Genomic DNA, 69,332 nt, shown 5'->3' with positions numbered 1-69,332 from the left:
CATCACTTCCACCCTGTCAACATAAATCCCTCAGTACTCACAGACTGCTCTGAGTGTTGGGGGTCTTCACGCAGGCTCTGCCGGCAGCGTCCCAACCACAGAAGGGGTCTCGGGCCAGAACACACTGAGCACAGGTCCAGTAAAAGGAACAGTTCGCTATGGGGACCCTGACCACGCCCTCCGATGTGCCGACATAGATCACACCCTGCAGCGGAACAGATGGAGGGAGGCACCGGTGTAAAACAAGACAAGTCAGTGGGTGGATGAGTGTCTTGATCCAGCACAGCTCCGCCCTCAACAGGAAACGGATGGACGGACCTACAAAGCTGCATCTGACACTACATGTCGTCTCAGCGTTTACCTTGGGTACGGACAGCTTCAGGCTCTTGACGGGCTGCGGCTGCTCAAACACCTGGACCTCCTCGACGATGTGGGCCCCGGTCTGCAGCAGCACCGCTTTGTGTAGGTAACCAGACTCTGAAACAAAGTCCGTACGGTTCATGTTAACACAGCTGACAGGAGCAGCAGGCGGGTTCCTCAGTCAGAGTCTCACACACAATATATCTAATGTTTTACCTCTTCAACCTCACTGATCTAAATATATCAGTGGTCGGCAACCGGCGGCCCGCGGGCCGAACCCGGCCCATCAACAGTAATATCTTTTATTTGATATGATTTTTTTAATATATAAAAGTAGATCTCCGACTGAGCAGCAACAGTTTTAGCAATTTTGCCTATAAAATAAAAGCACGAGAAAATCTGTTTATTTATTGCAGCAACGTTTTATTTAAAGCTATTGTGAGCTTTTATTCTGAAAAGTTCTGAAAGGAAGTTCCAAAGACTCTATTGCTTGACAAATCTCTGATACACTATGTGTGATAATCAGTCAGTCAGTCAGTCAGTCAGTCAGTCAGTCAGTCGGTCACCTGTCAGCAGGAACAGGACGGTGTAGTCTCTGTTGTTGGCAGCCTGGACTCTCTGGACCGTCAGGTGACTGTAGCGCTCAGCTGACACCATGGTCAGACTCCTCCCCTCCGGCCGCACGCTGTCGTCTGCCAGGAAGTTCTCTTTGACGAAGCGCAGGGCGTTGTCTGAGGCGTTGTGCAGACCGCACTACGTCAGATCAAACAGTGGTAACGTGACAAACAGCACATACGTGACAAACAGCACATACATGTTCTCAGACGGCGTCAGTCTCCTCATCTATCATCATGAAGAGAGTGAAGGAGAACTAACATCCTGCTCATGCTGCAGCCCCCTCACACAACCGTGGAGAAGAGGCAGTTTCTATGGTTACTCCATTCAACACTGAAACTCTGGAGCTTGTCAGAGTTAAAGGCAGCATCACATGACTTACCTCTCCTGGATTTGCGACCTTCTCCTGAACCCGTGTGCTCCACTGTAACGTGTCCCGGTTCAGGACTTTGTAGTTTCCAGAGAAAACTGATTTGATGTCACTCAGGCGGAACGAGCACACGGCCGAGCGTCCGGAGTTCACCGACCTGGTTTAATGACAGACAGACAGACAGACAGACAGACAGACAGACAGACAGACAGACAGACAGACAGACAGACAGACGTTAACGAGTCCACATGATGCTTCTGATCCTGCAGATCTATAAGGATGGCAGATAAAAACAGGTGTTCTGTGTCCAGGTGTCTCTTACATGTCTGACACTGTCCTGCTGATTCACAACAAGTGCTTTTCACACAGTGACAAACCTGAGCACTGTTTTGTTCTGACAGTCATTTCTCACTGTGTCTGGTTCTGTTGCTATGACAACGAGTAACGAGCTCTGTATTGAGAAACGGCTGCAGTCTCACCACTGAGAGGTGAAGATGCCGTAGAACAGAGTGTCGTCTGCAGGAGCTCCCTCTGCTGGTGGGAGGGTGTCTACGTCCTGGATCACGTTGTAGGGCAGCTCGCTGTCGGCCTGGCACAACAGCTGAGCTTTGGCAAACGTGGTCCAGCGTCGCTGCAGAGTCCGCTGGCCCCCGACGTCACTCTGACACAGGAGGATAAGACACTGAGTAACCTGCAGGTGAACTCACTGTTCTTATGATCCGCAGACAGATTTAAGGTGGACTTGAAAAACTTCCTTTAGACAATCCTTTAATCCATCCCTCCAGAAAGTCGTGATTGCAAAAAATTAGCGCAAATTCAATCAAGCCATGGGAATTTTGTGCAACTTTTCCGCGAAATTTTCACAAAATTTCCACAAATGTGACCAATCATCATAGTTTCCCGCTAGTTTAACCAAATATTGCAACTTTCATTGCAATTTTCAAGAAAAGCTGCAACAAACCTGAAAAATCCTTTAATGCACGTTAATCATGGCACAATAAATTTGATCAGCACACACACACCTTCCCTTTACTTTATCCCCATATAAATGATGCTTTACTTATGACACAGTAACTGTATGACTGCACAGGTGTACCTAATAAAGTGGATAGTGAGTGTTTATCCTCTCTAATCTTAAACGTCTGACTCAAACATATTAATATGAGAGTAACTATGTGCCTACAGGAGTAGCAATGAATGAATATTAAGAGATATGTTGATGCGAATGGATGTGGTGCAGTGTGTCGTGTACGTTCCTCCCCGTGTGCCTGTGTAGAAATAACAGAAGAAGAGTTTGACTCTTACCATGCAGATCTGAGAAACACGAGAGACGACGAACTTGTCGATGAAGTCGTACTCTCGGCCGACCTCGCTGAAGAAGAAGTAGATCTTCTCCTCATCGGGGACGAAACTGGAGCTGATGAAGGTCGGATCTGCAGCGGGAGTGTTGAGAGGACGTGTTCGAGCTCATCAGTGTTTCCTGTCATCTGAGCTCAGCGGAGGATTTCAAAGTTCATCACATTAAAGACGTGTCGCTCTTTAAAGTTAAAATCTGGAGCTTTTCACATTAAAACGTCTGAAAACAACCAGATCTACGTTCTACAGGTTGTTGAATTCCTACATCATCACAAATGTTTCCATCAACTCTCAAACCAGTCAGTCAAACAGTCAGTCAGCCAGTCAAACACTGAAACACTGTCTTTAAATGTGAAACTGCTTCATTCAGTGTTTTTAACGGTTAGAATCAGCGGGTCTGTTTGATTTCCTGACCCACTCACACTGAAGGAATCCAAACCGGGAGGAGCTTACAGTAACAGTGCTGAACACAACAACTCCCATGATCCCCCGCTATTGCATGACGTCACCCAACGGCGACTTTTGTTATTGTTTTCCGTGACGTCCATGTCGCACTCACCCTCCAGCCATCCCAGCGTGTCATCCAGCTTCAGGTCCACACGCCGTCCCTCACTGAGGTGGCGAGAGATGACGGGCCGGTTCCCCCTGTAGTCTGCCACCGTCCCGGTGTAAAGCTCTCCGTCTGAGGAACACAGGAACAGACCGGATCCCTCCTACATGAACAATCACTGGGGTCTTACATGAAAACTACAAGGTTACAGGAGCGGGACTCTGGACCGTGACGGGACAGAGGACGTCTACAGAGATGGGCTGGGCCTATGGTCATGTGACTTCAGGCCAATCGTTGTCTCAGGCTGGTGGAAAGGTTGAGGGAGTGTCCAACAGAGGACGGGGCGACAGCGTATCTGCTGTTTTATCGATATCTTAAATTAGCCTTTGATTATGTTCTGACCCGGTGGACTGACTGGCTCAAATTCTCATCCCATTCTCATAGACACGATATCTCAGTAAATCTGGCACAAACATTCACCAGGACTCAAGGATGAACTGATTAGATTTTGGGGGCCAAAGGTCAAAGGTCACGGGCGTGGTGACCTCACAAAACACAGTTTTGGCCTTGTCAATGCAATATCTCCGTAGGGCACAAACGTTCATCTAGACTCAAGGATGAACTGATTAGAATTTAGTGGCTAAAGGTCAAAGGTCAGTGTGACCTCAAAACACTTTTTTGCCATTACTCAAGACTTCACAGCAACTATAATAAAACTTCACACGCATGCTTCATATTCTCTCTGACTCTGGATAAACAGGGATGTGACGTGGAACTAGTCTGAGTGGCGGAGGGGTACGACCACGAGGAGCTGGTTCTAGTTCGCTGTATGTTTGGATTCAGCTATAAATCCTCATCAGCCCAGTTCTTCTTCACGGCCTCAGACAACATCTACTCCAGCGGCTGCAGTGTGATTGGCTTACCCACGATGATGGCGGTGTTGCGCTGGTAAGGGTCGTAGGGGCAGCGACCTCTGCCCTCATCAGGCTTCATGCTCATCGTTAATGTCTCCGAGTTCTGGACAGAAAAGAGGAAAGAGGTCTGAATAAAGATGAACGGAGAAATCAAATCTAACCGTGAGCGTCACCGTGAACAAACCAGTCGGTTCAGATGTTTGTGCAACAGACTCACGACGTAGGTGCAGCGAGGACTGAAGGCGAAGGTTCCACAGGCGTAGATGTGGGAGGAGTTCAGGAACTGCAGCACACGGATGAAGTTGGGACAGTCGGCCTACAACAACCACACAGAGACACCGCCCACTGACACAGCGTCCAGAGGAAACAGGAAGTGGTTCACTTCACTGTGTCTGCACAGGTGCATCAGATACTTTACCATTTTCTTTCCTTTCATGGAGCATTGTTCGACATCTCTGTCTGAAGGGCTCCAGTCCAGCTGAGGGAGAGAGTCACAGTCATCACATGACATCACACCTTCATCAGAGAGCCGATGGTTAAAGCCAAAACTACATCACATCACCACTTCATGACATCACCACTTCACGACATCACAGTGTTCCCACCTTCTCAGGTAAACAGGTACAAGACTTTCATACGATAGTTTATCTTGTTCTATTTCGCCTTGAACCTGCAGAGATGTCGAGAGTGACCTCAGCTCTGCAGGAGGAGTCACAGTCGCTTGCTCACCTTGTTCCTCAGGATGATGGCGTCCTCGCGGCTAACGTCCAGGGCTAACACAGCATCCCGGGCGCCGACGTACAGCATGTCTCCACCCTCGCTGAGAAGCAGAGTGGTGGTGTTGCTGACGTCGTGGCTACTGAAGCGGGTGAGATGTCTCCCGGGACTCCCTGCGGTTTCACAGCAGTTAACACTGGCATCAGGTGTCACTCAGTCACCACACACAGTTAAAGAGATGCGAGCTGCTTAATCAGGCCGTTCCTATCCCCGCACTTTAACCTACATGTACGAAAATCAGTCAGCACATAATACACGCCAAGACTTACAAAAAAGCCTCTTGCACCCATATCCTAAACCCAACTGGAAGCCATTTTGAATTTAATCTGGAATTTTGGCGCCGTTTTTGCAATTTAAGGACGTCGCACTTTAGTGACCTCCTGGAGAATATCAGGTCTAACACAGAGTGCACGGTCACGTCACTGACAAACATCGGTGCGTCTCCTCAAGGGAAAGTTTATCAGAGTCGCTAAATTAGTTTCCAGATGTTTCTATAAGAGAAACCAAACATTCACCAAACTGATCTTAACCATCTTATTTCAGGCTCCACCCACCTGGAGCTCCGCCCAGATACCCCTCTTAGTCCTTAACGAGTCAACATGCATCAGACCCCATCCCCAGGGTCGTGGTCTTCTTCTCCTCATCTTTCACTGCCTCAGTCTGTACTCACCCGAAGGGAAGGAGACTCTGGGAGTCAGTCTCGTCAGACACGGGCACAGGAGACCCACAAAGGCCACGGTGAAGGACAGCAGGCCGCGGTTCTCCATGGCAACAGGAACGATGGAGTCTGGTGATCATCAGAGTGTCAGAGACGTGGTGGGACGGTCGGTGATTGTAGCTGCAGCCACATATTCTGGTTCCTACAGCAGACCATCACTGGATCTGAGACACACACACACACACACACACACACACACACACACAGTGTCATTAAGTGTTACCTTTGGTTGCTGCCATGGTTTTTATGCCTCCACGCCATGTTGTTTTCATGTTGTCCGTCCGTCCGTCTCGTGGACACGATATCTCAGTAACGCCTTGACGGAACTTCTTCAAATTTGTCACAAACATTCACTTGGACTCAAGGATGAACTGATTAGATTTTGGGGGTCAAAGGTCAAGGGGCGTGGTGACCTCACAAAAACAGTTTTGGCCTTGTGAATGTAATATCTCAGTAACGACTTGAAGGAACCTCTCCAAATTTGGTGCAAACGTTCACTTGAACTCAAGAACAACCTGATTAGATTTTGGTGGCTAAAGGTCAAAGGTCAAAGTCACAGTGACTTCAGGAAACATGATTTTTGGCCTTGTGAACACAATATCTCCAGAACTCTTCGAGGGAATCCCTTCAAATTTTGCACAAATGTCCATTTGGACTCAAGGATGAACTGATTAGACTTTGGTGGTCAAAGGTCAAAGGTCATGGTGACCTCAGAAAGCCATAACTCAAGACTTTTACACAGCAATTATGACAAAATTTTCTCTGGCTCTGGATAGACAGGGATGTGACCTGGAACTAGTCTGAGTGGAGGAGGGATACGACCACGAGGAGGTGACTCTAGTTTAGTTCTAGTTTCATTCTTTATTGTTATTGTGCAGCACTTTTTAATAAATGTTCTCAGTTTAACGGAGGGACCTGCAGCCACTGTTACACAGACATGTTTGAATCATCTGTGTGTGTGTGTGTGTGTGTGTGTGTGTGTGTGTGTGTGTGTGTGTGTGTGTGTGTGTGTGTGTGTGTGTGGAGGTAACATCAGGTTGCAGGTCAGGGGCAGGTAACAGTCCGCCTGATGAGACACGTGGTGGCTGTGAAGTCCGGCTCCTCGGACCCTCGGACCTCCTCGGTGGTCCCGGGTCCGGGTCCGGGTCTGGGTCTGGGGTCGTGGGTTCTGCTCGCCCTCCTTTGTGCAACAGGACGCCGTCAAACTGAACCGAGCCGTCCACCAACACTCCTCCAGCTCGCACAGAAAAAGTCAGACGGTTAAAAGCTTACGGTCTTACGTGTTGCTGCTTTCCCGCCGCGCGTCCTCTCGGCTGCTTCTCCTCTTGTTTTCCCGGGCTGAGCTCTGAGGTCCGGACCGTGCTCCGGTGAAACCTGGACAGAAGAAACGTGAGCCGGTGAGGAGAAAACGCTGACCGAGGGTGAGCCTCTGCTGTAACAACAAAGCCCGGGAGCCTCCTCCCCTCTGAGGCTCCAGGGCTCCAGGCTCCACCTACAGGCGGGACCCGCGCATTACAGCCCGGCCCGAGGTGGACTGACCCCGAACCACAGACCAGTCTCACCTTGATACTTTGTAACACGTTTCGTGCTATGTGCTAATAATATCCCACAATGCAATGCTTCCCGTTTTACAGGCTACATACCATTTTTCAGCAGTTCACCTGTCAGGGATGATGACGTATATCTGATGCACAGCTTTAACCTGTCAGAAGTTTGTCATCATGAGACGTGGTCGAGACATCTGGAAGGTGTTAGTAAGTGGACCTTGAGTGAAGATGAATTCGTGAAGCTACCTGAGCTGAGGTCATGGCAGCAGACAGACCTGTGATGAAAACCTAAAGAATACTCTCTCGCTGTATGAATGTCACGTTTATACTTTCTACAGGATTCACTAAAGACACTGATTAAGAGGGAGCTCTTACTGTGAAGGCAGAAATATCAACAGGATGTGAGGGTTAAATGTATTTGGCCCAGGTGTATGTAACTTATCTGTATAATATCTGTCATATATCTGAATTAAATCTGTGTTATACATCATCTTCATGTGACTATAATCCTGAATTACATGTTGTGTACATCACTAATAAAACAAGAATGAACCTGCAGTTCTGTTTAATCTCCTCAGCCTCTCTGAGCCAACCGTGGCTCTGATTACACGTTCACTGTAAACCACAGAAGGTTTAAAAACCTGCTCACACTTCAGCTCAACACCAGCACAACATTTCCTCTCGGTTCTTTGACTCTGTTGTGAAAATATGAAGTCTCAGGTCTGAGCATGTGTGATACTGTCATACATGAGGAGGGAGGCGACGTCTGCTCTTTAGTCCTCAGTGTGTGATCTGTGTGTTTACCTGTTGGTGTCCTGATGTTGTCCTTGATCTCTGCGCTGATATGAAGAATCTTCTGAGGTGATCTCGTCCGTTCTTGCCGCTCCACGTCTGAACCAGCTGTTGCTGCAGAGTCAAGTCCAACCACACTCATTAACTTTGGGCACACAGAGGATTTTACTGGCTGACTCAGTCCATTCTTGGCTCTTCTTAAAATCACCTCTATTTATTCTCCATCCAGCTTCATCCCACAGGTCTTCTGTGAATCAAAGCGTCTGCCTGCCTGTCACGTCCAAACACTTTAGACTTCTGCAGTAATTTCACCAGCCACCGAAGCTCAGGTCCGACCTGTGGCATGTAAAATTAGACGAGTACAGAATTAGTCGTAGGCAGCTTCATGGTGAGCGCAGCAGGGAAAGGAGTGGGTAAGATGGCTAATGAGGAGAAAAGAAGATTGGAGAGGATTAGCAGTGACCTGGAAACAGCCGTGTGCTAACGGGCCACACGCCGCCCAGCGTCAAACATGAAGGTTGGTGTTGAGCACTGATTGTATCCCGAGAGAAGAATGACGCCGTCTGTCGCTTGCTTCATGGTGGCTGCACAAGACCATCATCACCTGGAGACACATGACATCAGCAGCAGGCGTCAGGTGACATTATGAGTCTTTGTCAGACCACAGGCTCCAGTAGAAACCGGCTCAGACCGGCCCACTGCTGGGTCTGGGTCGGTACCCCACAGAGTGAAGCCTGGCTCTGCTACAGCTTCACCACGGTCCCAGTCCACTGACAAAAGAGAAGTGTTGGACCAACTTTAAAAAATTGCTTCAATTGGTAAAATACAAATTAATTAAGTTTCCTCAAATAAATTTAACAAGTTAGATTAACACAATCGGATCGCTTTCAAATCCCTAATTTACATTAATGTAACTTAAATTTAAGGGAAGTCAACTTCAATTTCCCACTATTTCCACCTTTACCCAAAAGGGAAATATTGCTCAATAACAACCCAAGAGTTTAATTCCAGGAAGCTGTTGTTGTTGGAACCTTAGTGTGTTGTTTTAGTTTGTTAAATATAATTGAAATACTGTCCAAATAATTAAAACTTTAAGTTGGTTGAAAAAAAAAAATATTGATAAAAATATTGAGGTATTTGCAGCAGTGGAGGACATTTTACAGCAGTAAAATTCTACTGTTTCCATGGAGACTGTTGATTTGCTGCTACTAGGAACACTCATGTTACAGTGAAGACAGTCGCAGGTGCCTTTAGTTTCTTCCTTAGTTTGGTCACTAAGGTCTTTAGTGCATCAGTGCAAGTGACTCAAAGTGATTCCTTAAGTGTAAGAATAAGATCAGGAGAAAACCTTAAATACTTAAGTGACTTTTTCAGGAAAGCTTGAGGAAAAGTCTTAAGGTTGTTTTGAGCAACTGTTTTTATTTCAAGGAAAATCTTAACTTAAGGCGTTTTTGTGGAACTGGCCTCAGACATTTAGATTCAGTTTAAACAAGAACATTTAATGATTCTTTTTTAAATCGTTATTATTTATTTACTTGAGGAGAAAGTTGAACCACAGTCAAGAACATGAAGCGTATCCTCACCTGCATTAGACTGCACAGGTGTAGTAACAGAGGTGGAGCAGTGTGACAGGCCCTCAGAGAGCAGGTTAATCTACACGTTTAACCACAGACATCATGTTCACAGCCGGTTGCTTCATAACGACCAACGCGTCATTTTCATTCTTATCTAAACAAATGTGTGTTGAGATGTGAAGCGGCTCGGCTGAACTCACAGACACCTTCACGTCCTCGCAGCAGCTCGCAGCCATGTTGACAGTCTGTGGATTTTATGTGTTCGTTCAGGTGTGTGTGGCGGCAGGAGTCGACACAGGTGAGACCTCCACACTTTTTAAAGAGCTCCGACACTGTTTTAATGTGTTTGATGAAGAATAAGACTTTAGCTCCGTCACTGTGCTGGGTCGTCTCCATCAGACATGAAACAGTGGAACCCATTGGGCTCAAACAGCGACATCACATTCTGATCGTTTTGTATTATGATGTTTTTCAATGTCAATCTGCAGATTTCTTCTTCATGTCTTTTTTAAGTTTTTACGCTGTTACTATTTTGACAGAAAGTTTTCACTTTCAACTTTCTGTCACTGTTTTGGGGTAAAGGGGGGGGGGGGGACTTGAGGGGAAGAGCAAGGAGCACTTGATTTATTTACACTCAGAACCCTGACAAGACATAACAATAATAATAATAATAATAATAATAATACAAATAAACTTTATTTGTATAGCACCTTTCATACTTGGTAAATTTAGCACCAAGTGCTTCACATGAAAAGAAAAGACATTAAATGAACATAAAACATGTTAAAATCATTGATCTAAAGTGAAAAATATAAAAAACATTGATGTAAAATGAGATAAAATAATGATTTAAATAATAAATCATTAATTAAGAAGACATTCAAAACAAAGCTACACTAATTCACCTGTTCAAACCTAGTTAGTGTCGTTTATGACGGTGGCTGCTGTGACCTCATCACAGGAGCACATGATCAGAGCTAATGATTATCAGCATGTTGTGTGTTTTATTACAGACTGGAGTGTCGGGCCGACTCCACTCAGCTCTGATGTAGGAAACAGGTGAGACGCCTCATCATGTCTGATGAGCTCTGACTATCAATATAACTATAAAGAACAACAACTGTAAAGTCAGACACGGACCATCTGCTCTGTGAATGTGTGTCACCGGTTCCAGACTGAGACGACGTTCAAGACCGAGTCTCATCGAGATAAACACATGGACAGGGAACGTCGTCCCACTGGTCGACACCGACACGTCTCACCAACCACTGGATGGTTGTAATGAAACAGTCCTGACACACTGTGATCATCTGTTAGCATGCTGACATTAGCATTTAGCTCTTAATATTGCAAATTTTCTGACTTATTTCTAGTAAAATTACTATTATTTTGAAAATAAGTGGGAAAGGAGAAGCCATGTTGTACATTGTCCTGCACACACAGTTCATTCTACTTTAATGAACCGTGACTCGTGACTCTCCCGCCTCTTTTCTGTTTCCAGGATCCGTCTCCAGATGACTCCACCGAGGTCTGACCCCTCCCTCCTTGATGCTGGAGATGCAGTCAGTGACACTGTAGATCTGTCGTTTACACGACCTCTGATTTCCACGTTGAAGACGCCGTGTCAGAGAATCTCTGACCGCTGGAGTTCTGTGTTTGATTCCCCGGGTCCTGAGAATCAGACGGGTTGTGTCAGAGGTACTGGTCTCATTGAGGACGTCTTTCCAGTTTATTTGACTCTTTCAGATGGTTTTAGAGTCAGCCATGATGACACAGCTGAGACAGAGACGATGTCCAACCAACAGCACATGACCCTTAGAGAACGTGACGCTGCATCCAGCCACGAGACTATAGTTATAATGGAAGAGGACCCTGCTGTGACTGAGTCAGCCACGCACCTGTATGAGAGGCATCCCAGCGTATCCACTCTGCTGAGGTACCAGAAGGGGGCGCTGCATCTTCTCAGAGGAAGGCGTTTCTTCTCTACTAGAGGTCATGATGTCGTGCTGGTTGGTCACGGCGGCACAGGCACTGATGGAACAGTCCAGCTGGCGGGACTCGGCCCGGAGGAACTTGTCAGACTGGTGTCAACCTTAGAAACCGAACTCTCCTCCGGTCCTCTCGGCTCCATCAGCCTCATCAGTTGCAACCTTGGGAATGACCCTCACTTTATGCTGCAGCTGCTACGAGGTCTCCGGTCCGTCGGCGTGGAGACAAAGCTGCACCTGTACACCTCCTTCCTGTCCGTCAGCTCTGATGGAGCGATGATGACCGGAGCTGATGGAGTCTGGACGGCCCATGACCACAGAAGAAGAATCACTGCTGAACTGGACCAAACAGGGGACCTGCGCACCAAAGAGGGACTTGGCTGCGCAGGGCCAGAGCTCCCTGGTTATAAAGGAAAAGCTCTGTATCTTCAGACACTGGATTGGCCAAGTCACCCACAAATGTTTGTTCCGATGGAGCTGCGTAAGAAGTACCCGTCTATAGACTGCCTGGAGGGGCTGACGTGGAGCCTGTTCTTTGAGGAGAACGAAAGAAGACGTGCTCCTGATTACGACAGCGACCAAAGACACGTGAAAGCAGTTTGGCTCACAGAACCAGGACCAGGAGGAGACAACATTGTCTTCAAGCATATTGTGAACATTCAGGATCTACTTGTGGAGATACGATACAACGCCAGAGAGGAAGTCGTATCAGACCTTTACTACGTTCTCAATGAATGCATCTACAAAGTGCACCGGGCAAATCTTAGTGTAAGTCTGATGGGGAAGTTCATGAGCACTGAAAACCAAGCTGAGGTCGAACATTTCCGTCAGAGCTTCGTGGAGCAGTGGGGCGAGTCCTCCCTGCAGGACCTGAGCCAGGGTCTCAAACCGTCCAAATTCAATGACTTTTGTCGACAGACCTTCCAGTTCCAGGAGTGTAATTACAACTGTGAGAGGTGGGGTCAATACTTCATGGCCGCCGTGTTTTCAGCATCTGTGCGCAACTTCAGAACCTTCTCGCTTTTTCTCATGAGCGTCATCGGCTGTGAGGTAGGCCGCTCACGGGGGACCGACAGTTCACTGTGCACGGCGTTCGTCGGAGATGACCACCCCATGGTTACCAACCAACCCTGGCCCGAACGTCTTCGGCGAGGATTCTACGGCTGCACCGTCGACAACTACGAGATGGCTCCGCAGGAGAGACAGATCTGGTTAGATCAGGTTATTGCGAAGGAAAACGCCCTGTACATCAAATCGAAGCAGATGATGAACGGAGTCGACCACGACGAGCAAACGGAGCTGGACATCTTTGGGAGGGTCAAAATCATGAATAAGTACGTGTTCTCGTCCTATCTGGAGTTCTTTCGAGGTACGCCTGAGGGAAAGAAACTCAAGAGAGGATGTACGCCATCTCTCCACGAGGATTTGAATCCATAATGTCGGTGTAATGAGATGTCGTCACACAGATGATGTGTTCTACCTTACGCTGATATAAAGCTGCAATAAAATGCTGCATAGTTCATTCTACTGCTTCATGATCTCGATAAAGTCCTAAATGAAAGCAATAAAACAGCAGATAATTCACACTTTTTTCCTATTAACCTAATAAATGATTAAACCATAACACATGCAGTGTTGGTGATTTTTTTTTTTATGTTTATTACATCATTTTTCTTATGGTGTCACAAAGGTCAGAATACAGAGAATTACAAAATATAAATACATAGAAAATGCAGAATCACTGAGGATGAAGCATCACTAGTACAAACATATAAAGGGGCTATAAAGCACACGGATGTTTCTGTCTCCAGAAGAAACTGATTAAACATTTAGAAAAATCCAAACTATAATTGTGTGTTTTGTTACTGATGCACGTGAAGTCAAAAGGAGATGATTAGTATCATATAGGTGAATATTCAGACGAGGTTTTTTTAGTGGAAGTTACTGTGTAAACTGTCGTACAGAGAATTTATCCTGCGGTCAGTTCTGCACCGATGAGAGAAGAAATCGTTCATGTTCGAGCTGCAGTTGTTTTGTTGAAGGCACATCACTTTGTATCATCAGAGCACATACACGCTATTACTGTATATAAACGATAGGCTTTGCATTGAAGTGGTTAACTAGTGAGATGACCTCTGTGAGGAAGACATGGACGCCCTGGCAGCCTGCTCTTTCTAAACCAGTGACTGATGTTGTATCGCATCACGTCCTGTGAAGCTTCGAGCGACAGCGGGTCGTTTATCCCGCTGACGCAAACTAAACTAAATGAGATGAACAAATATGAGACCACATCAGAGCAAATAATGGAGAGTGACTGTGTGAATGACTCTGACTGTGAAAAACGTCCAGCGACCTTCAGCACCAGTTAAATTCAGGCCTCAGACAAACAGACTGACGCCGTGAGACCTGGAGCCTTCAGAGTGTGAAGTCGTGTCAGTTTGATGCTGAAGCTGTGTCTTTGTTTGGCTGCGTCACAGAGACTTGCTGCCCCCCCCCCTCCTGATTTTGTTGATAGCACCTCCCCTCCTCGTACCTCCTCCCAGCTCACAGCTGAGGGTTGAAACCTCACTGTACGTCGGGGAGGACGTTTGAGGAGCTGAGGGTGACAGACCAAAATCAGGGTGTTTCTAACTAACAGCAGAACGGACAGCTAACCTTAGCTTAGCGTGGGTAATAACATGCCGGCCACAGACCGTCCGGTCCAGGGACAGGAACTTATAAAATAACTTCATTCATGATCAGTAGATGCTACCAACAGATGTTTGAATATTTTTATTGTGAGCTGGTTCTAAATGGAGTTTTCAAACTGTGTGTCGACCTGGACAATGTGAGAGATGCAAACTGGCCTGAAGTTTAACTGGTGCAGAGGATGCTGGACAGGACACAGGCAGATGAGACGGCAGCGTTTACACCTGTAATGTTTCAGTCTTAAATGTGGGGAACAGCTTGCTGTGTGCACCTTTGTATTCTGTCTGACACCTGGATAGGAGAGTGATGTACATACTTTCACCCTGTTTGGGTGGAAACTCAGAGCTCGCTGATGTGTTGGGCCGAGAGCCTCCTCTTCACAGGAGGATGCAGTTGCATGAGGAGCCCTTGTTGCTGCTGAGGAGGCTGTGCTGCGAGGTGGCTACTGACTGGATCAGGTTCCAGAAATGCTTGAAAGAGATGCCCTCCCCGTCGCCAACACCCATCTTCCTCATGATCTCACCCAGCCCCTGGTCTGTTCCGATCCCCTGCGGGAACACAACAGCACAACACGTGGAAGATGAAAATGAAGTTCTTGTTTTTCAGGAAGTTATGACACAGTACTCTGCAAAGAGGGGGACACAGTGACGCTGACCAAACGAAGACAAAGAGAGAGACAGCATTCAGACGACAGACACAGAAGAAGACAGTTTTCACACCAGCAGCGTGACCTTTGACCTTTCTATATAATCCACAATCCACATGTACAGGAATGTGATCTGGTGCAGAAATACCAAATCCATTTCTGTAGATTTAGTTGGGTGTCCCTAATAAACTGACAAGTGTATATTTTATGTATATATATATATACAGTGAGTTATTCCTGTGAATGGGAAAGTGGTATCAGTATATATAATATCAGTCCCTCCAGAAAGTTGTGATGTTGCGATCGCAATAATTAACGAAAATTCAACCAATCCCTGTGAATTCTCCGCGTCTTTGCATTTTTATCCAATCACTGCAACTTTTGCAAATTTTCCACAAATTTTTCCATAAATTTGATAAAAAATCATCATAGTTTCCCTCGAGTTGAACCAATCACACCAGTCCCTGCACAGAACCTTGATGTACGTCACCAAACTCACTTCCTTGTTTCAGGTTTTGAAGCTTGAGACATGTGACATGAACGTCTCACATTTACCAACAAACATCACTGTTAAAGACAAAGACATTCAACAATGTTTTGCACGAAAGTGGATTAAATTGTTTTGTACCCCTACAACACTGAACCACAGGTGTAGAGCTGGTATTTAATTACAAAAAAACCCATCTAAAAACATTGCAACTTGCATCACAAATCTTTAGGAAATGCTGCCGCAAAATCAGGTATTTTAGTTGCAACAATCCCCAAAAAAGCCAGTGAAATCCTGGAGGGACTGATATATACACACACACACACACACATATATATATATATATATATATATATAGAGAGAGAGAGAGAGAGAGAGCATGTTTCTGACTGTCTGTATGAGGTGAGGTGTGCTGTCACACCAAGCTGCTGCAGTCAGCAGGGGTGAAGCACATGGAGGCAGTTTTACCTTGACCAGGTTAGGCATCTGGGAGGACAGAAGGCCTTTGAATTCATCAGTCTTCAGCGTTGGACCATTGTCAGCTGAAGCAGAGTGGAACTGGGTGACCAGTGTGTTAATGGCCGTCTCCAGGTCTGAATACTGGGGAAAGGACGAGGAAGGTGAAGATGGAGCAAGAAAGGAAAAAAGACAGGAGGAAACACATGATCAGACCAATATCTAATACCACTTTCATCTCTATCAGCCTTTGCTATTGGCTCTTCAGCCCAAAGCTCCACCTCTGCCTCTGCAGAGACAACAAATGCAGCTTTTGGCCAATGAGCAGGGAAAAATACAAAAATATTTTATAATTATAATGTAAAGAGGCAGATATTTCCCTCAGGAGCTGGTGGAGACCAAACACAGAGCTGAAAGAGAGGAAACACTGGAGTTTGCCATGTGAGCAGAAAAGGTTTTTATGTTAATTGGCAAAAAAACAAACAAAAAAAAACACCCTCAGACTGGCGAGTGGAGATTTTTAGTATTCGACGCGGGTCATCAGGGACTCGCTGGAGGAAGCCACGTTCACGTCCTGAGATGTTTCTGTTACAGTTTGTGAACTGTGACAGAAACATCTGTTGTAGCAACGCTCCACACACAACAGTCACAGAGGCTAACGTTAGCTTGTTTAGGCTAACATTATTTTGTTTAGGTTAACATTAGCTTGTTTAGGCTAACATTATTTTGTTTAAGTTAACGCTAGGTTGTTTAGGCTAACATTAGCTTGTTTAGTTAAGATTAGGTTGTTTAGGCTAACGTTATTTTGGTTAGGTTAACGTTAGCTTGTTTTGGCTAACGTTATTTTGTTTAGGTTAATGTTAGCTTGTTTAGGCTAACGTTATTTTGTTTAGGTTAACGCTAGGTTGTTTAGGCTAACATTAGCTTGTTTAGTTAAGATTAGGTTGTTTAGGCTAACGTTATTGTGTTTAGGTTAACGTTAGCTTGTTTAGGCTAACATTATTTAGTTTAAGTTAACATTAGCTTGTTTAGGCTAGCTTTATTTTGTTTAAGTTAACATTAGCTTGTTTAGGCTAACATTAGCTTGAGGTGGAATCAGTTATTACAGCTTTAAGGTCAGAGAGCTGACCCTCAGTGTTTTCAGGGCTTCCTGTGAGGTGACTCATCACCTGCATCGTCACAGGTGTGAGAGAGGAGGGAAGAGGTGGACTGTTGATGTTTATGTAACTTCAGAGCCCTGAAACCACAGAGAGGATGAAGTTAGACTGAAGTTATCCCTCACATTTAGTGAAGTCTCACAGCTGCAGGCTGTTAGATCAATGGCAGGTAAGTTCTGTTTGAATAAGGTGTGAATGTTTTTTTGTTTGTGAACATCCCCTTTAGCTTCAGCTCCGCAGCAGCTGATGTCTGGAGACCCAGCCGTGATCTGCCCTTCACCATTTGGCCCTGGGCTTTTTAAAGCCTGTAAAAACTGTTGTTTACAAGTTTTAGAGCTGAGATGACAATCTACCACAAGGGCCATTTAGTAACCGATGTGGAGCTTTCAATCACGGATCACAAAATGGATCCAGTCAGATCTTGTGGTAGATGTTTCTGATCTATTAGCCTAAAGGGATAAGTCGTAAAGAAAGTGCTTCTAAAAATTGAACAGTTCAACCTCCAGCTGCTGAGGAAGACCATGTGATACGATCAAAAGCTCTGATGAGATTAGTTTTAGTCAAGATTAAGAATGACCTTTAAATCTCATGTTGAATGCCTAATTCTTTAACTGCTGTTTAGTCGTGCTCAGGATTCAGTGTTACAGCTGTAGGAGCAACACGACAACCTGTGACCATGGCATCACATTATGAAGTTTATTATGAACCTGTCAGCAAACAGTTGGATATTCAAACTCCCAGCAGCTACAGAGCAACACGATGATTCATGTCTTTGAGCTCCGTGTTTGGTCTCCACCAGCTACTGAGGGAAATATCCGGCTCTTTAGCTGCTAAATGCTCCAGTGTGTTCGGTGTGAGACTGATGAGCAGGTGGAGGACAGACGCTTCGCTGCAGCTGGGAACGATGACGAGGAGACGGAAACAACAGCTGAGGACTAAAGGTCAGTGCAGAGCGAGTTCATCACACAGTGATTTATTCAGTTTGGATGTTAAAGAGATGAAATAGTGAGATTAAAAACAAAAAACTTATGTAAAGCATCAATGTATTTTTTAGTTAAAACACAATATAAACAACATTATAAAAAAGAAAAACCGCGTGTTAATGCGCCTTTATGTTGTATTGATAACCTAGCCGCCATCTTTGATCAGCTCCTGTCAACACTGATTTGATTTATTGAAACAAATATAAGAAATACAAATACACAGTCTGTTCATTCAAAACACAAACAGCTTCAACATGAACTTTCCACTGAGGTTACAAAAGGATTTCTCTCTTCTCTGTCCATGCTGTTATTGACCGACGCCCCCTAGGGGCCAACACTTTGACAACAACCACGGAAACAGCAGAGGACTGTTCCTGTGGCGTCATCATGTGGCTCGTTCACAGACGGTCAAACACTTTTTAGTTCTTCAGCAAAACTTGTTGAATGTCAGGTTTGATTGCAGAACTGTGTCTGACAGAAGCCGTCCACCTGTGATGTGGATCAGAGCGGCTTCACACAGGAACTCACTCCGGTCTTGCTACAGTTATTCAATACATGTGGACCAACGGCTTTGTCAAAACCACACCCTCTCTGACTGATGCACCACAAGCTGCTGCAGGCCCTCGTCACCTCGACTACAACCCTCCCACAGCGAGCAGACCGAGTCCTGGAGTTACACCTCGTTATGTTAACGAATGTGTTACACAGATAATATTGTGCTTGAAAAACTGACGTCCCATTAAAACACTGAGGCTTCACTTTATTACTTGTTCTGTGTATGTCTGTATATGAGCTTCTTTACCTTTATTACAGAAGCAGTGCTCTAGTTTCAGTGTAAACAGTTAAAGCCAGAGGCCAGCACCACACCCAGATCCAGCTCTGTCAGTCTGAACCTCTACAGTTCGGTCCGGGACGGTCCCACAGAGGGACAGAGAGGACGGCCGGCTGCACAGGAGCCCAGTTGTCTCTGCAGGACCGTGGCGTACTGGTGTGGACTCGTCCTGTGAGGACAGAGACCAGATAACGTGGGGACCAGAGGTGGCACAGGCCCCTGCTGGCAGCCCACAGTGAGCCCCCCTCCCTCCAGATTCTAAACAGGATAGGAGCTTGAACGCAGCACGATGAGAAAGGCCCTGAAATAAAGAGTCACTCAGGTGGACCTCTGTCCCCGCTCCAGCTGGGCCCCTCACACAGGACTGGACCTGCCCCGGGTCACTGACTCTGTTCATATATTACAGCCACATTAAAGCTGTAATAATGTGATCCTGTGACAGGTAAGTGGTGGGCTCAGGTAGCACCAGGAGACCTGTAAAGGTGTGTCAGGACTGACTACCACAGTTACTGGTTCTCAGGGAGGGGCCGCTGGCAGCACGACAGACCTGAGCGCCGAGGCTGGGCCGCGAACGGCTCCCGCGTCTGCTGAGAGGAACTCCCGCGGTTCATGTGGACCTCTCCGGGTCTCAGGTCCCGCTCAGAAAACTTTCTCTGGTCGTTGGGAAACCGCCGCCCGACTTGTCCCGCTCTAAAGAATAATTGAGGAAGTTGTTCGGTCTGGAGCCGAATCACTCCGCAGAAGAAAAAACACTTTTTTTTCCCCCAGAAAACTCGATGGGACTTTAAAAGCTCGTCGTTGCTGAACTCAGATCCGCTTTCGGTCCGGTTCTGTAAAGACCAGCGTGCGGACTCTTACCTGAGGCATGTCGAAGACAGTTGGAGTGTGTTACTTTTCTTCCTGCGTGTCTCGCGGCTGCTGCTGCTGCTGTTGTGTGTCAGTGGAGCCTCTGTCACCAGCTGGCACTGATCCTGGATCCTCCCACAGCCCGGAGCCCGGAGCCCACAGCCAGGAACCAGGAACCAGGAGCCGAGAGCCGAGGGAGCAGCACGACCCAGCCCCAGTCCACACACACACACACACACACACACACACACACACACACACACATTCATAGTGGTTTTACAGGACCCCCCCCCCCCCCAACCAAAAAACCCACAGGACAGAAATGATTCAGACTCATCAGATATGAAGTGGTCACATGTTGACTCTCTGTATCACTGCAGAGTCTCTGGACCGGTCCAGCTCCAGGACCCGGATCAGTGGTTGTGTATAAGACTGTGTGCAGAGTTTGGATCCTCGTCTCAGCAGAGACTCATTCCACATCTGGAAGCCTTTAGTAAAAGTTGGACACTGTTGTTTTACGCAATAACTGCCTTCAAGTTCAGGCTGGTGTTCCAGACTGTCACTGTGTTAACCTCTTCACCGCCAGCAGCCTGGTGCTGCAGCTCCACAGGAACCCGACCAGGTTTATAAACCGGACCAGGTCAATGAACCGAACCGGATCTATAAACCGGACCAGGTCAATGAACCGGACCAGGTCTATAAACTGGACCAGGTACACATGAACTAGCCCAGATCTATGAACCGGACCGGGTCTGGTGTGAGACTGTCAGACTGTGGGAAAAGCCCTGAAGTTCTGTTTGTGGAGTTTTTAAATAAAAAGGAGGGAAACAGGCACGACCACATTCCTTCTTCAGAGGGGGGGGGGGTCGAAAGAAAGAGAGAGAGAGCTTCTTCCAGGCAGGATTAGATACTGTAGAGCCCCCCCCCCCCCTCCTTCAGGAACTTGAATATGTGAGTGGGAGGGGCTAATGCCACACCCAATCAAAGAAGCCACAGTGAATTGTTTCAGTATGAGACCATCATCCTCTCCCACTGTTTCATCCTCAGTGTTACTGCGCTGAGCTGCCCCCAGATGCTTTGCATTAACACACACACACACACACACACACACACACACACACACACACACACACACACACACACACTAAACTCAGCAAACATTCCTCTGATATTACACACTGCTTCATACAAGTCTCTGCAGATGATCGAACAGCGACTCACTTCCAACAGTCTGGGAACCTCTGGAAACTAGTTAGGTGTGTTTCTGTTGTGAACACACACATCTCCAGTTTGTAACTCTACCTTTCCATTTTTTTTCATTGGAAGTCTGCAAGCCCAGGCTGGGATACCTCTGATGACATCACTATGACATCATCAGGGTTATTCTCGCAGCTCCTCCAGAGACAGAGAGTGGGATGAACCAGGAGCAGAAACCAGACTGATATCAGTGGAGTGACATGTTATTGATGTCATTAATGTCCAGTGGAGTTTATATTATAATTATATATATATATATATATTATAATATTTACCATCTGAGCTAAGCACAAATCCACTGAACCTCCTCAAAGGAGGTTTTTCTTACAGATCCCTCTGATGAAAATCAAGATTTTAACCTCGTTAATGTCCATATGATGTTTTTATATAATACAGATATATGATGATAAAATAATCATCAACACCATGACTCAGTGTTTCCACCTTGAACTGCAGTGAACCAATGACAGTCTCATAAACACAGATTCAGACAGCCAGAGTTTCATACCTCACAAACCTAATGAACCAATCCTGATCACTTGTGGGGACGGGGGGCGGGGCTAAATACACCTGAAACCTTGTCAGTACAGAGAGATGGTTAGCATTAGCACAACACTGCTAACACTGTGTCGGCCACTGCCAGTTACAAGCTAACAAACAGCATAAACAAATAAAAGATGTTAACTATGCTAACCGCTCTGAAAAGATGCTAACTATGCTAACTGCTGAAAAGATGCTAACCTTGCTGACCACTCTGAAAACATACTAATAACTCTGCTAATCATTCTGAAAGATGCTACCTACGCTAATCGTTCTGAAAGATGCTAACTACGCTTATCATTCTGAAATGATGCTAACTAAACTAATCATTCTGAAAGATGCTAACTACGCTAATCGTTCTGAAAAATGCTAACTACGCTAAGCGTTCTGAAAGATGCTAACTACGCTAATCGTTCTCAAATGATGCTAACTACGCTAATCGTTCTGAAAGATGCTAACTACGCTAATCGTTCTGAAAGATGTTAACTACGCTTATCATTCTAAAGATGCTAACTACGCTAATCGTTCTGAAAGATGCTAACTACGCTTATCATTCTAAAGATGCTAACTATGCTAATCGTTCTGAAAGATGCTAACTACGCTAATCGTTCTGAAAAATGCTAACTACGCTAAGCGTTCTGAAAGATGCTAACTACGCTAATCGTTCTCAAATGATGCTAACTACGCTAATCGTTCTGAAAGATGCTACCTACGCTAATCGTTCTGAAAGATGCTAACTACGCTAATCATTCTGACAGATGCTAACTACGCTAATCGTTCTGAAATGATGCTAACTACAGTAATCAGGATGTCAGAGTAAATGTGATTTTTTATGTGTGAAAATCATGTTAAACAAAATATGAGTGACAGCAGAGGATTTTTACAGAGTTTAAAACACAGAGAGGAACTTTATCATCTTTCTGTTAGTCGTTACTCCACAGGTTAAAACATTTATACACTTTATGACCAAATTGAGTTAAGAGACTATTAAAATATGAAAGTAAGGAAATGCTTTATTATTTTTCTGACGTCCCTGGTCTTCCGTACATTCTGGTGTTATTCTACATTTTTCTTATTGTTAACAAACCAACAAACTCACTGTTTCCTGCTGAAGACACAAACCTTTAAAAACTCCTCACAAGTGATTAATTTCCTCAAACAGCTGCAGTTTTTATCAAACAGGAGGAAACGGTGCATTTGTTGGGGACTATTTTCAGCGGCGGATTGATCCACATGTGGTGAGTATCTGGGGCAGCAGGACGGTGTGTGTGGAACTGGGTCAAGATAAACTACAGTGTGTGTGTGTGTGTGACTCAGACATCACACACCTCTGAGGATGAGACATTCACTGCCGGTTTGTCTCCACACGCACAAACACCCAGAAAAACACGTGACTAAGCACCGAGTCTGTCTCCGTGGCTCCACAACAACATGGCGTCTGAGGCGGAGGCGTGTCCCAGCGGCCCGGGTCCCTCAGCAACAACAGTCAGCGTGTTGGATGGCGTGGAATGCTCAGATGGCGTGGTGTCAGTTTATGAACTCTGTGCTCAGCTGAAGGTGGAATCCCTCCAGGTGTTCCTTCAGTTTCTCCCTCACATCTTCTCTGTTGATGACAGTCAGCGGCTCGTGGTCGTCATCACAGGCCAGACCTCCACTCGGGTCTCCTTTGAGATCCAGTTGTGACACCAGTATGGTTTGTGCTTCGTCAACGACCCCCTCCATCCTGAGAAAGCCTGGTGATCCGTCCTCAGCGGGGACAGGCACCAGGATGACCTGACCCTCGGCGCCGTCCTGGATCCAGAACAGCTGCTGCTGCAGGTCCAGGTGATGCTCCTGAGCCGCGGCGTCAGACTCCCCCTCACACGTGTCGGAGAGCTGTAGACTATCAGGCGGAGGCGCTGCGGCAGGGATCACATGGTGGAGACGGGGGGTCTGGAGCAGGACCTGGGACTGTGCAACATCTGAGTCGTTGATTTCTACTTTTTTTCCCGGCGGTGGTTCCAGCCGGACTCTCTGTGTGTCTTTGGTATGTTCCTCTCTCTGAGTCCTGTCCGAGTCCTCATGCTCTGTGGGCTGGACATTTTTCTCAGTCTTTGAAAGTGTGTGTGCGACCTGACCCGCCTGGACCTGCCCCCTCCCGCAGTAAAAGCAGAATCCCTTCTCCTCCTCAGACCAGCCCAGCTCCATGTGATCCACACATCTGTCCTCAAACAGCCCCGTGTCCTCACATTTAGCATCAGTCTCACTCTCCTCCTGGTGAGAGCCTCCTCTACCTCGTCTCCGCTCCCCCCCTGGCGTCCAGCTCCCCCTGCTCTTACAACCGTCTTGTGACACGAGCACAGTGTGTTTCAGCCGTTTATCACGCAGCCTCAGCACGGTGCTGCGCAGCCGGTTCTCCCTCCGCCGGGCGGCATGCAGCTGTCTTAAGGCCTTCTCCAGGCAGTCGATAGCCTGGTCGTAGCGTCTCCTCCACAGCAGGGGGCAGAGCTGAGCGTAGCTGTGCTCCTTCGACAGGTAGAAGCCCGGAGGAGGGGGCAGGCGCCTCATGTACTGTGACGGGGAGAGGGGACGAGCCTGCGGCGGCGGTGAGGCGGCGTGTTCTCGCTCTGTGAGCTCTGAGGGTTCGTGAGCAGATGCAGGTTTGTTTTCATGAGTCTGCTCAGACGCCGCTGACCTCTGACCTGTGGGATCCTCTGAGGTCTGACCCCGCCGCTCTGCTTCCTGCTGACTGGGCTCCTGGTCGCCTGAGCAGAGTCTCTTCCTGCAGGAAACATGACAAACACTCAGTTCCATTAGTTTTTCCTTCCACACACAGATGGTCAAACAACAGAGTCATTAGCACTGCGGCTAATGCTGCACAGTACTGTGTACTTCTGCACCAATGCTAGCATTAGCTTCGTGCTTTAGCTCGTATGTTGCAGCTGAGCAATCACTGTAGTACTGTGGTAACGTTGTCAATCAGTTTCCCTTTGGTGGTATAACAATAAGAAGAAGAAGAAATAAAATAAAAATTAATGATAAAAAGTTTAGAAATTACAACATTAGGGGAGAGAAAAAGAGATAAAACACTCACACTGTAGTGAGTGAGTGAGTGAGGGAGTGTTTACCTGACAGGAGGGACTTCCTGTCTCTGTGGTGTTCCTGCTCGTTTGCATTTGGTCGTTGAGGTCGAGTCAAACACTGTAGGAAAAGCGTCTTCCTTCAGCCGCCTGATGCCACTGTGAAAAGGCCAAAGACACTGTAACGCTGTCGGCCGGACTCAGATGTTTGGAGCCAGTGTCAGTAACAGAGACAGAGCTAAAGCGCTGACATGTGACACACCTGCAGCCGGTCAGCTCGAAGCTCTCTGGGGTGAAGTGTTTGGAACAGAAGTAGACGAAGTCCGTCTGAGGGTCCCAGGAGTCCGCACGGTGGGAGTTGGTGATCCACAGGTTCCTCCGAGTGGCTCCCTTTGGTAATCTGACCACGACAATAACTGATCACTATTGATCCATGCAACAACATTTGATCATCACATCAATACTTGAGTTACACGCAGCGCTTCATTTACACAGCACCTTTCATTCCAGGTGGAAGAACAAAGTGCTGCAGAAAGGAAGTTACAACCACAACAACTGTTTTTTAATAATTAAAACATAACTGACACGTCTGAATTAAAACCATTAATTAAATAATTAAGACCAACAACCAATCAGTAAAGATGAATAAGATATGTAAATCAAAACTATTGAAAAATAAGAATAAAATATGATTCAGTCAAATAATAATAATTAGACAAATAAATGTTTTCAGCTCAGATTGAAGAGACGACAGTGAAGCGGCTCCTCTGATATGATCAGGCAGCAGGTTCCAGCTGATCTGAGGCGTTGGACTGCTTCACACCTCACAGGTCTGTCAGAGAGACGCTCAGGTGTCCGACCACGAACAGCCTTCAAAACATTAACCGTTTAAAATCAATTAAGTCGGTGTGACGACCTCAGCACGGTGATCTACGGCCGTACGTCTGATCAAATCAGAAGCTGCTGTTCATCAATATTATTTCACTTCTGAACATTGTTTTAAATGTTGGGGCTGAAATAACAAATTATTATTAAGAGTGTATTTTTCTTTTGTGGTTATTTATGTTGGACATTATTTGTTGTTTTTTTTTCTAATGAAAATGTAGACTGAGTCCTACGTCATACAATTCTTATTTATTCAATAAAACGTACTTAAATGAATAAAATAACAATAATATAAATATAATATATATAATATAAAAGTAATGTATCTAATTACATTATTACATTAGTATTATCTTCCTGAGTAACTCGCCCAACTCTCTCTCTCTCACAGACACTCTCAGCTTCACTAGTGTGGATCACAGGGAGCTTCTCTCACTTTAACCATCACTAGGTTTAATTCACCAGGTTAGTGGTTAGTTTGGTTGTGTAACATGTAACATGTAAAGTGAGTCGACTCTATTTGGTTGATTTAGTTTTCCTTCTTGTCGGCTTTGATTTCTGACCACAGTTTTCTCTGAAGTCTACTTCCTGGTAGAGGATGGTGCCCACTGCGCCACCTGCTGTTCACAGGGTGGACTGTACCAAGTGTGGCTGTGGAGGGGAGGGAGCAGCGTGGTTTATGTGTAGGTTACTGAACCCTGTGCAGCCGACAGGAAAGGTTCGTGTCACCAGCTCTCACTGCGAGACACAACTGACCCCGGTCGCTCTCCGTGAGGTGAAGACGGGACAGGAAGCTGTTTGTCAGAACACTCTGTCTTTTCACATTAAGGTGCAGAAAAAGTTCTGTGGATTCCAGAGGAGACTGGGTCAGACTGGGAGGATGATCTGGTTGTACTGGATCCAACAGAGCAGAGCGGTGTCTGAGACGGCTGAAATCTTCTGCTGCCGTTGATCTGATCCTTCCTCCACCGTTCCTCTCAAAGCCCGAGGATATCGACCACGGTCTGCTCTTCTTACGAAGGTTCAAACTGAGTGAAATGAGCTGAAGTATCAGAGCCGGTCCACTCCTCCAGCTGCTGAGGAAAGGAGCTTCAGTGCTTCCTACCTCACCTCCTTCTGAAAGGAAAGGAGAAAATGCCGTCCCACAATCCCTTGCTACAGCAACATTTAAAGCCACGCACTGTTGTAGTTGAACCACGTAAATGTAGGAACAACAGAGCTCACGTGGAAACGACTTTAATGTCTATTCTACAAGGTGTATGATTGTTCATGAGACGGTGGTGCTGTGGACACGTTCTATTCTTTTATTTATTATTATCATTATATTATTTTTGGTCTGTTTGTGTGGAGTTGATATATTTGTTGCTCATGTTTCGTCTCTGTTTAACGCTGGTTGAAGACTGTTGTGTTTTTGTGATGTGGAATTATGAAAAGTAATAAAAAATTTAATCAAAAATTTTTTTAAAATAAATAAAATTAACAACAGAACAGCTGTTTTATGTTTGTGACACGATCTAAAAATGATGGAAATCTGTGTCTGATCAACGATAAAAACAGATTTCTTCTCTTTAAATCGTCATCAGGAGCAACAACAGCTCGTCGTTCTGTAACTGTTTTATACATTTTAAATATTGACTAATCACAGTGAGAGTCTGGAGCCTCGTTCAGACTCTCTAGTCCCAATAAACCAAGATCAGAGGTTTGACTCAGTGAAATTGTTCTTCCGGGAGCGTCTTCATCCATTTATGGATAATTGCGGGAGTGGAAATGAGTGAGATCTATAAAGTTGAACCAATGCGAACACACGGCTTTATAATTGTGATGTAAAGAATGTGTACGTATATTTCTGGTTTTGTGCGTTCACTCAGTCTCAGTCGTGAATCTACAGAGTTTTCTGCCTCTGGCCTGAAGCTCGACCACGTGTGTGAAACGCTCACTTGTGAAAGGTGATACCAGCGTTACGAGTCTCGCGGTTGTCCCGAGATTTGCAGCCTCCAGCCGAGCAGTGTCTCGGCATCTGGAAGAGACACAGAGAAAGAACCGTCGTCACCTCTGAGGTTCATTCAGCTGTGAGGAGGATTCAGTCACAACAGATTCAAGTTACACGTCGTGTCATCAATGCTGCAATGGTCACTCTATCAACCCTCTGAGGTCGGAGGGTAACTTCTATTTATTTCTTAAGGTACTTGCATATGAGATTATACCCAAGTGTTTTATATCATAATATTCAGAACAATCTCAGCTCTTTCTATAATGACGCCCTGTTGACCCTGTTAAACTGTGCAAAGACATCGTTTGTCCCAAATGCTGAAAAACTGAAGCCCAGTTTTTTTTTTTCTCTTGTGAAAACAAACTTTTACTGATGTGGATGAATTGTTTTGGTGCTTGAAATTAGTTTATCAAAGTCTTAGGTTCATAGAAATAGTGTAGTATGTGAGTAAAATAGTAGATAAATGTATAATAAATGCCTAAAATGAAAGTGTTGTCTGTCCCTCTACTTTCACCACACTTTAGAGGCCTGCTCAGAGGCCTTGTAGCTCCAGCTCCGAGTCACGTACGATCCCACACGAATATTAAAGGGAAAGTGGAGAGTCGACAGATTCTAACAACATTTAAACCATATTTCTGCGCTGTATTATCGCAAAGATATTAATAGAAACACCCGTCGACCTCAGAGTGTTGAGTAGAGCAATGCAATCCAGAGCAGCAGCACTGACACGTGTTATTCCTTTATAAAGTTTAATGGTCACTTCCCTCTGAGGCATCGATTCAGCTGCACACTTTATTCACAAAGTCTTCAGGCCCCGTCACTTCCTGCACTTCAACATTCAGAGCTGTCCAAACAGGAAGCGTCATGAAGCAACTACAGACCCAATTCAAACATCTTTGAGAAAAGATGTTAGCGACCCACATCCGATTCCGTGACAATATGGACGCCAAAAATATGTTCTCTCAACACTTTCCATTTTAATGGTAATGATGGAACATTTTTCTTTGTTGTTTGATGGGGGAGAGATCACTTGTTGATTCATCCTCTGTCTCTTAATTCTTCCTGTTGCTAAGCAGCTATCCATTTTGGTCCTGCAGTTTTCACCGTGGATGAAATCCAAACAAGTATGTGATGTGGTCCGGTGACAACATAAAAGTTCCTATCATTGTCTTATCACAGTGATCAGTTTTTAAACATATTTACTGTTTTTAAAGATTATTTAATTCTAATGCATTAGAAACATTATATATATATATATATATAGAATTACATCCTTTCACCAAAATTACAGTCACTGTTTGGCAAATGATTTGACTCACCAGCCCACAGTTTGGGAACCACTGATCTCCTGTCTTTATCATTAATTGTATTTTACATTATGTGTCCACTATCTCATCCTGATTAAATAAGATGTTAATCCATATTTATCTCATATTGATCACCCCCCCACCACCACCCCCTTCTTCTGTGTCACCACACGGTGTCGCTGTTACTGCTGGTCTCTGTGCAGCTGCTCTTTGACTCCTGTAGTGCAGTTAAGGTGGACATTTTACTGCGTCCTTAAATCTCCCCTGCACACCGTGGTGCGTTCAGGCGCGGGAGAGCGGCTCGGAAACACACCGGACGTAAATAAAGGTTGCTGCAGCGGACTTCCCGCCGGCCGTGATTCACGCCAGGCTCGTCGGCAGGACTTTAGAGAGGGACCGTTAACCGCTGAGGTGAAGGCGCCTCAGACAAAATGAACTCTGCGTCTGTCACGACGTTTTCCCGCTAATGCTAACGTTACCACGTCAGTCAAGTCACGTCACAAGCTAACCCGGTGCCAACGATACAGAGAACACGATGGTTTATTAATACTGAAAATATTACCGCTACACTGCAGCTTCGACCTCACGAAGATGGCTCATTTTTCTTCACCCACCTTCTTCCTCCTTTCCTCTTCCTCCTCCTCCTCTTCTTCTTCTTCACCGCTTTCTTCTTCTTCTTTGAGGTTTATTGGCGGTTGACAAACAATGAATTGGCGCATTACCGCCACCAACTGGTCAGGAGTGTGGATCGCTCCAATATTTACAATCTTAGCTCACCTCAATGAGAGAAAGGAATTAATCATTTTAATTACATATAATAATACATTTAAATTTAATAATCTAATTCATAGAAAATATTTATTAAAAGATTTTTTAAAATATTGAATTTATTACATTAATTCAATTAATAATTATATTGCATTTTATTATATTAATATTTTTGTTGACATTTTTATTTCTTTGACAATTTAATGTTGAATACAGTGATTGTAATTGTGCTTTGGCAACACATTGAAAATGTCATGTCAATAAAGCCTGTTGAATTGAATTGAAAATTTAATCTGATTGGATAAGACTCGTGTCTTGAGTTCTTTTGAAGAACATAATTAAATCAAAGTTAGAAACATCAGAGACTCAGCCACATGTTTGAGCCTCAGTCAGAACCAGACTAAGTAAAGGAGTCTGTTGAGATCAGAACCAAAGACTAGCAGACGGATCAGAACAGTTAGCGCAGTTAGCACCTTTTAGAACGGTTAGCGTAGTTAGCATCTTTTCAGAACTGTTAGCATAGTTAGCATCTTTTATTTGTTTATGTTGTTTGTTAGCTTGTAACTGGCAGTGGCTGACACAGTGTTAGCAGTTGTGCTAATGTAAACTCTCTCTCTTTGTACTGACAAGGTTTCAGGTGTATTTAGCCCCGCCCCCCATCCCCACAAGTTGACAGGATTGGTTCCTGAGGTCTGTGACATATGAGTCTCTGACTGTCTGAATCTGTGTTTATGAGACTGTGATTGGTTCACTGCAGTTTAAGGTGGAAACACTCAGTCATGGTGTTGATGATTATTTCATCATCATGTATCTGTATTATAAAAAACATTATATGGATGTTAACGAGGTGAAACACTTGATTTTCACAGAGGTCTTTAAGCAGCTTGACACCAACTCGTGTTGACTGGATCCACACTAGACTTGAGTAGAGTAGAGTAGAGTTGGTACCATGTGGTGGAGAAACACCGTTGTTGACTCAGTATTTATATTAAAGTTCTCATCAGTGAGGTTTCTTCAGGATTCTGACAGTTGGAAGAAATTTAACCTGTTTAACCATAAAATTTAAACCTGTTTTATGTTTCAACTAGCTCTGACATTTAGCACACGTTTATACACTGCTCAGCACTTCTTTTACATGTCTGCCTATTTAATGATTTATTATTTTATTCATTATTTTATCTCATTTTACATCATGTTTTTCATGTTTTTCCTTTTAGATCAATGCTTTTAACATATTTTCATGTTCATTTCATGTCTTTCTTCTTCATGTGAGTCATATGAGTCAATGTCTTAGTCATTTCTTTGTTGTAAAGCACTTTGTGCTACATTTCTTGTATGAAAGGTGTTATACAAATAAAGTTTATTATTATTATTATTATTATTATTATAAACTGATATCAGCTCATGTGACGTGTCATTAATCCATCTGCACATTTTCCAGTGTCTATGTGTTGAAAAGGAAAATAAAGATATTGTTTTAAAACAAAAAAACTCCACTGCTGGAAATAAATTAGTTTAAATTAAAATAAATGAATGATTTAATTTTCACCACCCAGACTAAACCTGGACCCCCACCCTGAGGGTCTCTGTCCCCGGACTATAGTTGTAACCAGCTGCCTTGTGTCTGGGACACAGTCTGCCAGCGGCCACGGTCAATGGAGGAGAGCCTCTTCTGAGACTGTCTGTCTGGGTCTGGACCGCTGCCCCCAGTGTGAGCCTTGCCTCCGGCCCCCCCCCCTCACCGTCTGACCGCCGTCCTCCATTGTCACCAGCTCCCCCCTCCCCCGCGGAACACAGAGAGGAGGCGGGCTCCAAATCCAACAACACACACACACACACACACCCAGCAATCTGCCGCTCAGCTGACGGAGCCGTGGGGCAGAGACGGGGACACCACACTCAGAGGACGGTCCATGAACCACACGGAGCTCCAGGGTCGTGATGTAGGCTGTGTGCTCGGGCTGGGCGCTGACAGGCTGCGGGACCGGTCGCTCCTCTCCGCCCCTCGGCAGCCGGCTGGCGGCTCCGCTCCCCGGCGTCTCGGTGCTCCCCGCCGTTCGGAAAACACAGCAGTCCCGGGAAGATCCAGCGACACAAGGGCCAATGGTTTTTACTCCTGCAGCTGCGCCAGACCCCAGAACCAGGGCATGGATATATGTAAGTGAGACAACTGAACGCATTTCCGGCCGAGGTGAGACGGCTGAGTGATGGAGGAGGTTGGATGCTGCTCATGGCTCCAACTTCTGACTCAGTGGTTTTTATTTCAGCGGGAGTGAGAGAGAGAGAGAGAGAGGGGCCGGGGGACACTGTGCTGCGGCAGGGTCTTGGTGCTGGTTGGCGTGTGTGTGCGTGTGTGTGTGTGTGTGGACAGGCCGCTTGATGAGGCGGCCACCCTCCCCCATATCACCCCCCCCCCCGGCAGTCTGCTGTCAGACAGCCGAGTCCCTGCAGCACAAAGACGGTCTGGAAACGAGTCAGACACACGGTGACATTTAAAGCTGCAGGAGGTTAAAACGTGATTCACTGACTGAAACATGTTAAGACAGTGAGAACAGCAGTGAGTCAAGTTTATCAGGAAGACCAGGACTCAGTCTACCTGGTCTACCAGAGAGCTGCATGTGAAGAGGGGACAGAAACCCCAGTGACATGGAGTGATGGGTCCAATCCCAGTGCCCCCCCCCAAACCTTAATACCTGAACCCCCACAGACCTAACTGACTTCACCTGGTGAGAGAGAGAGAGAGAGCGAGAGAGAGAGGCTGCAGGGCTCAGAAGGTGTAAAGAGGAATGAGACAGCACTTATCAAATGCTAAAACATTTGCACACAATTGTTTTATTCCCTCCTTTCACTTCCTGTTTGTAAACAAAAAACAAACAAACATTGGATCAGATCTGATCCAGTTTGGATATTTGGATTTCATCATCACATCATCACAGGACAGATGACTCCACAGTTCAGTCTGAGTCACAGTGACTGTGTTTATACTGTCTGTTTCCTTCTAATGCTAACGTTAGCGTTAGCTCCTTTCCCTGCATGTTTGTTAACTGTTCTTCTTCTATCTTATTATTTCTTGCGTTTTATGGCCGTTGTATTCTGTTTTTTACACATCAGGGCGTCTCCTGATAACCACGCTAACCCCTTGTTTAATGTCACAACGCTATGAACTTTGGGTAATTCCCTCATGTGTCGGTCACATTCTCACCTTGAGTCCAAAATGGTAAGAGAGTGCACCTGTCTACTGTAACCAGACCGTGTCTCTCATGAACGCATCATCACTCGTGGACAAACCAGACAGAGTGCAGCACCAGAACCTGCAGTTCTGAACTCACAGGAACCAGTATCAGTGGAAGTCTTGGTCCCAGCACCGTCTCTGACAGCCTCTTATTGTTTCAGTCTGTAGAGTGGATGTGTGAAGGAACCTGGTGTTCCCAGACCTCCATACAAACAGGACAGGCCCAGTTCTGTTGGGCAGGTCCAGTTCTGCATCTGCAGTTCTGCTCTGCAGGTCTGTATCTGCAGGTCTGGAGTTCAGTTCTCCTGAAGCTGCTGAGAGTAACCAGAGCCACAGTTTTTTCTGCCTCATGTTTTCAGTTCAGTGAGTGTGGTTCTGGGTGTTCTGGGTCCACCTGCTCTCAGTCCTGGGTGTGTTCTGTATGTTAACAGTGTGGTTTGGGGCCTTACCTGCCGTACCTGCAGCACACAGAGGATCAGAGACGAGTCGGGCTGTTTGTTGCTGACTCACCTTCACGTACTGCTTTGTCTTCATGACCACAGGAGGAACTCAGTGGGGGCGTCAGTGAAGGGCTGATGAGACCACTAAATGAAACACACACACACACACACACACACACACACACACACACACACACACACACACACACACACACACACACACACCGGGTTTATTAGCAATGCACCAGACTCTTCATTACAGCCGGCTGCCGTCCCGGCTCGCTCCTCCCCGGGGTCAAAGGTGAAAGGTGAAGGCCTGTCAGTCGCTGTGTCTGAGCCTTTGTCTCCTCTCTTTGTTCACGCAGCGGCTGTCAGACATGTTTTAGTGCTGCTGCTGGAGTTGAAATAAAAGCAGACGTGTAGCTGTCATGTAGAGAAGCGGGGGTGGACTCAGTCAGAATGTGAGCGGCCATATTTACTAATGTTTACTTCTGTTTACATGAAGAAACTGCAGACATGTTTGTGATTGTTGGTCCCAGCAACAAGGAAACAAAAGATGTTTTTTATGTTTGTGTAACACTGCGACGAGTCTATTAATGAATGAAGGAAAAGATTCTTATTTTCAGGTGTGTGTTAATACAACACATGTCATATGTATGTTGAACAGTTAGTGTTTGTCCTTTCTGCTCTGTGTAAAATATCCTCCTATCAGCTCTGTACGGTGGCCGACGAGGACAAACTTGCTGCAGCGGCTCAAAACACTTAAACGAGCTGCAAGTTCAGAAACGAAACAGATTCAAAAACACAAATTAATACAAATTAAATACAAGAACGGAAACAAGCTGCAGGAAGTAAAAACAAAAACATGAACAACAAACACGCTGCACATCCAGAAAACACAGCAGAGCAGCTCCAGGCCTCTAGGGGGAGCTCTAAGTGGAACACCCATAGACTGTATATAAGCTAATGCTAACGCTAGCTATGTTATTTGTTGCTCTCTTGTAATATTGTAAAAACTACAGCCAAAATCTTTCTATCCTCATACTCTCTCGTTTGGTCCAGGTCAAAGGTCGTGTGTCTGATCTCTCAGGTCAGAGGGTTCAAGTTGTTCCAGTGAGAGCTCCCCCTACAGGCCTGGAGCTCTTCTGTGTTGTTGTCTGAATATGAAGCGTTTTGTTTTTTTCTGTTGCATTTGTTTTGGAGGTTCATGTGTTTTTGTTGTTGCATCGTTTCTGTATTTGCAGCGTTTGTTCATGTTTTTGTTTCGACTTCCTGCAGCTCGTTTCCATTGTTGCATTTGCTTCAGGTTTGTTTTGCAGCTTTGACTTCAGAAGACATTTCTCTTCCAGGAGCAGTGACTGTGGTTAAATCAATCAGACCTGAAATATGTTCACCCATCCTTCTAAAGTCGCATCAGTTTTATTATATTATCTAATTATGGCCTGAAATCACAAGTCAGTTTCAGTCTGATCCGCATACAACAGCTTCCAGTTCAGACGAGGACAGAAGTCATTCATGTCTACAGCAGTGGATCCACTAACAGGACCGTCGTCCTGTGAGACACGAGCCCACAGGTCGTCTGTGCAGCAGGTGATTATGACCCATACTTACGTTTTGTTTCTCTCTGTGTTCCTGCAGCTGAACTGGAGTTTGTTCAGATAATAATAATCCTCCTGGTGATGACCCTCATGGTAGTCCTGATCGTCTGCCTGCTCAGCCACTACTGGCTGCCGGCCCTGACCTTCCTCAGCAGGCTCGGCCACGCCCAGAGACACCAGGCCACACAACTGGTAGGTGACGCACGAGAGAGGCTGGGATTACTGGGAGGCTGTTCCATTAACAGAAAGACAGACACGAACCAAAGATCATAATCCTGTTAATGGGTCCATATTAATTACACATTAATTTGATAACACAGTGTATGAATATTTATAGTATGTTGTTATGTAGCAGCGTCTATTCAGTGAATCTGCTCTCTGAATGTTATTTTTCCATGTTGGTGGTAAATACAAAACCTTACGATGCAGCTGGATTTCTCTCAAGTGAGAATCCATCTCTCCAGGCTCCAAGATGTTGGCTGATTGGTCATAACCCCAGCGGTTCAGACCAATCAGAGTGCTATGATGAAGGATCTGCCTGATTTTCATAAGAGTGACTAATGCACATATTTTCCCAACACAGATAAAAAGACTCTACCGACACGTTAACTAGCAAAAAATAAAGTTTCCTTTTCGGCGTTCTCTCTCTTCCCAACCTTAGTCTCAGAGTAGTAAACCAAGCCCAACCCTAAACCAATCATAGTCCGAGAGAGTAGTAACCAAGCACACAGTTAATGTAAGCTGGAGCACTTACTCTGCCACACAGCTGATTACCTGTTTACCCTGATTACATGTGTGGGCAGCTTCTAAACGACCGTCAAAAGGCCGAGATGACCAAACCCGACCTGATCCGAACATCATCTTACAGTTTTTTGGATCCCGGCGGGTCCTATGGGGCTCGGGCTGGGTATCTACCCTCAAGTACAAAGAAAATAATCTCCATTTGTAGACATTTATCTGAAGCCACCACTGATATACAGCATTACATAACAGCAACATCATATTCAGGTGACAAATCATGTCCTCTGTAACCCCCTTCCCCTTTCTCCCTCTCTCTCTTTAGGATGGCGCTGTGTGGAGAGACAGTGTGCTGACTCAGCAGAGAAATGCTGAGGTGAGTTACAGCTGATGTGTTTCAGAGAAGCTTCACCTTCTGATCCAGAACAGATCTGGTCCTTGTCAAAGTGGTTCAGGTCTTTACACCTGCTCACACACAGAGCTGTTTGTGTTGATGTGACTCAGTCCAGCTGTGGTGGTTGTATCTGTGCTGTGCTTTGGGCCTGAACCTGACTGAGAGTCTGACTCCCCCTGCTGGATCAGGAGAGAACATACAGCTGTAGTCCTGACCCCTGGTAGACCAGGGTAGTTCCTCAGTTCTTGGAACTACTTGTTAAAAAAAACGTCTGCTCTGCTCCATCAGATTAAATAGTTCCAGGAACTAACGACCGCGTGTTATCACCTTCTCTAACGTCCTGTGTGTGACTTTAATGGGTCTTTTTCTCTGTGTGTGTTCAGGTGACGCGTGGTCATCTGACCAACAGCCTGCCACCCTTCATGCAGCAGCAGCAGCTGTGTCGCCTGCAGCCCACCTACCCTTACCTGCAGCAGGAGCTCATCAACCTCCCCCCTCTCATCTGCCTGTCAGACGGGGAGGAGCTGCTGCCCTACAAGGGTCCCTGCAGGTTGCAGCTCCGCCCCCCGGAGCAGCAGCTGGAGCTGAGCCGAGCCGCGGTGCGCGCTCCGCCCAACCGGACCGTCTTTGATAGAGACCGCATAGATATTTATACACACAGCAAGAGCCCACGGGCCCCCAGCAGTAACACTGGACTCGATGCTGCCAGGGCCAGGATGGAGGGCTCCCCACCCTCCTACAGCAAGGTGATGGGGGACTACGCTGGGTCCACAGCCCGCTACAGCCAGTACAGCAATAACGCACCACCCACAGACGGCAGGTCAGGACGTGACCGCTCACAGACGGTGTTCCACGCCGGCAGCAGGCGACCGGAGAGCACAGCTGAAGCCTCCAGTGACTTAAACAGCTGACAGAGGACAGACGTCCGTCCACCTGTCCCCCTCACTACACCTGGACTGTGCAGGAGATCAGCTGGTTTTCTCTCATATTAAAGCTGAAAGAGTTTTATTAAAGTCTCTGCTTGGTCTATTTTTGTATGTTTGACACTTCTGATGCAGACGCTGGACGCTGAGCGCAGGCGAAGTCATGAGCTTCAGTTGTGCTGGACCAGGTCTGTGGACAAACCCCCGTCAGATCCAGAAATCAGTGCTGTGATTGGTCGTCTGAAGTCTGATGTCAACAAATGTGAAGTTGCACTAAGTTGAAAAGTTGTTTGTCAGTGAAGGAGCCTGGTCCAGGTTCAGGATTCACATGATCCAGCTTGGAGTGTCTGGTTCTCTCCTGCGTTCATCAGCTTCACTGGACGTCACCTCGGCACTGTGATGGTGGAATTATGGGAAAGTGAGTGATCGTCTTCAACTCGCTGACAACAGTCTGACCGGAGTTCATCTGAGTTTACGTCTCAATATAAAGGATTTATTTTCATTCTGTTAACAAGTCTGAAGTCAGACGGTGTTAGAGCTGCAGCAAGTAACTGATCAATTATTTTCATCATTGATCTGTTCGTTTATTTGTGGTCTGGTTCCAGAACCAAAGATTTTCAGTTCAAAGTAACAGAAAACGATCCTCACGATTATTGATTATCAGAATTAACCAATGATTGACAAGTTCAACAGATCAACACACACACACACAGTTAATCTGTGTACCAAGGTCTGTGTTCAGGTTTTAATATTCTGTTCCACTTTTACATCGTGTTTTGTTAACTAGCAGCAGACTAGTTAATTAGCAGTTAACTAGCAGTGACCCAGGGTTAGTAGATGACAGTCTCTCTGCGCTCTCACTCTGTCTGTGCAGATGTTGTTGACCCACATAAAGACTATTTATTTGTGTTTATTCTATGTTGATGAAGCCTGGGACCTGATCTCCATGTGTCCGCCTCCCTCTGCTGTCACTGGCTCAGAGAAGTCAGGTGACCGGTCACATGACCCCGCTTCCTGCTGCTGTCAGTTTTACTGTCACCTTTTTACAAACTGTTGTTTAGGACAAACATCTAAAGTAAACACTTGTTTGCAGGAGTCATGTGACTTCCTGTCTGATGGTGACCGTCACAGGAAACCACTTGCACTTAAAAAGCCCCGCCTCCGTCGTGCCTCTTCCAATGGTGCTTCTCCAGCAGTCTGACTCTGTACAGTGCTGTCCTGTATATATACCTTCATATATTATGCACATGTGCTCCTCCCACAGAGGAGACTGTTAATGCTGTCAACATTAAAGTGAATGCATCAGAGCGTCTGGTGTCTCTGTACAGGAAACAGAAATCATGTGACTGTTCAGGCCTGAGCTGGAACACACAGCAGGTTCCACCGTCAGCTGAGAACACTGTTCCTCACTGTTCCACCTCATCATGAAAACTGGACTAACAGCTCGTTCTCAGCATTTTCATTATGTCCCGTGGAAAAATTATAACATGACGTTTCTGTATTTAAAATGCTAAATCTAAAATCCCTTTAACATTGACAGGGATGTCACACAATGCAACAGTAACTTTGAATTGGATTAACAGAATTTTATTCTTTTTAGTGCTTCCTTCCAGAAAACATCAATTTCAATGTTCAGATCCTCTTCCCTGCTTTTATTTTAGAGTCTGACTCGTTTGAAAAGATTCACACAAGGGATGAGATTAGCTTGAACACAGTTTCTCATCTGCAGACACCTGAAGAAATGAGTTTTGGGCAGAAGAAATGAAGCAAAGTGAGTCAGTTTATGTCAAGATCTTTTACAGAAACTATTCCTGTCTGCCTCCACTCTCTGAATGCAGTGTCTGTTAGAGACGGAGAGAAGGCGTGCACTGATGTGTTCAGGAGCTCACAGGATTTCCTGATTTTGTTCCAGACTGCCTGAGCGTTGGACAGAGTGACGTAGTCGTCTTTAAGAACGGCAGGAGGTCTAGAAGATGAGGAAAGGAGAGCAGGGAGAGAAATCGTAGAGGTTAAACTCTTTTTAACATTAGCTGCCCATTAGCACCATGTTCCCTTGACCTATGTAGGTGGGTTTTTGAGCTTGTATAGGTGAATGTTTTAATTGACTTAAAATCAGGAATAAGGACTTAGGAATAAAAATTGGGACATTTCTGAAATAAATACAAGAATCTCAGCAGGGAAACCATCTGAACATCACACGGCCGCTCAGGGAGAGAGGTAAAGTTCTGTGTTATCTTCTAACTTGTTCAGACTTTTAGTAAAGTTGATTTTAAAGAGTCTTGGGTTTCTTAGGTTTTAACACCCTGATACTTAATACTATGTGTCTCAACACATCACAAAGCAGCTATATGGAAGTTTTGTTATTGCTACAAAGCTAACATTAGCATCAACAGGTGTTTACTTACCAGTCTAGGAGAAATGTTGTGAGTTCAGCATCAAACTTCATTCCTTTACTAACAGCTGTCTGCAGGGGTGGAAAGACACACCAATGTTAACTCTCGTTTATTATGCCCCCGGTTTCAGGGAATCAAAGATCATAAATTAGCAGTTTTTAATTTTTTTAAAGCTTCAGTCTAACACCCAAATCCTAATCTTACCTCACAAAATAAAATGTTTAACCTGAAATCCGAACAGGAAAACTGGAGGAAACGGTTAAATAAAAACTCAAAGACAACCAGAGGGCAGTATATTATTGTGTTATTAGACAACAATGACTGAAGCTCTTGTCAGGTGCCAATTGTTGTGCTCTTGAACAGGGAAATAGCAACGACGCTGGAGACAGCTTCTGATTCAGCAGTTAAGGGGAAAGTTAAGGTAAAATTAACTTGCACAGCTGAGCGCTGAATCCTCTGTTCTGCCCCCCCCCCCTTAAAAAACAAAAATTGTGAAACCTTTATTCTATCTCTGCATATAGACCACGTTGGATCAGGTCTAGATCAAAAACCACTCCACTCAGACTTGTCAGCTAACTAACTAAGTGAAATAGCAGGAATGAAAACCAGCTTTCATGTTCACTCATCTATCTTCAGTGACTTTATAACCAGTGCATCCAGAAGTCTGTCAACATGTAAATGGCGCCACAACAGTCGGGCAGTAGCTAACGCTAGCCTAGCTTACACGTCGACGGTTAAAATACAAAACTCAGCCATTTATCAAACATTGAACAACAGTAACTAGGCAACAGTTATCAGGAACACGTATTGTCAAATCTACAGTGATTTGTGTTCAGTATTTTTATCTTAAAAGGGAAATACTGAGGAGTGAAGCGACACGCAGCTTTCTCGTTCACTCATCTATCTAGAACTAAAGAGCAAAGCGCGGTTCGTCTCTACCGGAGCCCTGAGGCGTTACTGGTACATCACCGCACAATCGATCACAATCAACACAGACATCAATCTGGATGACAGATCTACAATGTTCAACTCTAATCACAGACTATCAAAATAAATCCTTTAAGAAGCACAGCCAGAACAATGAACCTGTAAAAGTGAAACACAATGAATACTAATGCATGACTGACAGAAATGAAAACACTGTACTGTACAGTAATGTACTGTACATATATTTGTATTTTTATATTTCTTAATATTTCTTCACATTTTATTGTAAATATTTTATCTTATTGTTAAAATTTTCTATTTATATTTAAGCTCTCTGACCTGCAGTACTTGCTTGTTTCATCTTTGTTTCTTTATTTCTTTTCTTCTTACTATGTTTATTGATATGAACCAAAACACCAAAGCAAATTTCTCGTATGTTAAAAACCTACTTGGCAATAAACCCGATTCTGATTCTGGTCTATATCTTTCATCTGTATTACTAAGTCAATTACTGATCATTTTTTATCTACCACACAATCACCAACACCTGCTCCAGAAGAAACCACGTTCAGCAGAGAAAACGTACAGGTAGATCCTTCAACAACTGAGCAGCTTTACCTCCTCCTCTCTCTCTTTGTCCACTTATTTCTGCGAGTGTTGGCTGAGTAGCATCATGTGACCTCTGACCTAGAAGACAGAAAGTTGTTAAAATAGAAACATTCCGTCAAAATGTAATAATTCTCAATCTATAGGTTACAAGACCAGGTCCGGCTAAGACTGGGTCCAGACCTGGACCAAGGTCCACCTCTCATTCATGTGAGAGACAGTCTGGGTGATAACCTGGAGGCTGTGGTCCAGGATGAAATGCTAAGGCTACAGTGGAAACAAAGACATTGCTAACTGGTGTGATGTGCACCATGTTAGTTTAGCATGTAGCATGCTAACATTTAATTATTTACACTGAACACATGGATGACCTGACGGTGTCGCTAGAGGACAAGTCAGTGGCGTTCATCCTCTGGAGACCATGTGTCTCTACAGTGGACCTTCAGACCCTAGAGTTAGGCCGCTCAGTGTGTGTGTGTGTGTGTGTGTGTGTGTTTCCTCTGATTGTTTGTCAACACCGGTCAACACTGAGGCTGCATGACACTGTGTTGAAACATTTCTTCCTGTAATGGCGCAGTCCTTCCTCACTGGGGAAACACACCAACACACATGATCATTCACACACCCTCACTGGATCATAGACGCACCAACACTGACGGCTGAACTCACCTGTTCACCTGCCACAGGAGCTTCAGATGCTGGTGTTTCAGTCTGAGCTTCGTCATGGTTACGGGACAACAAGCTGTCACACAGAAATAAGACAAACGGTCAGGTGACACGAGCCTCAACTGTCTCCATGTGAACAGTGAGTGGAGATTAGAGGATTCTGTAAATGGCTTCATATTAGGATGTAGAAAGAGCAAATAATAGTCTATACCAGGCGTTCAGACAGCTCAACACTGTGTGTGCGTGTGTGCGTGCGTGTGTGCGTGCGTGTGTGTGTGAGGGGGCGGTGATGATTCAGAAGTCAGATTTCTCACAGGAACAGCCTCTTCACTAGAAGCAGAAGCACATTGCAGTTGGCTGGTGAGGACAGATTTTTAGTTGTGGTCTGACGGAGCCACACAGACGCGTTCAGACCTTGATGCTGGATATTTTATTTCCTGACTCGCTGCCGCCGTTTGAATCTGCCACCGCGAGAAGATTCAGCTGCCACAATGTCAAGAGTCACCAATCTGTCCAAACTGCGTCAGGAGAGAATGAGGGAGATCAACCTGCGGGTGAGTCGGCCTCATGGCACAACCACCACCCACCCGATCACTGCCAAGTCATACCAGCTCTATTGTTTCACTTCCTGTCTCTGTTTTTGTCACTTCCCCACTCTCTCTGTCACTGTGTGGGCCCCTGTCAGTGTGACACGGGGCCGCTCTCTACGACAGGAGCCCTGAAACGAAAGGCCCTGAAACAGCTGCACTGCTTTTAATCAGGATGTAGCCTCCGGGATGATGCTGCGTGTATCTGTAAATGTAGGTGGTGGTGGTGTGTGTGTGTGTGTGTGTGTGTGTGTGTGTGTGTGTGTGTGTTTGTACACAGTGTGCTCTCACTGGATATTTGAGAATAGCAACTGTTGCCATAGAAATGGCAGTGGGTGTGTGTATGTGATATTACTGCCTTCTTTGAGACTGTTGTCGGCCTCAAAAATGTTTCTACTGTTCACTCGTGTTGATTATGTAATCTGCTGGATTTAATATTTAATATGGGTCATGCAATTTGCATTTCATATGATCAGCTACCCCCCCCCTCTGCTGGATCTGACCCCCGTCCCCACTGATTTATACAAAGATAGAAACACAGAGCCGACGTGTTCATGGAGCTTTCTGCTGATGTTCAGGAGAGAGTCGACAAATAAACTTTTACTGCCATGAGTAAAACGGAGATGAAGAGAGAGAGAGATGTGAGTCTTTGGCGGTTAGACCTCATCGTGATGTCACCATACATGAAAAAGAGGGTGAGAAGAGGGTGAGGCTGTGTTAAGTACAGGAAACCCCCCACCATCCGGGGTGTAGACGCTGAATGAAAATGAAAATGAGAATGCTGGAGATCTGGGGCCTGTTTCTCCAAACACCTTAAGTTTTCTACTTAACTATGACACTTAAGGTTTAATTTACCTTCCCTTGGAGGAAAAAAGTCATTTACAGCAGTAAAATTCTGCTGTTTCCATGGAGACTGTTTGTTTTCTGGCATTAGCCTGTGATACCTGTGATCACTTTTGGGAAGCCGGTGACATTAAAGAAGCTGAGATCTCCCTCCTTCAGCACCTTGTTCAGCAGATGGTCAGAGAGTTTAAAGTGACACACACTGTTCACCTGTGGACGTGAAGCACCTCCACTATACCTGACCGCAGCAGCTGGAGGAGCACAGCTGTGGAAAGTAGATCCATCCGACTCTAGACGGTCGGACAAGTCGTAAATTTGCTGCCAGTCAAATCTGTGACGTCTCATTTTCTCCATTTATCACATTAAACTCAGCTCATGTGACAGTGAAGACAGAGACACAGCTACGTCTTCAGTGCAACGGCGTAACTGACTTTAAGTGATTCCTGAAGTGTAGGGTTAGAATAAGGAGAAAACTCTTTGAGGAAACCTGAAGGAGAATTCTTATGGGTGTTTTGTGCAACTGTTTTATTTCATTGAAACTTTAACTTATGGTGAATTTAAGGAAAAAAAGGAATTTAAGGAAAATCCTAACTTAAGATATTTTGTGCAACTGGCCCGTGGATGTGATGTGGACTCTGATCAGCTGACCCGTACACAAATGTAATATAGGACATATATGTCATCTATATTATTATCACATATATACATCCTCTGGATATATGAAGATATAAGTTTATAACATAAATGAAAATATATAAATACAATATATAAAATATGTACATATAGCCTAATCAAAATATATTTAAAAATCTATATGATGAATTTTTACATCTAAAACATGCTCGCATCATGCTGCGTATACTGACAGGCTGTGGGATGATATACATTATATAACATATGTATAAAATATAAGCATACATACATAAATGTATTTATTTGTATAGTCTAGATATATATGTCAATATATGAAATCGTTCCAGTTTCTAATAGGTTTCACATATAATTTTTACATATACATACATAGGCTATAAAATAAAAATGTATATTTCATATATGGAAATTCTATATATGTACATATATTACATTTGTGTATAGGGGACCTGGTGCTGGAGGTGGGGGGGGGGGGGGGGGGGGGGGGGGGTGGTGTCACAGCAATACAGTGAAATGAGCTGACAGCAGGAGAACAGATTTTAAAGTTTGAGCAACAACGTGACTGTGGCGAAATCTGATTGGTTACGAAAAACACCTGAAGTCAGCAGAGCACAAGACAGTGGGGTGAGAGAGGGAGAGAGAGGGTGAGAGAGGGAGAGAGAGGGTGAGAGGACTGTGGATGAAAGAGGCATGAAGACAGTGTTCCTGACTGAACTGACACCGACCTCTAAACATGCTGAGTTGAACCCAGGGAGGCTTCAGACTGAAGCACACAACAGCAGGAACCGTGAGAACGCACTAATACAAACACTAAAACTAATGTCAGATGAAACTGTGACTTCACAGCACATGATCACTCCAACACTTTAGCTGCACAGATGGAGGAATAAAGGCCTGAGCCATTTGAAGGCGTCCTGCTGCTGCACACTGTTTCACTGCAGGATCCATCGACCGGTGAGCAAACATTAAAAATAGTCCAGTTTATTAAAGCCGGTCCAGTCAGAGCCTCCTCCTCCATGCAGAGGAAGAGTCATCACTAACCCTCCATGACCGCAGACTGCACACCTGGTGGAGATGTAATGGGCTCAGACACCAGGTTTACTTAGAGCAGGAGTTACCTGTTATTTGGTCAGAGAGCTGACCCCGGATCAGCTTCAGGAGGAGGTCCGATCACAGGTCCCATATGTTCGTGAGTACGTCACAAAGTCTGTTTGAGTCATGGACTCGGTTCTTGCCGGAGACGAGGATGTGGAGCGACTCCAGACTCAGTGTTTCCTCTACTGGGAAAAGTCCTGGTGCTCCAGATAACTTCCAGCTGTGCCGGGTCAGGACCTGTTGCACATCTGGATCAACCTACCTGCAGATGAAATATATACAGGACTTAATTACATATAGTATATACATATAAAATGAAAAAGCTTTGCACTACGACACAGTGACACGACACATCCTACATGTCAATCATCACAGCCCGTATGTGTCTGTGTCTGAACCATAAATTACTTTAAATGCAGACGAATCTCAATTTATACTTTTTCTCCAGAGCCAGAAATATTGATTTTAATAACCTCATCATCACCACTCAAAGTGGCGCCAGTACTGAAAGAGTTATGCTTCATAAACACTTTGGCATCTGGATTGATGAAAAGTTATTCTTCAAAAATCATGTCTTAAATCTGGTGAGTAAATTAAGGCAAAATATGTTTTTCTATAGGAATAAATCCTGCTTCTCATCACACTGTAGAAAATCTCTTTTTGAGGATTTTTATCAGTGGTAGTCCTTCTTGAAAAACGTCATATCATATCTTACTTCCATGTTAGCGGACCACATTAGACCAGGATTTACGACCGGCTCACGCTCCATGTCCCTCTAGTTCACACTGAGCTTGGAAGATCTGCTTTGGGCTTTTTTGCACCGTCCACCTGGAACTCACTACAAATCATTTTAAAATGAATTCGTTGGAACCTTTTGGTCATTTTAGATTTTTAATCTCTTCTGTTTGTACCTGTTTAAATAAGATTCTTGTTTGTTTTCTTTTCTTAACTGGAGTTTTATCTCCTCCACATCATAGTAAATGAGGGCTTCACCCTCAATGATCCTTGAGTTTAGATAAATAAATAAATGAATAAATAAATAAAAGAAACTTAAAGTCATCTGTTCCTGGTGTCAGTAAACGTGTCAGTGATATGTCGGTCAGGACGGCTAAACTTAAATTACCCAGGGTGCTGTGCTTCCCCTGAGGAATCGATCTGGGTTAATGAAGCACTTTAGTCCTCACAGCGGCTTCCAGCTGTCCTCAAAGTGGAACGACTCACACACAGAATGTGTGTGTGTGTGTGTGTGTGTGTGTGTGTGTGTGTGTGTGTGTGTGTGTGTGTAGACCTCCTCTCCTTTTAGCGACTTTCACTAATTCAGCAGTTGTTTACCTGCTGTTCAGACGAGCTAGCTACTTTAGCTTAGCGGTTAGCGCTAGCTTCTCTCTCTCGCTCGGTGTGTCTTGGACCAGCAGGTGAACGTGTTCATCAGAGTGTGCTGTTGTTGTAACTTCAGTGTGGAGGATTGTGATGTTTGTTAAATGGCGTCTGTTGTCTTACCTCCGACACACGGCTCCTCTCCGGAACTACCGTCTGTCTGTGACCGTCTGTAAACACAGCGGCCTTCAGCGTTGATAGGTTATTACTCTTGACGTCTAACCAATCAGATGGTGCTGTGGGCGGGAAACGCGACACAGTTTGTTGAGTTTACCGTCAGATCTCCCGCCAAAAAAACGAACTCTGCGGCCAATAGGAATCGCCCAGAATCTGAAATGGAAAGAAAAGAACGGCAGCTAGTGAGAAGAGCGGTACGCTAAAGAGTCACATAGAGAAGTGTCGGTACTGTGTACAGGTGGGTACCGGCCCACTTCAAGCACTGGTTATAATGTTATTGTTATTTATATACAGTCTATAGTTATAACCACAGTTGAGAAAGGAGACGGTTTGCTTTCAATTATTTCCTGTAACTGTGTCACGTGGGTTTCTTCTCCTCCCCGCCCTTTATGAGACCAGCAGCTGGAGTGAGTCTGTTCATTCCAACGGCAGACCAGAACGTGATCACAGATTATAACAGATTCTTTCGCCCAGTCACCGAAATAAATATTGGATCTATTTTTTTTCACAAGCCACATATGCTCTGAACATTCTGACAGCAATATGGCGTTTTTAGACCAACAGATCAGGAGAATATTAACTTTATTCGAGACCGGTCTCTGTCTCAGCAACACACTCTCGCGAGATCTCGCCACACCGATCCCTCTTCTCTCTATCGGCTTCTGTCTGATGTCGCTGCTGGAGTAGTGCTGTGGATTTGGCTTTCCAACCGCAGAAGTTCAGAGGGACTTAATTGTAACCTCAAATAAAAAGTTTAAACTGAAATAAAACTTAAAAAATAGCGAGCTTGCATCAATGTATGGAAACTGTGTTATAACTTGTTTATTTATGATTTCCAAAGTGTTAACAACCAAATGAATGACCTCTTTATAAACCATTTATAAATCCTTTATAAGGTTAGTCTTATAGTAAATTGGTACCATTAAGTCAGAGGCTGCAGGAATCTGTCCTCTCTCACTTCTGCTTTTACTTCTGCGATCATGTGATCATCACTAGAGCTTCTCCTTTTCTGAGAGGCAGGGAGTGAGGAGGTTACTGTGAGGAGCTCAGAGGGATCACAGAGCAGACTGTCAACATGTGGCTCAACAAGTCTGATTAGACTCTGATTAGACTCTGATTAGACTCTGATGTCATTACATTCACTCGTGTGTCACGTCACTTGCAGCAGGTGACAAAGGTGTAAGTTCTAAGCATCATTTATTTAGTTGAATAGTCGTTCAGCAGCTCACTTTTCTTTTTCAATTCAACAAACTTTATTTTCTTGACAAAGCACAATTACAATCATTCAATGGAATTAAAATATCAAAGAAATAATGTCAATAACAATATTGGTATAATAAATACAATATGAATATAAATAGAATTGATAGAACGGATTGACCAAATTTGAAGAAGTTCCTTCAACGTGTTACAGAGATATTGCGTTCACGTTTTGTGAGGTTACCGTGACCTTGACCTTTGACCCCCAAAATCTATTACACTGCACACAAGCCCACGTCACATTATCTGAACTATCACTGTAATATCTCTGCACCTGTGACATCATCTCTGCTCCTGTGACATCATCTCTGCTCCTGCTGATCCGTTCTCACACTTTGTTTCTTCCTTTTCCAGAATAAAGAGAGAGAGCGTATGAGGGAGCGAGAGAAGGCGGCGAGGGAGAGGGAGGCCCGTTACAGCAACGGTCACCTGTTCACCTCCCTCACAGTGTCAGGAACCACGCTGTGCACCGCATGCAACAAGAGCATCACCGCCAAGGAGGCGCTCAGCTGCCCCAGTGAGTAACACACACACACACACATATATACACACACACACACACACACACACACACACACACACACACACACACACACACACACACACACATACACACACACACACACACACACACACACACACACACACACACACACACACACACACACATATACACACACACATATATACTGACACACATACACACACATACACACGGACAAACATTTATGTCTCATGTCTTTATTTTTCCCAGCATGCAATGTCACCATCCACAACCGCTGTCGAGACACACTGCCAAACTGCGCCAAAATGAAGCAGAGGGTAAGACACAGGACACACACACACACACACACACACACACACACACACACACACACACACACCAACCCTGACATGATCGGGATTTATGTTGTTGTTTTATTTCCACTCTTTACAGACTGAGTCACTTTTATTGAAGTTATACTTTAATATTCTGACACTATTCAACAGTCATGACGTTGTTCTTCTGCAGTGGAGGATCATGGTCAATTATTTGGTTGTTACCAAACTAGACGTTATTAACTTGACTCTAACCCCCATTCACTCTGGGAAGAAGCTGAAGCTCCTGGTCCTGGTCCTGGCCCTGGTCCTGGTCCTGGTCCTGATCCTGGTCCTGGCCCTGGTCCTGGCCCTGGTCCTGGTCCTGGTCCTGGCCCTGGCCCTGGTCCTGGCCCTGGTCCTTGCCCTGGCCCTGGTCCTGGTCCTGGTCCTTGCCCTGGCCCTGGTCCTGGCCCTGGTCCTTGCCCTGGCCCTGGCCCTGGTCCTGGTCCTGGCCCTGGCCCTGGTCTTTTACAACACTCACTTTGAAATAATAACACAACTTCTGCTTTGAATGATTAATTGGCCAAATAGCAACATTCATGGGCTTCTTCGACAGAAAGGACACATTGGACTGATTTAATATGACTTCACTCTAAACAGAGTGGGAAGGACTGGACTCAGATATTGGTGGGACATGTCCCTCTCATCCATGTGCAAACCACTGAGTCTGACTCTGTCCTGTGTTAACGCAGCAGCAGAAGACAGTCCTCCTGAGGAACAACTCAGCGCTGCAGAACGTCTCACTGCGCACAAAAAGTGAGAACACGCACACACACAGTGATTGAATATATTCAACCTCTTCTTCCTCCTGTTGATCCCCGTTCTCCTCTTCCTCCTCCTCCATCTCTCCTCCTCGTCACTTTGCCTGCAGCTGCAGGAATGCGCGAACGTCCGACTTCGGCCATCTACCCGTCCGACAGCTTCAGACAGTCGCTGCTGGGATCCCGCCGCAGCCGCTCCGGCCTCTCCCTGTCCAAGAGCGTGTCCACCAACAACATCTCAGGGTGAGCCTCGCTGTCACCGAGCAGCAGCTGCAGCTCAGCGTCGGCCTCACGCCGCCGCACCTCACAGGCAGCTGAGGCTCGTCTCAGGTGTAGGTCAAAGGTCACAGTGACCTCTGAAAACACCTTTTAGCCATAACAAAGACTTCACACAGATGGTTCATATTTTCTCTGACTCTGGAGAAACAGGGATGTGACCTGGAACTAGTTTGAGTGGCGGAGGGATACGACCACGAGGAGGTGGCTCTAGTTTAAAGTTACATTGTTTTTGTTCCTTCTCCCTCAAGATAAAGTAGATATTGTCTGTAGATCCCTGACAGCAGCTCGGTCGCAGCAGGTTTCTCATGTCTGTAATGTGTGTGTGTGTGTGTGTGTGTGTGTGTGTGTGTGTGTGTGTGTGTGTGTGTGTGTGTGTGTGCTGTAGGACCCTGAATGACGACTCTCCCCTGGGGCTGCGCAGGATCCTGTCCCAGTCCACCGACTCCCTGAGCTTCAGGACCAGAGCGATGTCAGTGGAGTCTCTGACTGACGACGGTACCGGAGCTTTCACACTGTCAGACATCACACAGTCTTTAGAGTCACTCTGACTCTCACCTTCAAACGTCCGGCTTTCATTTTCAGACTGAAGCGTTATAAACCTGAGCTGCTCTCACTTCAGCTGCTGAATGAAAGTGTTTAACCCTCTGAGGTCGATGGATGTTTCTATTAATATCTTTGTGATAATACAGTGTAGAAATATGGTCTCACACATTCAAATTTTACTTTTAGGCATTTATCTACTGTTTTACTCACATTTTGCACCATTTTCATGAACCTATAGACATTTCAAGCACCAAAACAATTCATCCACGTCAGTAAAGGTGATTAGGAGTAAAGAGATTTGAAGAATATCAAAGACCAGACTTCAGCGGAGTTACAGAGAGAGCTGAGTCTGTTCTGAGGATTCTGATATAAAACTCTTGAGTGTGATGTTATCTGCAAGAACCATTTAAAAGGTGAATTTAAGAAATAATGTAGAAATTGAGAAAATGCCCTCAGACCTCAGACAGTTGCAGAAGCAAAACCAGCATTTTATGAACAGACTTCCCAGCATGCATTGTTTGAGAGTTACAACATAACAGACTGACACTGTGCAACTGACTGCCAGTGTTTCACCATGTTAAATCAGTTAGAGTTTTCTCAGGGGTGGACAGAGCACAGGAACGTTTTACTGCAGTAGAAGAAAAATGAAAAATGTAAAAATGTTCTCTGATTAAACGTTGCCAGGTTTTATTTTTAAAGGGAAAGAGGAGGGGTAGAAATATGGTGCTAACAATAACAGATGATTAAACTATTAAATCAAAGAACATCTTGAGGCTACAGGTGTGTATTGGTGTCTCATTACACCGCTCCATTCATTGATCTGCTGACCTGGGTTAGCTCTTCATGCTGGCGGTTCTCTGTGGTCCAGGAGACGTCTACTACACCTCAGTGCTGGAGGAGATGGAGCTGGATGGCCAGGACTTTAAAGCGGATTCCTGGAGCATGGCGGTGGACAGCAGCTACCTGCAGGCGCATCGCAAGAACGTCATCAAGAGGCAGGACGTCATCTATGGTGAGAAGAACATCATCACGTCTCCAGCAGATAAACAGAGTCAATACTAGTTCATTAAAAATCTGTGTGTGTGTGTGTGTGTGTGTGTGTGTGTGTGTGTGTGTGTGTGTGTGTGTGTGTGTGTCTCAGAGCTGATTCAGACGGAGCTGCACCACATGCGGACTCTCCACATCATGGAGAGGGTGTTTCGGCAGGGCATGCTGGAGGAGCTGCAGCTGGAGCTCAGCACCGTGCACGCCATGTTCCCCTGCCTGGACCAGCTGATCCGGATACACTCTCACTTCCTGGCGCAGCTGCTGCTGCGGCGCAACAGCAGCCTGCAGTCCGGATCCAGCTACAACTTCACCATCCACCAGCTGGGGGACATACTGCTGGAGCAGGTGAGTGGCTTCACACACACAGGGAATAACTACGTTAACAGTGACATCCAGAGGTTAAACATCTGTCTCACATCAGTCCGGCATCGTCACATCAGTCTGACAGTGTTTCATGTTATATATATTCTGTGACACTGCTACTCACAATAATCAATAAACAATAATTCTGTTTTGTTATTGTGTGTGTGTCAGTTCTCAGGCCAGTGTGCAGATGACATGAGGAAGACCTACGCTGAGTTCTGCAGCCGCCACTTGAAGGCAGTGAAAGTGTACAAGGAGCTGCTGTCCAGAGACAAGAGGTTCCAGTGCTTCATACGGGTGAGTCCCAACACAGGAAGTCAGCTGTTCAGTAACAGATCAGCTGTTCACTGAGCTGAGTTTTAACGACCCCCTCTGATGAAAATCAAGATTTTAACCTCATTAACGTCCAGATGATGTTTTTATATAATACAGACACATGATGATGAAATATCATCAACACCATGACTGAGTGTTTCCACCTTGAACTGCAGTGAACCAATGACAGGCTCAGGATTCAGACAGTCAGAGACTCATACGTCACAGACCTCAGGAACCAATCCTGTCAGCTTGTGGGGATGGGGGGGCGGGGCTAAATACACCTGAAACCTTGTCAGTACAGAGAGAGAGAGTTAGCATTAGCACAACGACTAACACTGTGTCAGCCACTGCCAGTTACAAGCTAACAAACAGCATAAACAAATAAAAGATGCTAACTAAGCTAACCGTTCTGAGAAGATGCTAACTACAGTAACCGATCTGAAAAGATGCTAACTAAGCTAACTGTTCAGAGAAGATGCTAACTAAGCTAACTGTTCAGAGAAGATGCTAACTTTTGCTAATGTGTTTCTTGCATTCACAAGAACGTGAGGTCACGTGACCTTGATCCCACTCAGTTCTTTCTACACTGATGAAACATTAAATCCCAGTTCATCTGTCTCACTGATCTCTCTGCTGCTTATATTTATCCTCCTCTCAAACACACTGAAGAAGAAATGACAGATCCTCTGTGTGTGTGTGTGTGTGTGTGTGTGTGTGTGTGTGTGTGTGTGTGTCTGTCTCTGGGCAGCGGGTGACTCGAGGACCCCTCCTACGTTGCCATGGCGTTCAGGAGTGCATCTTGTTGGTGACTCAGCGGATCTCCAAGTATCCCGTCCTCATTCAGCGCATTCTGGAAAACAGCACCGGTGAACACACTTCATGATCTGCCCACTTCCTCTTAGTGATGTAATACAACACAGTCGGCACACACACGACATGACGTCCAGCACCACACACGTGCAGTATGAACATCCGGGCGGCCATTTTCCTCCTGCAGTGTTTCATCTGTTTAATTTTGTGTTGCTGCAGCGTCATGATCAGAATCAGCTGACTCTGTCTCTGAGGGACTGTAGCTGTNCAGTATGAACATCCGGGCGGCCATTTTCCTCCTGCAGTGTGTGTAGCTGCCCTTTGGTCTGTCTGTAAACACTGTGATGACTAAATGACGGTCTGTTGCCGTCTGTGATGATGGATGGATGTCTGTCTCTCTTCCAGACGACGAGGACGAAGCGTCTTGTCTGGCCCAGGCTCTCACCTTGGTCAGAGAGCTGCTCAGTTCAATAGACCAGCAGGTACCGGACAGCTGTCTGATGAATAATAAAAAAAACAAAAAGATGGAAAATCAGGCAAAAAAAAGTAAAAAGCACGTTATGTCTGGTGTTGTTATCTTATCTTATGTCTTGTTATATTATCACTTTCTTTGTTTTTTATTTTGTCACCAATAAAAAAGGAAAAAAAAAAAAAGAAGATAAATTGACATTTGCTCATCGTGTTGGACTTTATCCTCCGGCAGATGGAGGAGCTGGAGAAAACTCAACGGATGCAAGAGATCCAGGCCAAGCTGGACCCGCGGGCTGAGGCCAGAGTGAGGGACGGGGGGCTTTTCAGGCCCGGAGAGCTGCTCCGCCGGAGACTCGTCCATGAAGGGACTCTTTTCTGGAAGACTCCCGGCTCCCGGCTCAAAGGTACAGGACGCTGTGACGTGAGTCTGTGTGTGACGTCAGAGAAGCGACGGGCTGAAGCTCTGCTCGGATCAATAACGATCCTTAGTGCCGGAACACGACAGCGTTTTCTTTTCGCTCGAGCTTCAGACTCTGTGAATGTTTCTCTTTTGATTTTGGTCACAAACTAAAGTCCTTCAGTGTCAGGGAAACATTTCACCAGCCTCCTCATCACACACATGTCCTCCTCATGCAGGACTGTCTCTGTTCTGGGTTCATCTGTTTTTAGATGAAAGTGATCAGGATCCAACATGTCTCCATCCAGTGGTTCATTTTCCTCCTTTTTCTATATCCACAGGACAATTTATATATATATATAGATATATCTATATATCTATATCTATATAGATATATAGATATAGATATAGATATATATATATATGTGTGTGTTACTGGTTTATAAAATTGAAAACTCACAAAAAAAGAAGAAAAAAGTTTTTAAATTTTTTTTATTGTGTGTGTGTGTGTGTGTGTGTGTGTGTGTGTGTGTGTGTGTGTGTGTGTGTGTGTGTGTGTGTGTGTGTGTGTGTAGATATACAGGTCTTGCTGATGACAGACATCCTGGTGTTCCTGCAGGAGAAGGACCAGAGGTACATCTTTCCCAGTATGGTAAGAAAACGTTCTCACACACACACAGATGACTGGAACAACACCTGCTGTTCTCTCACCTGTCCTCTGTCCCATCATCCACCTGTGTGCGGTCCAGGACAAGCCTCCGGTACTGTCCCTCCAGAACCTGATAGTGAGGGACATAGCCAATCAGGAGCGAGGCATGTTCCTCATCAGCGACTCCTCTCCTCCTGAGATGTACGAGTTCCACGCTGCCTCCAAGGAGGACAAGAACATGTGGATACGCCACATCCAGCGGACCGTCAGCAAGTGAGCAAACACACACACACACACACACACACACACACACACACACACACACACACACACACACACACACAACCCTTCCAAGTGTTCTGTATGAGTCTGATATGTGTCAGTATATTTTTACACCACCAACAGATTAAACGTTAAAGATCGCTTCACTGACATCAATGACGAAGGATTGTGTGTGTGTGTTTGTGTGTGTGTGTGTGTGTGTGTGTGTGTGTGTGTGTGTGTGTGTGTTCAGGTGTCCGTCACGAGAGGAGTTCCCGCTCATCGAGACTGAACACAGGGCTCATCAGAGGAGGCTCAAAGGTCAGGAGAAGGTCATCGTGTCGCCTCTCTGTGTTCTGACGTGTCTGAACTAAAAAACTGCATCAAAGTGATTGATAAACACTGTAAATCAGATGATTGGTTGATTCCTTCTGCCCCGCCCCCAGCCGACCTCCAGCAGAAGGACCGGGAGATGCTGGAGCTGCTGCAGGAGAGGGTGACTCTGTTCTGCGAGCTGGCGGAGGTGACCTGTGGTCAGGAGGGCCTGCAGCCCCCCGTCACTCGATACCTGTTCAGGGCCGACACCCCCCAGGCTCCGCGGGCCGAGAAACTCCTGCTGGACGCCACCGCTGAAGGTAACGCAGCGTTACCAGTTAGAGACCAGGTTCAGGTCAGAGCTTCATGTTTTCACTGTTTAACTTCAACCACATTTATTGTGTGTGTGTGTGTGTGTGTGTGTGTGTGTGTGTGTGTGTGTGTGTGTGTGTGTGTGTGTGTGTGTGTGTGTGCGTGCGTGCGTGTGTGTCCACAGTGGACAGGCTGAGTGAGCTGCTCCTGGGCTCCAGTGTGGACCTCCCTCTGCTGTGTCATCACAACCACATGGAGGTGGAGACCAGTGAGTCCCAGCAACACGACTGTGTCACAAACAACAACCGTCCAGTAGAAACATATAGAAACACATGTGGGCGGGGCATGTGGGCGGGGCATGCGGAGGTAGCTCTCAGACACACTGTGTGATTGGCCGCACTAACAGAGTCAGTGACTGTCGTGATGTGATGTGTCTCTGCTCAGGTCATCAGGATCTGTTGGTCAATGGAGCCCATGATGTCTGTGCAGCAAAGGTGAGCGGCTCTGTCAGGTCCAGCTGTCCTCACACCATGTTCATGTCCCTGACCAGCTGACCACAGCACTTACTGTTGTTGTTGTTGTTGTTGTTGTTGTTGGAAATCAGTTTCTGTTTACAGACGATTCCCTTTGATCAATGCAAAGAAAGGCTGAATATCACTCCCTGCTGTAGTGTCCCTGAGCTCCAGACCTGCAGCTCCCAGGTTCACTGTCTCAGCTTTTTTGTAAATTTTTAACTAAAGACTAAACGTACAGTTTATATATAAATGATAAAATAACAAAACAAACAAACAAACATCACACTGAGGTCGGGATGTTGTTCTGAATATCAGCTGAGTACCAAAGACAATCACAGCCGTGAATATTCAGAACATCACGACCTCAGTGTGATGTTTCTTTTATACAACAGTTCCACGAGGCCATGTCAATAAACAACAACACATTATGATTTGTTTGTTTATTTCTCATTTATTTGTCTGCACCAACACAAATAGCTGCTACTGTTACTGGACCGGTACTGGACTGTTGCTAAGCAACACATAAACATTGTCCTGACCTGCACAGTGACACTAGCTGCGACCTCGTCTCCTCGTTCCCTCAGGTGTTTCTGAAGTGTCCGGGCTTCTTCCTTCATCCTCCTCTGACGACATCGTTTCATTCAAATGTTATTTCTGAAATATTTTCATCTTTGTTCGTTACAGTCTGAGATCGATAACGATGTTAATGTGACGCTAATTAACGGTTAATAGAACAGCTGTGGAGCGGAGTGATACATGGAGTTAAAAGTCCCAGTGCTGTTATTCTCTATATCAGCCTCATGGAATATATAAACATACATATACATATATATAACTCTCCTCTGTGTTTATCCTCTGAAGGACTGCATGAGGAGTCAGGACAAGCTGCCACACATGGTGAGTCATCAGGGGGTAAAGGTTTCTTCAGGTGTGTGTGGTTAGGTTATGGTTGGGTTAGATTAGTAGTAGTTATGGTTAAAGGTCTCAGTAGTTTTAAGAACCTGTGTGTGTGTGTGTGTGTGTGTGTGTGTGTGTGTGTGTGTGTGTGTGTGTAACAGGAGATCTGTCAGAAGCTGGTGAATCTCAGTGTTTACCTCCACGCTCTCCAGGTGAGTAGCTTCCTGTTTTCTCTTGTTGATGGAGATGAAGAGAATCCGTCTCTTCATCATGTGAATAAGAAGAAGTTTGAGACACAGTCACTTAATCGCTCAGTCATCACTGCTCCATCAATACAAGTGGTGTGATGAGAAAGTTCAGTTATTATTTTGTAACCACTTCCTTTGTGTGTCTCATGTAAGTTTACTTTACTTAACCCTCCTGCTTGATTGTCTGCCCCGCCCTCATGTGTTCCACCTGTGTTCTATCACCTGTCCCTCCCTTGTGGTACGTAAGTCTCTGTCTTCATCTGTGTCCGTCTGTGTCGTCTGCTGTTGTCACTGTGTTCTATTGTTCTCTTGTTGTTCCCCCATCATCGTGCTCCAGTGTTTGGTTCTGTTTTTTTTGTTCCTGTCTAGTTTTATTTTGTAGTTTCAGTTTTGTCTTTAAACTTTATTTTGTACCTGCTCCCTTTTTTGGTCGTCTGCACTTTGGGATCTGGTGCTGAACAGGTTCATGTGCAGCTTCACCTGACTCAAATAAACTTTAATGGAAAAATCTAAATATTGTTTTGTCCTGAAAACTTATTTCAACTCCCACCCCCCCTCAGTTTGTGTGTCCAGTTTTCATCCTGTAAAATCTTTGAAACTGAAATCTTCGTTGTCTCCTGAAGGGCGCCGTCATCAAACAAGACTCCATCTTGGAGCTGCTGCTACAACCTCAGGACGCCATGGTGCCAGCTGCAGGGGGCGTGTGGCGCCCTCACTGGCGAGACGGTGGAAATCGGGAGGCCAGCGTGGGCTCGACCATCGGGGAGCTGGCTCTCTTACAGAGACAACACAGCCTGCTGCAGGAAGAGCTGCTGAGGCTGCGGGACGCCGAGAGCCGGTTCAAGGACAGCGAGAGGGCGCGGGCCAAGCTGGAGAAGCAGGTCCGACACATGAAGGTCTGCGGCGGGACTGCACCTGCCCCCCACCTGCTGGGGGAGCAGGATCCTCAGGTAAGAACAACTGCAATTCCTCAACGTTGGGGACCCACATCCAGACTGTCAGCCCCAGCGTCAGGTCAGGTTCCAGAGGACTGGAACTTATATTTCCCTAAATGCAGCTCAGTGGCGCCCCCGCCTGGTAATCACCCGTGACTGTAAACTCCACCCCAGCTTTGTTAATATTTATAGTCTCAATCCCAAAATCAGAGATCGCTCTGATGATGTCATGGTGATGTCATGGAGATGTCTGTCCTCTTGTCGTTGTTGTAGCCTCCATCTCTGCGACCAGGAAGTGACGCTGCCCCGCGGGCCCGGCAGGAGCCTGTCCACCAATCAGACGGTCTACAGGACGGCAGCGATCTGGAGGTGGATGTGACGTCAGACGATGACGATGGGACGGCGTCTGTCAGCAGCTCCAAAGGTCAGACTGAAGGTCTTTAAACGTGTCCCAGGACGCAGTACATTGTGAATACTGTGTTGAAGCGTCTCCTCAGGGACTGACCCTGGATCTGTTTCCTGTTTCAGATCTTCAGGATATTCCAGAGGAGATCTGAACCTCGTCATGTTTCACGCTGCTGATCAGCTCTAACTGGTTTTAATGTCTTCATATTTATTTAGCTGCTTTGCTTTTGGCTTGTGACAGTGAGCTGTTTTTATTTTTCAGTTTGGATTTCCATGATTTAATATCATCACTCATCTGGAAACAGCTGGATGACGTGAGTCTGTCGGACGTGACGATGTGACCGAATGAACATTAGGACTGATGGTCAGGGCTCCGAGCGTCTGTAATCTCATTTCACATCATTTCACAGGCGTCACTAACTCCTCCTCCAGAGATCAGGGAATTTATCATTTGTTAAAAATAACAACAATAGTAGAAAAATACAGGTGAAGATTTGATTTGAACCTCTGTAGTTTATAGAGTTTATACCACAGACATGAGTGAGCGGAGGGACGTGTCGTGATGCAGCATGAAACAGTTTCTGCTCGTGTTTTTGTTTTTCTTTAAAAATTCATAAAAACTAAAAAATGATCTTCCTCAAAAACAAGAAGGAAACACTTTGTTTCTGTTGATCACCAGGGATCACATGACGACATGATGCACGTGGTTGCCTGGACACAAAGCCTGTCACTTCAATCAGATGCCCAACTCACAAAGTTTCTGCTCTGATTTTATTCTGAAAGTCCTGACCAGAAGGCTGCTTTTATTCTGAAAATCCTGACCAGAAGGCTGATTTTATTCTGAAAGTCCTGACTGGAAGGCTGATTTTATTCTGAAAGTCCTGAAGGCTCTTGTGATGATTGATGATGAATGTGACCCAACATTATTATTTTGTTTACAAACGTAGTAAATAAAAAAATCAAAAGCCACAAACAAGCAACATGTTTCGGCGTCGTCATGGTAACGTGACATGTCACAAAGTGCTATCCCGTTCCTCTTTATTCTGTTTTGAGCCCTCGCACTAAATCACTGACCAGGTGACGTCAGTTAAGCCTGTGAGGGTTCAGGATTTAGGCCTGGGGGGGGGGCTAAGACTCCACCAGACTCCCTGTCTCCAGGTCTCTGTCCATGGGGGGGTCAGTCAGGCTCCTCTGTGGGAGGGGGGGCTTCATTAGCAGCTTTGACGTGTGGAGCAGAAATGAACATTTTAGTTTCCACTTGAACGATTGAAAGGCCTCCAGCTGTCTGCTGTTTTCTGATCAGCTCACCTCACCTAAAACCAGCTCAGAGGTCAGAGGTCAGAGGTCAGTGCCTTCCAAACCCATTAGAAATGACTGTTACAGAAATGTGATCTCAGCTGAATAAAGTGGACACGCTTCCTGTATGTGTAAAGAGAGAAGTTGAATAACAACACACCCAGCTGCTGGAACCAATGCATGACTCACTTCAGCTCTCATTCATCTTCTACATAGCGATCAATAAGTAATCACAGCCAGTAGATCTACAGGTAGAAGCACGCAGGTCTACTGTACTCAATGACACACAACATGATTTTATCCTGTTCAGTAATATTATAGGGAATGCATTTCTCAAAATTATTAATAAGATCTTAATAATCTTTAACATTTATGTTGACAGTGTTAAAAATGTGATATTATTCTCTATGTCCAGTGATGATCGTCTGCTGAAGTCAGGCCATAATTCTCTGTTTGGACATTAATGATAGTTATAAAATGATAATACAGCATTTCTCAAATGTCAACTTCTTCATCTGTGTTGATAAATGGACCAGTGAACTCATCACGAGCAGAGAACAGGCTGAGAGACATGAACACTCACTGAAGTGCAGAGGACCACAGAGCCACAGCTCACACGGCCACTAGAGGGCAGCGTCGGACATCAGACCTCACCGTCCTGATGAGTGACGGGACACAGGAGGAGTGAGACGTCGTTCTCACCTGAAGTTGACTCTGAACTAGACGAGATTAGATTGTGTTTCTGTTTCTGTATCTTCCTCTGAACGACCATGAGTGGACGCGTGTCCTCACGCAGCACGTCCAGCATCTCAGAAGCAATAGCAGATTTACAGGGGCTTCACATTTCTACAGTCAATCAGTTTTGGTTTTTGGGGTTTTGCATGTTTTTCAACCGGACTTCAAAATCTGTGAACCTCTCTGACAGCTGCAACACAAACACGCTTTCAGCTTTATTGTGTTTTTATCCATTGAATGTCAGATCTATCTATCTATCTATCTATCTATCTATCTATCTATCTATCTATCTATCTTTACAGTGGAGTTTGGTGGTTTGATGTTGGTGTGGCCTGTGAACTGACCTGACTGGACGTGTCCTGCTCTGACATGAATGTATTTTCGGCATCAGAGCCACATAATGATGACATGTATGAGATGGTGTGAGCGGTGTGATGTGTTCAGCAGATGCAGCAGGTCAGTGTAAGGCCTGCACTGAAACAGGGACTGTACTTTTGCACAACCTTTTGTCATTCATGTGGACTGAATGTAAAATAAATAAAAGTTGTAATAAAGAATGTGTCGTGTTGATGTGTTCAAAGACTTTATCTCTCAGCTGAGACAGAAGACTGATGACATGTGACCACTCCGTGACGTGCACAGAGAGATTGAAAGGTGGAAGAGTCAGGGCGGTGCAGTGGTTCTGGTTCTGGATCTGGTTGGGACTCTGCTGGGATCTCTCTGTGTGTCTGTGTGTTTCCTCCCACAGCCCAGAGACCTAGGTCTCTTTTTTTTTCTGCATTGCCAATATCATGTAGTTAAAACATGTAAAAATCAACTATTTGCATCAAATGCCAAACAATTTTCATTATAGTTATTTTTTGGAGTGAGCATGTTCTAAATCTAAAGCTCTTCTGTCCATAGGCTTGTATATACATTTCCATTCAGTGTTGTAAAGTGACAGGACAGTAATCTGCTGTTCACAGCACAGTTAACACTAATAAAATGTTGAAACAGAATATAGTCATTTTTCCTAAATGATATGGATGTACCTGTAGTACAATGTTATATCTGAACATGTCTTTCTTACTCTTATATTTTTCTCTTTTTATAAAGTCAGTTCGGTTTTTATCAAAATATCAAAACATTAGGAGTCTGAATCTTGAAGTTCTGGTGACTGTTCAACTGTACAACTGATCTGAGAACTGCATGAAGAGCTGTGAGGATGACGCTTCTGACGTGAGAATTGGATCAAAGTGACTGAGAAAAACTGTAACTCACTTAGGTTCATGAACGCACCACAAGGATGAAAGCAGCAGGTATGTGGACATAAAAGATGAGTTTTAAATTTTGATCGAAAGGCCTGAGCACAGTGGCCTCCAACTGTCACCGTGTGATATACATCTATATCTATATCTTCTTTGACACTGTAACTACAGGAAGTACTTCTACTGTGACGCTGTACTCTTGCTCTTCCACTGATGGAACATTTTACCCTGTGGTTTTACTTCAATAGAGGTTACAAAAAACACAACAAAAACAAACATCCATGCCACCTACTGTCGTAAATCTGCAGCTGCATGAAGCAAAGGAGTAATGGCAAAGGATTGTGGGTAATCCTCAAAGCGACGGGGATTTGCCGCGAGCTAATGAGTCTCTAAATGGCTTTGGACAAAATAATGTTTATAAGTTTAAAAAGTACATAAACATTGAGCTGGCTTGGTCGGTTTGAATATCATTTGTTTTATACTCAAATTCGCCATGGTTTTATTAAGTTAACTATATTTTTTAAGTGTGTTTTATTGCCGGTAAATATCCCTCCAGTTAAGCTAGCTAACGTTAACGTGACGCTGTCTTTTCAGACAGAGCATGCGCAGTGTGGCCACAAGAGATGACCCTTCTACTCTATTGTTGTCATAAATGCAGGTATGTTACAGTTGCTCTACACAGTGTGGTAATATTTTGTGTTTTATAATATAATAAAGTCATATGGTTATAGAATGAAAAAAACAAAAAGGTAACTGCTTTGAGAAATATTTATGATTATACATCTGTTCATATTTTGTATTATTTTTATTGTATTGTTTTGTGACATTATTTTATATTTTTGTGCTGTTTCTTTGTGGATTCGGAATAGGGACAATTTCTGTCCTGTGTCATTTGATTTCTTTTTTTTTCTTTTTTTTTTTTACACAAATTAAAACCCACTATATGATCACTATATAGTTGTATTGTGCAGAATGTAGATTTTTGGGGATGTTAATATTGTGGTTATCCTAAAAGTGACGGAGGTTTTGCCACAAGACAGAGCATACGCAGTGTGTCCACAAGAGATGACCCTTCTACTCTATTGTTCTGTCATAAATGCAGGTTAATGCTGATGAGGAATAAACCTGCTGTTACCACACACCTGACCAGCTCAGGTGAGTTCATTTAGACAGAAGACATCTCACAAGGGTCACAAATGCACCATCAGGCTGCTGGTGAGCCAGTATGAACACACTCAGACCCTGTAACACAAAAAGTCACTGTCCAACACATCAACCTGCAGACACTCACACTGATATCAAACTTCTCATCTGTTTGTTTGCGACAAACAAATGTGTTTTCCAGAGTTAAACTTGACATGTTCAACAGTCACAAACTTCAGCAGTGATCCTGGTCCTTCCTTTTTGTCTGCCTGTGTATTTGTGTGCATAGCTGCAGACACACAATCTTATTCTAATCCTCTAGACAATGTCAGCCAAAAGATGTTTATTAATAACCCGACTGGGGCCTAGAGAGGGGAATAACTGACATGATCACCCCGCTGGCGCGGTACCCCATCCATCCCAGGAGAAATCCAATTATAGGCACTGGAGGCCAGGTGATGGAATAGGGTTACAGGACAGACATTCTTACCCAGTGTCAGTTTGTATTGTGTTCTATCTCCCAACCCCTCACCCCATCGTTAAGACAGCTCGTAGAAAATCGACTTTAGGTTGGTTTTAGCCATGAATTCAAGCATATCCCTTTAGACCAGTGGTCGGCAACCGGCGGCCCGTGGGCCAAAACTCAGATTCTTCTGCCATTTTAGCTCAGCTTGATCTCAGAGCAGCTTTTGACACAGTTGACCATGTCATTCTTTTAAAACACCTGGAGGGGGGAGTCGGTATACAGGGCCCGGAGTTGAAATGGTTTTCATCTTACCTGAGAGACAAAACCTTTCCAGTTAGAACAGGGAACTGTTTATCCCCTGCCCTCATCAAAGGTGCCATCCCTCAAGGTTTAATGTTAGGGCCTCACTATACATGCTTGGATCTGAATGGATAAATTCTGGAGTGAAAACAAAGGAGGTGACTATTATAGAAGCTGATATCAAAACGATAAAAGACTAACTAAAGGACCACAGACACACCAAAGACTATTAATATGAAATAATAAATATTTACTCTTTATTTATGTCATCATATTAGATATTTTATATTGGTCATGAAATGACAAGACAACATTGGAAATGAAAGGATAGCTAACGTTAGTTAAAAACTAGCTAAACTGTAACTTAAAGCTAAAGTGAGAAACTAGCTAACGTTAGCGTTCATCTGTACTTAACACAGTCTGATTCAGAAACTCTGACGGTAAGAAAGTAAAGTTTATTTACAAGCTAGATAGTTAACTACTGCTAATTACATTTACCTACAGTATCTGTGCGACACACTGGAGCAGAGACTTGATGTACTTTATGAATTATTAAGATTTAAAACAATCCCTGACACATCTATTGTATTTATATATCATATATTAATAGCGTACTAAAGTGTGTTAAAGCTCTCTCAGTCCTGTTGCATCTGATTTGTATTTCATGTGTTTTCATATGATTTCAAAATGATGGCATCAATGCACCAATCACATGCATTTTCTTTATTTTAAGGACTTGACAGACCTGATGATGAGGATCAGGTGATATGATTGAAAGACTCCAGAGCATCTACTAAATGGATCCATCGGTGAGATGACATTCTGAACTACATGAATCTTCTCCAGTGTAACACACATGATGTGATTCATATTACCCTCCCCTATTAACAGGCATTAACAGTTACGGTGCTTTAATGTCTGACACTGTAAATTAAATGGTGTCAGAGGGACAGGAGTCACTTACTGGCAGCAGCAGCTGTTGCTGAACTGCAGTGTGGCCATAACAAAAAGCAGAATTAAATATGGAAACCTGTAACAACATGCTTATTTAAAGAGTTGAAGACTGATGATATTTAGAGGAATCGAATGCCCTGGAAAGTTTCTGGAGTCACAGTGACAGGAACTTTAATATCTGTGATCATCATCCAGCCTCGTCTGGTTTGAGCAGCGACTCAGACAGAAAACGACAAAAACATTTTCCTTTGTCACGTCTTCTTCACTCAGGCTCTTGTCAAACTCATTTGTGTTAAACTGTGTTAAACTGAGTAAGTAAGAGTCAAACTGACAGGAGATGAAATAGAAGAAATCTGAGGAACTGTGTCTCTAATAGTAGAAACCTACAGGTTCACTTTTCATTTGCGCTGTGACTGTGGGGGCAGAGGAGGGTGTGGTGGGGTGGGCAGGTTTAGAGGCTTAGGAGTGGGAGTGTCTCCTCATCTGTCATATAAATGCTCTGCCTCTATCTGTGTCAGAGTTTCGTGTCTCCACAAGTTTGCCGGGCTCTCTCTCTCTCTGTCTCTCCTGCACCCGTTCATCTTCCCCTCTCGTCAAAGACACGTTAAACCTCAGCCAAAATGGAGGCCATCAAGAAGAAGATGCTTATGCTGAAGTTGGACAAGGAGAACGCACTGGACCAGGCCGAACAGGCTGAAGCAGACAAGAAAGCAGCTGAAGAGCGAAGCAAGCAGGTGGGTTACAAACACACGGTGAGACAGGTGTTTCATCAACAGTCCCATCCAACAGGTGAGAGACAAAGGGATTCAGTAGAGAACAACAGAATTATAATATTATTTGTCCCAGTATTCATTTCTTCTGTGGCCAGAAATCTGACTGATATAAATGCGGGGTGGTGTCTAACACCGGGGTGAATGGATGCTGCCGTCTCACCTCTGGAAGGTTTTCTTCAGACTCTGGATGATGACACTCTGATCAGTCTGACAAACGCTTCTCCTCACACCTAAAGCTAAGACCTGGACCTGGTCTGTATCTGTGTCACAAAGAACTGAACCAACTGAATCCAACTTGCGCTGCCTAATGTGAGAACCAGAGACTGGAGTTATATTTTTATGTCTCTTCCCACCGGATGTCATCCTGCAGCAGAGAGAAAAACTACTCACATTTAATACAATAAAATCCATTTAATAATAATCAATACAACCAAACCTGAACCCAGCAACCTGAGCAACAAACTGAACCCGTCCCTCCCAAAACCTGATGCTTTGTTGGGGTCAAGTCAGGTTCCCCTCTGATTCTGTTGTAATATTAAATCATTTATTATAACCCATTAAAATGGACCTGAACGACCTGATAATTAATGAGCTGTCAGTAAGTACTTCCTGAATACCTGTGAACCGAGGACTCTACAGTAGATAATACTGCGTTACTGTGGAACACCGACTCGTTAGTTAATGATCGTGATCTTCTGTGATACACATCTGTCTCCATAACGTTTTTTTGAATTTGGTTTTCTGTCTTTTTGTTCGGACACAAAAAACAAAGAGACCATGTGATTTCATTTCCTGTTTTTTGTTTTAGAATTAAAAATCAAATCAAATTGTTTTTTTTTTGGTTTAAAACAAAATGATGATAAAAGGAATCAGCAAAAAGGAAACGGACTGTTTTTGATCGTTTTTTCATTTGTTGACTCTGACACCAAAAATGTTTTTTTCTTTTTTGGTTTTAAAACAAAAAACAGAATTACGTTTGTTTTCCTTTTTAAATGACAAATGAACGATGGATTATCCGATGATCCCCAGACTGAAGACGTGTAGTTTGTACCGGGCAGAGGACCTGCTGAGTTCTCTGGGCTGATTTACACCTGAAGATCTGAACCATCGCACCTCAACAACCACTCAGGTCGCTGGTTTCAACCCTCTGATACGACCCTCCAGAGCGTCTCCTGAAGCAGCGAATCGGACCTCGGTTGTCATGGTTACATTAATAAACACACGTACTGTACCGAGTGGGGCGTACCTACCTTCGTCGCCGTGGTTACTATAGTAACGGTCATGGCTTGGTTAGGTTTAGGAAAAGATTGTGATTTGGGTTAATAGAATAAGTACTTCCTCAACGTTAGACGATCCTTGTTGTCATGGTTACAACAATAACAACGAACGGTCATGGATGATAGAATCAATATGGGAATCGAACACCGCTCTCCGTCCAACTCCTCCTCCTGAAGTGGACTTTGTCTCTTTATACTATGTCACTGACACTTTTCCCTTCGCTCCTGTCATCATTACTACGACCACTAGATGTTGCCTAGCAACAAAACCTCACTATGATGTCATAATAAGCTGCTGCACAGACGAGCTGTGGGCTCGTTTCTTACAGGAGGACGGTCGGTATTGATGTGCAGGACTTCCTGATCCAGATCACACGTTGATGCAGGTGTGGACGGGGTCAGGGAGTCTACTTGGATCCATCGGTCCACTTGTCTTTAGACAGACTGACACACCGACCTGAGACCTGCTGTGACAGACCTGATCCAGACACTAAGAACAATTTCAGCCTGGCCCAACTCGAATCCTCGGCCAGGGGCCGGTTTCACAGAGATGTCAGGCCTGATGTCTGATGTCAGTCGGACCGTTTCACAAAAATAAAGACTGACTGACTTAAAACAAAAAAATTAGACACCTTACCTTGAGGCTAACTCAGGCCTAACCAGTGTTACCTTGGTGACATGGTAACCTGTGCACCAACATGTCTCATAATTTGTGGTTTCAGACTCAGATTTTTCTTTTATTGTTTCTCTCTTTGCTGAATTTAAACGTCCTTGTTACTGTTGAAAGACAAACATTTTCTGCTGAGGGTAAACGGAGCTGAGCGGTTGGATGCAGTTCCTTGATTCTTAATTTACCCAGAATTCATTGCACCATAGTCCGGTTTAAATGTCTGACTGTTTGTTCTGAGTCTGTCTGTGAAACCGGCTTCAGGTCGACCCCTGAGTGGACTTCAGGTCACACGATCAAGGTATTTTTATGTCCAACGTATTTTAGAGGAATAATTAATACGTCCTCTGATGAGCTGAGGTGTGAGGGCGGTTCTGATTGGTCTGTCCTAGTTCGATGATGTCAGGTGACTGTAGGCAGAGGAACAAAGTGTTGAGGTGGAGGCGGAGTATTATGACATATTTACAGCTTGTGATTGGAGCATGTCCAGTCCATGATTATTACATATCTATAGTAAAGTCAGATGACAGAAAGAAAAGAAATATGACTGAATATTTGTGAACTCAAGGTAAAAAGTGAAATATCGCATTGACAAAAGTATTCAGACACTTTACTGTGACTCAGCTTCCTCCGTTTCTCTGGATCGTCTCTGAGATGTTTCTACACCTTGACTGGAGTCCACCTGTGGTAAACTCAGCTGACCTGATGTGTAAAGACACACACCTGTCTCAGTTCTCACAGCTGACGACGTCGATCAGAGCAGAGACCATGAGGAGGAAGCAGCTGCTGACTTGAGCACAGTCCAACATCTGGAGAGACCTGAACATCTGTGTAACGCTCAGACTCTCTCTTTATTTTCATTTCCGGCGGGCAATGAATCTTGGGATATGTTGGGCGACGAAGGATCCACCTTATGGAGAGGACAGTCCTCTCACACCGCAGTGATGTAATAATAAACTTTATTTGTATTTACATCTTTCATACAAGTGAATGCAACACAAAGAAATGAGCTGCTTCACATGAAAAGACATAAAGACATGTTAGAAGCATCGCTCTAAAATGAAAAACATTAAGATTAGATAGAATAATTAATAAGATAATAAATAATGAAATCAAGAGATAGTTAAAAGAAGTGCTGAACATAAATGTGGCGCAAAGTGCAAAATTTCAGAGCTAGTTAAAGGCTAAGGTGAAGAAATAAGTTTTTATCTTTCTTTTAAAAGATACTCTCTGATATCTATAGATATCTACGTCTGATATCTATATAGATATTTATATCTGATATCTCATATCTATATATAATTATATCTCATATCTATAGGCCGTGTGTTCCTCAGCTTTGGGCTGTAACTGACAGAGGCTGCATCTGTTGTTGGGAGCCTTCAGTGGAGCAGCGGTGGATGAGATCAGAGGGATGCGGCCTCTGAACTGGGACACAGTTGTTGAAATCACTATGAGGCGTGTGAAGCAGATTCTCTGAATGTGTTAACTCTGGTGTCTGATCTCTCCCTCCACCAGCATGAAGACGAGCTCCTGCAGATGCAGAAGAAGCTGAAGGGGACGGAGGACGAGCTGGATAAATACTCGGAGGCCCTGAAGGACGCTCAGGAGAAGCTGGAGGTGGCCGATAAAAAGGCGGCTGACGTGAGTGATACAGTCATCCCTCAGAATACAAACGCCGCACATACATTCGGTGTGAGTTATAAGACCTGCCGCACATGGCGAGCCTCTGAATACCCCGGGCCCGGAGCCTCCTGCTGCTGGCGGACAGTGTGAGACCCGGGCTCTGATAAAAGCTGTGATAATACCGCTGTAAACCAACCCTGGCTGATTCACTGCTTCTCCCTCACATTCCATTCTCATCGTGCCCGGCGTGGACTCCTCAGCTGTCGGGGGGATTCAGAGCCCTATTTTGGCCATGATGTCAGCCGCTCAACCTTGACTGTGAGCTTAACAATGGTCCCAGTCCATTTTAGGTTCATCATCCATTCCTCCCAGGTCAGCCCCCCCCCCCTTTGGGAGAGAGACTTCCTGAATTTTATCAGTGTGTTCAGTTTAGTTTATAGTTGTCACAGTTCACTTACAATAAAATACATTACACAACATATATGTCCCCATATCAAGAGTGATGTTGCCATACACGTCACCTATATAATAATAATAATAATAATAATAATGATATTGATCGTTATTTATAGAGCAAAGTACTTTACAACAACAGAAATATAGAATCAATAAAATCAATGAATTTCAAAGCAAAGAAATAAAACACAAACCAGGAAAAGGTCTCAGATAAAAGTACGTCTCAAGAAGCGACTTAAAGAAAAATATCTATTATTTATATGATAAGGATATTTACTTGGTTATATGGATATATATTTATATAACAGAGTTCTACAATATAAACATAAATACTTGTATATATCAGTATATGAAATTGTTCCCATTTCTAACAGGTTTCATGTTATTTTTATTTATGTTTTTATTTTACATGTACTTATACTTCATATGTGGAAATATTCGCTGACCGTCACTCACAGAGGAAAGAGAGAAACACACTCCGGCCTGTTTCTTCTTCTTCTGCCTCTTAACCCGAGTCACTGCTGGAGAATTTATTTCAGCATCTACATATAGAAGGAACAGCTGTCAGCATTGTTCCGTCTGTAGAGAACGCCGGGAACAAAATACCAGTGAAGCGCAGATGGTGTCAGGGCGGGC

General features: G+C 44.8%; 7 protein-coding genes and 1 long non-coding RNA gene across 13 annotated transcripts in view; 4 read left to right on the top strand and 4 right to left on the bottom strand.

The window, feature by feature from the left end:
- The window catches only part of LOC111230577 (semaphorin-4A-like), an 8,840-nt gene extending 3,040 nt beyond the window's left edge, over positions 1 to 5,800 (bottom strand). Inside the window, exons 1-12 of the mRNA XM_022757358.1 lie at positions 5,613 to 5,800; positions 4,895 to 5,055; positions 4,584 to 4,643; positions 4,383 to 4,481; positions 4,175 to 4,268; positions 3,261 to 3,383; positions 2,651 to 2,778; positions 1,825 to 2,006; positions 1,358 to 1,502; positions 927 to 1,113; positions 362 to 477; positions 42 to 205 (exon numbers count right to left, since the gene is read on the bottom strand). Of these exons, the coding sequence (XP_022613079.1) occupies positions 42 to 205; positions 362 to 477; positions 927 to 1,113; positions 1,358 to 1,502; positions 1,825 to 2,006; positions 2,651 to 2,778; positions 3,261 to 3,383; positions 4,175 to 4,268; positions 4,383 to 4,481; positions 4,584 to 4,643; positions 4,895 to 5,055; positions 5,613 to 5,709 (1,556 nt within the window). The 5' untranslated portion in view covers positions 5,710 to 5,800. The remainder of the gene's footprint in view (positions 1 to 41; positions 206 to 361; positions 478 to 926; positions 1,114 to 1,357; positions 1,503 to 1,824; positions 2,007 to 2,650; positions 2,779 to 3,260; positions 3,384 to 4,174; positions 4,269 to 4,382; positions 4,482 to 4,583; positions 4,644 to 4,894; positions 5,056 to 5,612) is intronic.
- A 3,990-nt stretch (positions 5,801 to 9,790) lies between these two features.
- On the top strand, positions 9,791 to 13,013 carry LOC111230585. The gene is made up of 3 exons (XM_022757369.1): positions 9,791 to 9,871; positions 10,587 to 10,632; positions 11,075 to 13,013. Exons 1-3 carry the CDS (start codon positions 9,808 to 9,810, stop codon positions 12,996 to 12,998), a joined length of 2,034 nt encoding a protein of 677 aa, XP_022613090.1. The 5' UTR covers positions 9,791 to 9,807; the 3' UTR covers positions 12,999 to 13,013.
- Positions 13,014 to 13,194: 181 nt separating this feature from the next.
- Positions 13,195 to 19,778, bottom strand: s100a14 (S100 calcium binding protein A14). Its single transcript, XM_022757410.1, has 3 exons — positions 19,669 to 19,778; positions 15,851 to 15,982; positions 13,195 to 14,797 (listed from the first exon to the last, which is right to left on the bottom strand). The coding sequence occupies exons 1-3, from the start codon at positions 19,675 to 19,677 to the stop codon at positions 14,627 to 14,629; spliced, it is 312 nt and encodes a 103-aa protein (XP_022613131.1). The 5' UTR covers positions 19,678 to 19,778; the 3' UTR covers positions 13,195 to 14,626.
- Positions 19,779 to 22,615: 2,837 nt separating this feature from the next.
- LOC111230565 lies at positions 22,616 to 29,324 on the bottom strand. Of its 3 annotated transcripts, none has more exons than XM_022757342.1 (5): positions 29,309 to 29,324; positions 27,335 to 27,414; positions 24,775 to 24,912; positions 24,561 to 24,671; positions 22,616 to 24,214 (listed from the first exon to the last, which is right to left on the bottom strand). In XM_022757342.1, the coding sequence occupies exons 2-5, from the start codon at positions 27,412 to 27,414 to the stop codon at positions 22,981 to 22,983; spliced, it is 1,563 nt and encodes a 520-aa protein (XP_022613063.1). In that variant the 5' UTR covers positions 29,309 to 29,324; the 3' UTR covers positions 22,616 to 22,980. The 3 variants fall into 3 exon arrangements, with proteins under 3 accessions (XP_022613063.1, XP_022613062.1, XP_022613064.1); XM_022757341.1 differs by having other exon boundaries at positions 29,257 to 29,319; XM_022757343.1 differs by lacking the exon at positions 24,561 to 24,671 and having other exon boundaries at positions 29,257 to 29,319.
- A 1,990-nt stretch (positions 29,325 to 31,314) lies between these two features.
- On the top strand, positions 31,315 to 38,048 carry LOC111230576 (protein TMEPAI-like). Its single transcript, XM_022757357.1, has 4 exons — positions 31,315 to 31,619; positions 34,773 to 34,924; positions 35,796 to 35,846; positions 36,248 to 38,048. Exons 1-4 carry the CDS (start codon positions 31,376 to 31,378, stop codon positions 36,773 to 36,775), a joined length of 975 nt encoding a protein of 324 aa, XP_022613078.1. The 5' UTR covers positions 31,315 to 31,375; the 3' UTR covers positions 36,776 to 38,048.
- A 2,719-nt stretch (positions 38,049 to 40,767) lies between these two features.
- Positions 40,768 to 44,813, bottom strand: LOC111230581. The gene is made up of 3 exons (XR_002665451.1): positions 44,579 to 44,813; positions 41,383 to 41,455; positions 40,768 to 40,794 (listed from the first exon to the last, which is right to left on the bottom strand). It is a non-coding gene; the product is annotated as an uncharacterized LOC111230581 (long non-coding RNA).
- Positions 41,733 to 58,570, top strand: LOC111230579 (rho guanine nucleotide exchange factor 2-like). Of its 4 annotated transcripts, none has more exons than XM_022757362.1 (24): positions 41,733 to 41,933; positions 47,724 to 47,886; positions 48,124 to 48,191; positions 48,926 to 48,986; positions 49,108 to 49,234; positions 49,656 to 49,765; positions 50,682 to 50,825; positions 50,955 to 51,205; positions 51,395 to 51,520; positions 52,290 to 52,407; positions 52,757 to 52,833; positions 53,055 to 53,226; positions 53,795 to 53,871; positions 53,969 to 54,141; positions 54,383 to 54,450; positions 54,576 to 54,764; positions 54,941 to 55,024; positions 55,201 to 55,250; positions 55,374 to 55,457; positions 56,133 to 56,168; positions 56,330 to 56,380; positions 57,040 to 57,366; positions 57,625 to 57,775; positions 57,880 to 58,570. In XM_022757362.1, the coding sequence occupies exons 1-24, from the start codon at positions 41,871 to 41,873 to the stop codon at positions 57,906 to 57,908; spliced, it is 2,799 nt and encodes a 932-aa protein (XP_022613083.1). In that variant the 5' UTR covers positions 41,733 to 41,870; the 3' UTR covers positions 57,909 to 58,570. The 4 variants fall into 4 exon arrangements, with proteins under 4 accessions (XP_022613083.1, XP_022613082.1, XP_022613081.1 ...); XM_022757361.1 differs by having other exon boundaries at positions 48,923 to 48,986; XM_022757360.1 differs by having other exon boundaries at positions 48,923 to 48,986; positions 49,102 to 49,234.
- A 5,947-nt stretch (positions 58,571 to 64,517) lies between these two features.
- Positions 64,518 to 69,332, top strand: part of LOC111230506 (tropomyosin alpha-3 chain) — a 9,107-nt gene continuing 4,292 nt past the window's right edge. Inside the window, exons 1-2 of the mRNA XM_022757259.1 lie at positions 64,518 to 64,631; positions 68,133 to 68,258. Coding sequence (XP_022612980.1) covers positions 64,518 to 64,631; positions 68,133 to 68,258 — 240 coding nt within the window. The remainder of the gene's footprint in view (positions 64,632 to 68,132; positions 68,259 to 69,332) is intronic.

The sequence above is a fragment of the Seriola dumerili genome, unplaced genomic scaffold (genome assembly GCF_002260705.1).
Source record: "Seriola dumerili isolate Sdu_G_001 unplaced genomic scaffold, Sdu_1.0 BDQW01000273.1, whole genome shotgun sequence".
NCBI classification, from domain to species: Eukaryota; Metazoa; Chordata; class Actinopteri; order Carangiformes; family Carangidae; genus Seriola; species Seriola dumerili.
This window is presented reverse-complemented; position numbering and strand designations above follow the sequence as displayed.

Bases quoted from the DNA above. Each gene is read 5' to 3' on its own strand.
- LOC111230585 (XM_022757369.1), top strand. From the start codon at position 9,808: ATGTTGACAGTCTGTGGATTTTATGTGTTCGTTCAGGTGTGTGTGGCG. The intron at 9,872-10,586 runs GTGAGACCTCCA...GTTTTATTACAG, and splicing joins GGCGGCAGGAGTCGACACAG to ACTGGAGTGTCGGGCCGACT. The intron at 10,633-11,074 runs GTGAGACGCCTC...TTCTGTTTCCAG, and splicing joins AGCTCTGATGTAGGAAACAG to GATCCGTCTCCAGATGACTC.
- s100a14 (XM_022757410.1), bottom strand. The intron at 14,798-15,850 runs GTAAAACTGCCT...GTGTTCCCGCAG, and splicing joins AGATGCCTAACCTGGTCAAG to GGGATCGGAACAGACCAGGG.
- LOC111230565 (XM_022757342.1), bottom strand. From the start codon at position 27,414: ATGCCGAGACACTGCTCGGCTGGAGGCTGCAAATCTCGGGACAACCGC. The intron at 24,913-27,334 runs GTGAGCGTTTCA...TGTCGTGGTCAG, and splicing joins GCTGGTATCACCTTTCACAA to ATTACCAAAGGGAGCCACTC. The intron at 24,672-24,774 runs GTGTGTCACATG...GCCTTTTCACAG, and splicing joins TTCGAGCTGACCGGCTGCAG to TGGCATCAGGCGGCTGAAGG.
- LOC111230576 (XM_022757357.1), top strand. From the start codon at position 31,376: ATGAACCACACGGAGCTCCAGGGTCGTGATGTAGGCTGTGTGCTCGGG. The intron at 31,620-34,772 runs GTAAGTGAGACA...GTGTTCCTGCAG, and splicing joins GAACCAGGGCATGGATATAT to CTGAACTGGAGTTTGTTCAG. The intron at 35,847-36,247 runs GTGAGTTACAGC...GTGTGTGTTCAG, and splicing joins CTCAGCAGAGAAATGCTGAG to GTGACGCGTGGTCATCTGAC.
- LOC111230579 (XM_022757360.1), top strand. From the start codon at position 41,871: ATGTCAAGAGTCACCAATCTGTCCAAACTGCGTCAGGAGAGAATGAGG. The intron at 50,826-50,954 runs GTGAGAAGAACA...TGTGTGTCTCAG, and splicing joins GAGGCAGGACGTCATCTATG to AGCTGATTCAGACGGAGCTG. The intron at 52,408-52,756 runs GTGAACACACTT...TCTCTCTTCCAG, and splicing joins CATTCTGGAAAACAGCACCG to ACGACGAGGACGAAGCGTCT.